The sequence below is a fragment of the Prionailurus bengalensis genome, chromosome A1, assembly GCF_016509475.1.
Source record: "Prionailurus bengalensis isolate Pbe53 chromosome A1, Fcat_Pben_1.1_paternal_pri, whole genome shotgun sequence".
NCBI classification, from domain to species: Eukaryota; Metazoa; Chordata; class Mammalia; order Carnivora; family Felidae; genus Prionailurus; species Prionailurus bengalensis.
In genome coordinates, this window is record NC_057343.1 from 238,287,670 (window position 1) to 238,357,755 (window position 70,086).

Sequence of the window (70,086 nt, forward strand, 5' to 3'; positions counted from 1 at the left end):
GGTGAGGCCGCACAGGCGCACGGCCCAAGGACCAGGAGAAAGACCGGCACTGTCGACGGGAAATGCCCCGAGGAAGAAGGTCATTACCTCCATACCTGTGCACGCCGCTCTCACTCAGCTCAGCTCTCGGCCGCGCTTGGCCCCCACGGGAGCCTCTCGCCTCTGCCGGCTGCATTTCCAGTAACTTGGAACTCGCTGCTTTAACATTCCATTTCCCCCCATTACCGCCTTCCCTACCACCAAAATTAAGTGGGAATTCAAGGAAAACAGCTGAAGCCGGGGCTGCTCTCGAACACTGGGGTGGGCGTTCGGTGCGGGGCACGGCTAGACGGGAGCAGAGGACGAAGGCGTTCTGGGCTACTTTCCCTCAAGATCCACGCCGTCCCCGACACGGACAGGCCACTTTGCAGAAAGGACCCCGCCCTGGAGAAGGCCTCCGTCTCAGGAGGAAAGCAGAGCAGCCCAAACCAGGACCCGAGACATCTCTCGAGGAAGGGAGTGCTTTGCACATATTTAGACGTGGAGCCCGGGACTGGTCCAGAAATAAAGCAACGGCTACCGGCCGAGCGCATTTCAGCAGGTCCTTGTAAAATCTGTCTCATCGAGAAGGTCACACAGTCTCAATATTTCAGGAGAGCGGAGCCGTTCACCCGCAAAGGACGCAAAGGTGGCATTGGCGGGCCCCACAGCATGGCAGTGGTGGGGGCCGGGTGGAGACAGCGGGCCATGGCCCGGCCAGGAGGCGCGGGGAGGCCGGACGCTGAGGATGACACAACAGCAGCCCCCCGGGGGGTCCAGTTCCGGCCCCTGCGGGGTCACGGGGATGGGGGCTGGTCCCAGGGGAGGAGACCGCAGTTCCGCCTGGGCAGGAGGCGAACCTGGCCTGAGGTTCCACCACCCCGCAGACCAGGAGGCCACGGCCACCTCTGGCGCCCTGCCCGGGTCTCTCCACGTCTGCCCCGCTCTCTGCCCCTCCGCGTCACCGCAAGTTTCCCGACGCCCCAAAGTCCCCTGGGAGCCGCTAACCTGGGGCTCACACAGCCCGGCGCACGGTCACCATGTGCTCACGCTGGCCACCCTGCTCCCCTGCTGGAACCTCCTTCCCCCTCTCCATCCACAGACACACTGGAGGGTCCTCCCAGAGTGCACGCCGCCCTGTGGGATTCCTTCCTCTGCCTGTCAATCGAGGCTTTGCGTGCCTTGCAGCGTCCGTGAGGCTGTGCATATGAGGCAAAGCCAGTTTGGAGAGGAAACGCCCTCCAGGGAAGCCCAGCTTCGCCCTGATAAACGGGGAAACCGAGGGTTGTGGGCTTAAGTTACCGAGTTGGCAGCTACAGCGACCGAATGAGCAAGGCCCACCCTTCTCTCCCGGCCCGCACCTTCCCCAGCCACCCCTCGACGTGCACTCACACACTGGCACACACACATTACACACACACCCCACTGACCGGGCTGTAAACACCTGACACCGAGGCACCATCCGGGAAGTCCACGAGGTCCCTCACATCGCAGACTGACAGGTGCGGTGCTGAGGGCAGAGGCCTGTCTAGCACCCTCCTTGCTGTGTGCAGAGGCACAGAAGTTTGCAAGAGAGGCAGAGGGGAAGTGGGGGGTCACGGCGGAGCGCGGGGCCGGGGCCCCGGGGAAGGCGGCTCCTGGACGGCCGGGAAGCGGGAACTGACCGCATGTGTGCAGGGCTACGGGTCCCCCGTTTTAGGTGGGACTCCGGGGGCCGTGTCCATGGGAAACAAGAGACTCCTTCCCATAGAGAAAATGTAGGAAATGACAGGCCAGCTCATCCTATTTGGGCATAAAAAGCCATCACCCAGATAAAAAAAAAATTGCATTGCCTCCTGATGACAGAAAAATCACAACCAGATTTTTAGAAGACACTGGCCTTGGGATGAAGCAGCTCTGTTCCCAGGGGTGGCGGAGGGCCTGACGGTGGCTGAGGCCCACCTCGGAATGGGGAGCTCTAGCAGACGGCAGCGCATGTCCTGGGACAGTTGCCAAAAGAAAAGAGCTCCCAAGGCCCTAAAGACAGTCCCGCTGTTAGGGTGCAGAGAAGGCACCCCACTCCTTCTCCGATTCCAGGGGAGGGTAGCATTCAGGCAGCACAGAGGGGGCGGTTAGAGCCCTAGGCTTCCAGGGGACTCTTTACCCCAGTCTCCCCACGCTTAAAACTAAGCAAATAAGAACCCCAACCTCACCACCTTGCTGGCGGATCAAGCCCATCACCGCACGTAAACTACACACAGCACCTGGCACCCAGCATTTGCTGGTTAAATGTCAGCAGTGATGATTATCATAATTCGGGTCCAAGGTAATCACATGTCTGTCCATGAGCTCTGATTTCCAATCCACCACATTCTCCCCTGTCTGCCCGCACGTGTGCGTATGGTTAACACGCACACTCGGGAAGGCATTTTGAAGTCACCTCCTCAAGGCTGCATAATGGTAAGATTCATTTTAACTGCCCATAATATGAATTGCTTTTACCCCAACACATGGCCCCGGCACCGATTTTTGGCTCAGGAAAATGAGAATTAAATCCTTGAAATTCCAGCCAGCAGTGGAATATCTGGAGAGCATTTTCGTCTAGCTGGATGGCTGACCGTCATGCCCTAACCAAGAGGTGAAGCGTCCCAGCCACCTGCCCTGATGTTTCCTTACCTCCCCTTCCAAGATTAACACGTTCCTCACAGGAAAAGGGCATTTTTTAAATGCGTATCTACTTTGAGAGTGAGAGTGAGCACAAGCCAGGGAGGGGCAGAGAGAGACGGGGACCGAGGATCTGAAGCGGGCTCTGAGCTGTCAGCACAGAGTCTGACATAGGGCTCGAACTCACAAACCGTGAGATCATAACCTGAGCCAAAGCCAGGCGCTTAACCGACTGAGCCACCCAGGTGCCCCTAAAAGGGCACTTTTAGAATTCTGATGCTCCTTGAAATTTAACAGTTAAAGACTTGAGGCGATTTTCAACCTCAGGGGCAGGGAGGCTGAGGGACTCTGAGGGGACGTACCTTCGGCCACAGAGGTAAGAGACCGCGGAACGGTTTATAAAGCCTCGGACAGATTCCCGTACATCACGAGCTACTGGAATGAACAGTTTACTCTGATGACTGTAAATATACCAGAAACACACGCATCCAATTCATCTTGTTAAAATCACACCCCACTGGGGGCGCCTGGGTGGCTCAGTCAGTTGAGCGTCCGACTTCAGCTCAGGTCACGATCTCGCAATCCGTGAGTTCGAGCCCCGCGTCGGGCTCTGGGCTGACGGCTCAGAGCCTGGAGCCTGTTTCCGATTCTGTGTCTCCCTCTCTCTCTGCCCCTCCCCCGTTCATGCTCTGTCTCTCTCTGTCTCAAAAATAAATAAACGTTAAAAATTTTTTTTTTAAAAAATCATACCCCACTGCACAGCATTTGAACACCCCATACTTTCCCAAAATATTTGGGGTTCGAGGCAAGCCGACTGAGGAACGTCAAAGCTACAGGTTTCGGATGCATTCAGGCTTAGGTTATCAAAATATTGTGTGTTTGTTTATAACAGTTATGTGATGTCCAGAAAGGACTGGGGTCTTCCTTGTAGTTACAAAACAGGAACAAACAAAATGCCTGCTTAGAAAGGGGAAGAAGTTATTTCCTCAGAGAAGACAACTCCAGTCCCTAAAGAGCAGGCCGGCTCAACCCGCTTTTTCCTACTTTTAGTTTTCGACGCAGGGGATGAGGGGAGGGAAAGGTGGAAGACAGCGGGTGCAAGGGATCTCATGGTCTGTCCATCTGTTTGCTCTTCCCTGGAAGGTGTCCTGGGCCTTGCTCCCCTTGACCTTCCGGCGAAGGCCAGCTGTGGTCAGCACCAGCTCTCCTGCTGCACGCAGGTGACACTTCTGATGGCAGAGTATCACTCCCACAACCGGAGGCCTCCTAGGACAGCTTTCCATAATCGAGCGTCCTCGGCTTGTCGTTCACCGAAGGAGACACTGACTCGTGCGCGTATTTAGTTCCGTCCTCGGCAACCGTCAGCTACCTCTTGCATTCTCAACTGCATGAAGAGTAAAAAAGGGAAAATGCTACGCACAAGTAAAGGTTAACCACAGGCACAGAGAATCAGCGAGCCTCGGATGAAGGGGAGAGCCTCACAACGGACGGACTCAAGATTCGCGAGCGCAGAAAGGCCGCTGCTGACAAACGCAGAAGCCGCCAGGCATGTGAGCCCCCCGTCAGTGGGGCGCGGGTCACGTTTTCATCATGTCCCTTCGCACTGCTCGGAGACGCAGGTGGCCCTGCTGGCCGGAGACACAGTCGGATGTCAGCCGGTGTCCCCACCCCCTTCCTCCCTCCCTCCCTCCCTCCCTCTCTCTCTCTCTCTCTCTCACAACCTGGGCAGCCCCTCTTGGTCCCACTGCCTCTGCTCCCTGAGTTCACCCCACGGTTTGGCCACAGGCACCTGGGGACGGCCACCGGTCTGGATCCAGGAAGGCGGGGTCGGCCAGGCCTCAGCCTCGGTTCTCCGTGAGCCGAAGCCACCGAGGGACCACGCCCACCTGTCAGTCAGGACCCAGACCTCGGCAGCCAGTAAAACCCTCCCATCGACAGGGCTCCGCAAATCCAACTTGACGGGTTGCAGTACCTAATAGTTCTCTCTGCTGCTGGGAACACACTTGATGCGTCTGGGGGCCCTGAAAAGTCCCACGCTAACTCCTTTGCACAGAAAAGGGCTGTCATTTCCAGCACACTTTGAAGTGCCTCGCTCTCATTGTCACGACATCACTCTCGCCGTTCGTTTTCCCCACAAATAAGGCGCTGCATGCCCAGTAATCTGAGGCCTACATTTACAGTCTCCATCCTAACACGGGGCCGAGCAAGGAACCCAGACTGCCGACCTCAAACAGCCTCACAAAGAAGGAGCAGGAGAGCGGAGCCCGGGAAAGTCCTCCAGGAAAAGCAAATAAAAACCAAGGGACGTGGAAGGAAACGTAAGCCACGGGGAGGGGGATCCCTACAGAATCGCCAGCCACGGGCTGCCCTGCGCCAAGAGCAGAAATTCTAAATCCGGGACTAACGCGTCTAAATATATCCGCAAAATGTGCCGAGTTGGAAGAGGCGTTCCCAACCTAATCAGAAGCTGGGGATCGAGTGGTCTGATGAAACAGCAGCTTCTGCATTTCTTTCTTTCTGAGCCCCGAAGGCAACACAGAGTACGTGACGCACACGCGTCCACCCGGCTCTGTGACACACATGACCCCCACACGGCGGGCCCACACCACGTACCCGCCCCGGGCCGCTGAGGGGCGCAGCCCAGCTAACAGCCGGGATCCACCCTTCCTTCCGTGGCCTCATGTGGCTGCGAGAGCATCAAAGCAGTCCTCAGCCAGGAGCCCCAGGGGCAGGCGCCGGGTAGGGCGCTCAGCCGCCTCCTGGGGTCTGCGCTGTTTTAAGCGGCACATCCTTCGGCCAGGCACCCACCGCAGCCCTAGCCACGCGTCTGCCCCGAGGGGGTCCCACGCAGGAGCGACAAATACAGACATGCGTTGATCAACAAATAAGGGAGAACTGGAGGCAAGAGGAAAGAATCTTGCCAGAAACTTGAACTTTCCTTGCACATCTCCCTCTGAAACTCCGTGCTGTCGACGATGCCATGGCGAACCTGCGTCGATCCTACTATGTTCGCGCTGCTGGCTTTCGGCTGATTTTTTCCACAACTCGCCGCGGGAGAGCGAAGTCAAAAATATACCGTACTGATCAACGGGACACATCTGCGGCGAATCCACACAGAAGCAATTAATTTCCTGGTGGTATTTTTACACTGGGGGCCTGATGCAAGTCTCCATTATACAAACAAAAACTCCCGACAGCTCCTGCTGCCTGATAAAAAATAAATCAGATGGCGGAGGGCTGTTTGGCCTAGGACTGCTACAGGCTATGACTTGTAATGAGGCTCCCAACACTAATTATGAAGCTTATTAAAGAGAATTGGACAAGTTGTCCTAAAGTACAGGCTGCAATCATGCTGAAGAAGGCCGGCCTCCGACTAAGCAGCCGGCAGGTCACCGGGTTCAGCGGAGGGACCGGGGCCGGCCCGGCCGGGGTGCGGACCGAGTCGCAGCACCGGGAGGACTGTGTTTGGCAGATCGGTCAGGGTAAATGTGACAGAGGGGCAGGGGAGAGTCGAGAGTCGCAAGTGCCTGCAGAGAGTGCTCACACCAGAGCCTTCCCTCCCCGCAAACATCGGCCGGGGAAGGAGCACAGGGGAGCGTCCGAGGCGATGCTCGCCAGCTCGGGGTTCTATTGTTCGCTACACTTACTCTCAACTCTGGGTCGTCTCTCGCTCTGAACGCAGGAGCGTGATTTCAGTGCGCTCTTTCGGGAGGGAGGGGAAAGAAAAGATTAATAAAGATGTTATGAGCCTGAACCGCTGTGAGATTTGTTTAATTATTCCCCACAGGACTGCCCCAGCAATCTGCTGACATTTAGCCCCGACCTTGCAAATCCTCGGTAAATATTAATATATCAACTCAAACAGGGACCGTTGTTTTATTGGTTCACGGAGCTCAGAGAGATTCGCCACAGCGGTAGGAAATAATGTGTAGAAGTGAGGAAGGCGGCCTGCTTTGATTCCACCTTCTGCTGCGCACATGAGCTGGGGACATCAACAAAATGGCAATGCTGTTCCTTTGCCACAGCTACAGAGTGATGCTTCAGATGCCTTCGCTTCCCTTTGTACAGCCTGCTGGAATAATCCCAAAACCGCGGTGGCAAGAGATTAGAAAGGAGGGAGAAGGGAGGCCGGCGGAGCAATCGCACGTTATTATCTGCAAGACTGGAGATTTTAATAATGGGGAAGGTCCGCCCTCCGATCTGACGGTCTTTGCCGACAGAGTGGGCCTCGGCTGAGGGCAACGAAGGGGCGAGCTTGCCCGCTCTGGCCCGGCGACCGGCCTGCCTCCACCTCTACATCACTGCCCTCCTGGAGCCATCCAGCCCACACCATCCCAGGGGCCGGTCTGAGAATGAAAACAACAACCCGTTCTGAGTTGGCTAAAGGGAAAAAAAAAAAAAAAAAAAAAAAAAAGATTGCTTTTTAATTCTTCCCTGTATGTGCTGTTGCTGGTGGTATTTTTGGAGGTTTTATTTCCTCATCTCAAAGTTATCTCTTATTGACTCATCTCCTAAGTATTTGTAAATTCCTCGTGGCTGAGTGCTTGCTGGGGGGCCAAGGAGGCCCCCAAAGTTCTCAGGGGTAAGAAAGGGGGCTGCCTGGGCCCCATTTGGCTTTCAGATGTACCGTGCTGCAGAGTTAATGCGTGATTAATTTTATTCATAAAAATGTTAATCACTTCATTGTGAGATCTTTTTAACATTCAGTGCAGCGAGCACCTTTTTAATTTCTCTTGCCCACCGTCTCGCAGATGTATTTAATATTTTCAGACATGGCTGCAGCTATCCGAGGGCCTGGCAATTAAGCATACGTTTAAAATTCAAACAACAGGCAAAGCTACCGCGGCAACCAACAAGCAAACGGGAGGCACAGAGGAGAGGCGCAGGGTCTGCAAGTGTGCAAGGGGCCTGCGGGCCCAAGGCTGGCGGTGCCGGGGCGGCCTCCGGCACTCGCAGCCTGCGGGGACCCTCCCCGCTGCACCTCTGCGCAGCCCTCGGAGGACCAGTTTCAAGTCCCAGGAATTAGGAGTAGAAGCTCTTCCGGCGGAAGGCTTCGACTGTCACCGCGTTATTCTGCTTCCTGGCTGGGACCGCAGTCTCTGGGGAACGTGGGGACAGTGGGATGACTGACGGGGTGGGCGTCCAGAGGTGAGCTGGGTTCACAGCTTCCCCACGCGGGCCCCCGGATGTTGCCGGGCCATTGTGTCCCCGCATTCGGGCCCTGCGCTCTGGCACCAGATAAATGGATTAGGGGATCAGAGACACCGGCTCCTCTTGTGCCCCGCCCCCTGGGTAGGGGACTTCCCCCATGGGTCAGGACAACAGCCCAGGCGCCCCTGAGAACCATGGGTCCCCGCTGCCCGCCCCCGTGTCAGAGAGGTCATCCTCGCACACGGCTGGCCTCTGTGCTCGCCTTCAGTGTTCAGGCCCACGTCACTCCTCTGACTTCTCATTCAAGATAATTCCAGAATTTTAGGCCACTCTGGGGCCTCCTCCCTGACTTTCGTGGGCGGCGGGCCTCTTCCAACATTGAAAACCAGGGCTAAAATATGAATGTTACAACTGCTGTTGGCATAAAGATGAATATACTGATAGGTATTAACACATTTTCTTTGGCCATAATGTTACTTTTTCCCTTTTCATTCGAAAAGAAATTAGCACATGTTGGCGGGTGTCTAAAAGCATTGTGGGCCCCAGGTCCTGTCACTGTCCTGACAGGTCAGCCCACCTCCTCTGTCCCCCTCTGCTCACCCTGAGCGCGCCCACTTTCAGAGGCCTTACTGAGTGGGGGAGGGGTACGTATCCAGCTTTCTGAGCTGGAACACAAAAGGACGCCAGTGGTCCCCAAGGGACGACCTTGGGAGGCCTTCCAGCTCTGGAGCTATAATTAGAGCCACAGGCTGGTGGGCCAGCGGCAGGAGACATGGAGAGCTCACCCCGCACCCGCCCTGGCAGAGGGAGGCACGGGATCTCTGCAGGGCTTGTGCAGGGCGGGTATGTTTCCAGAGGGCAGTGCTCCCTCCACAAGGGCTTTGGGGGACCCCTGCAGGGGGCTGGGGGCTGCCATCTTCCCCAGGGCACACTCCCTCTACCTGCTAGCTCTTTTCTTCCCGCCACCCACTCCGGATTCCAGACCCAGAGCCCTGTCCCGGCTTGCCCTCCCCACCTGGAGCCGCGTTCTGCAGAAGAGGCCACCAGGACGTGGCAGGACTCTCCCCCAAGATGTTTCCCGGAGCCTGGTAAGTCATGGGCCTGCAAGACATGTGCTCAGTGTCAGGTACCCAGGAGTTTCCCTCGGATGCCTGAGAGCCCAGCTGACTAGTCTCCGTCCAGCTGACCAGTGCTCCATCCTAGGATGTGGCCCATGCAGCCCAAGTCTCGTGGCCAGAGACAGTGGGAGGCTCCAAGTGCCTTCCAGGTCCCTATTGCCCGCATACTCCAAAGCCACTCAGAGCTGGCCCCTCACCTGCTCTAGCCCCCAACCCCAGCAAACCTGGGCTTGGCTTCCTCCCCACCTTTCCAACCTCCACCATTGGGGATGCAAGGTCAAAATCCCATTCCTCACAGGAAACTGGGCCCTGTTACTTCCCAGAGTGCATTCCTGGCTCGTCTCTCCAAATCAGTGGCCCTAAATCCTTAGCCTCCAGCCGGTGGCCCCAGTCCCACCCAGACCTTGGCTGGGAGCAGCCAGGCAGCCTCTGGCCTGTGTGTACCATTCAGAAGGGAAGGAAAGAGGGCAGCTGGGAGGACCAGAACCTGATTCCCTGACTCAGGAGGACAGTTCGGGCAGAAGGGCCAAGGCCAGCCCAAGCCTCCACATGGGGGGCCGAAGGCCAGCGTCGGTCCCAGGGCACCCGTGCACAGTGGCCACCCTGCCCTTTCTCTATCCTTCCTCCTCCCTCTTTCCCTCTCTGGCGTCTTGGCTTTCTGGCAGAGCCCCATCTACAAGGACAACTGAAACTTTATAGGGCATGATTCATCGGGCGGCGCGCCCCTCGGAGCCATGGCGCATATTACATTAATCAGTGTCAGACCACTAAAACCGAGATAGGAATATGAATTCTCCATATTGCAGGGGAGATAAATGTGCTTGTGAATATAATTGATCAAAGGAGGGAGGGAAGGATGGTGAGAACAGAGATTTCAGACTCTAGGTCAACGACTTGGGAGGGACCTGCGCCCACTCCCCAAATCTTCAAGCTGGGAACACGGGGTAGGAGCAGGGAATCTAGAAGGGGTGTGCTTCTAATGGTTTCCCTATCACGGGCTCGAACTAGAGCAGAAAAAGCAGGGTTTCTACACAGCACGTCCTACCCTTCCTTACCAGAAGATTCCACAGACAGAAGTCCTCTGCCCCAGACACGGGCTGTCCTATTTCCCCATCAGAGGAAGGGGCACAAATACTAATCTTGTAGACATCCCTCATTCCTATCCCTTTTTGGGGTTCAATCTCCTCCTTGCTGGTCTCACAATTACCACCGTCTGAAACTGTCCCTAGGCAGGCATCGAGTATGAGAGCACCTCAGCATGGGCAGAAAGTTCCAGAAGAATGTTTGCTTTGGCTGTGGAAGAAAAAGAAGTTTCTATGTCTACTCCCAGATATTTCACGAGCTGGAACACCACGCACAGGGGCCGCTGGGGTGCCGCACGCCCTAGGCGTGCACACTCAGGTGGCTGAGCTGGTCGGGAAGGATGGAAATAAATCATGCACAAAGAACAAAAATGATTTTTCAATGCTTGATTAAAAATTCATTTCTACCTTTCCACTCGAGAAAAATAATTCCAAGGCTAGAGATCTGATTTCTTTGCATGGGAAACTTTGGTCAGCAGGGCAGGAGGGAGGGGCACAGACCCTTCAAGACTTCTAGGCCACTGGGTTCTCAGGGCTGAGACTCAACTGGTGAGCAAATCTGGTCCAGCCCCCTGGACAGCAGCGTTTGGGGACCCCAAAGGCATTGGACGGGGGGAAAAAGAAAAGAATGGAAACAGGGGGCACGCAAACAGTGATGCCTGCACGGGGTCATGTATTTGGTTCTGGGAAGAGAGTCCTCCACCAGTGGCACAAACCCTACCGCCCACCTGACTCCCACCTGATGCTTGCAGCGGTCACCCAGGGGGGACCCACCAGCACATCCCGGCTGCCACAGCATGTCTGTGCGCCAAGAACACCATTCCTCATCCGAGGAGCGAGACCGCTGGTCAAAACTCTCCAGACAGCACTCTTGCCAAGGACGCGGGATCCATCTGTGCCCAGTGGTCAGGGGAGCCCCACGTCGAGGACAGACCAGGAGCTCCTCTCTAAATTCCCACCCAGACGATGGAAACGCCCTGCATCGAATTGGGAACCCACTCCTGCGCACCAATGCCAGCAGCCCGACCAGCAGGCCCGCCATCACACCCCCGAATTCAAACAACCGGTGACACCCAAGATCACAGAGACAGCCGGACCGCCACAAATGGAGGCTCCTGTGCGCGGCCCCTCCGAGGCCCGGCACCCGGGATCCTGCGCCCCGGCGCCCCGGGAGCCGGACCAACGCCACGGTCAGGACCCCATTCCGCTTCCAGCCCATAGAGGGCGCGCCGAGCACGTCCATCCGGACGCGAAGCGCCTCCACCGCGGCCGCGGCCCCAGCGTGCCCGCCTGCGGACGGCCCTCCCCGGCGCGGAGGCCCGGCTCCCCCTGCGCGCCCAACGCCCCGCTCCTCCACCCCCGGGCCGTCCGTGCGCGCTCTCCCGCGGCCTCCGCGCCGCCTCTGCCACGCTTCCTCCAGCCTCGGGAGCGAGGACACCCGTAACTCTCGTAGGAGGACGGGGTGGCGTGGGGGGTCCCAGAGAGGGGCAGTCCCCAAGTCCTCGGCGCGAGCCGCCCCTCTCCCGCCGCAGAGGAGCCAGCGGCAAAGCCCCAGGCCGCCCCAGACGCTCCCCTTGGGCAGACCGCCCCTCGCCGCCACCGGCGGGGCCCGACAGCTGCTGCTGCTGCAAGGGCTCCGGGGCGATTACCCGGCCTCGGTGGGGGGGGGGGGGGGGGGGGGGGAGGGGGGGGGAGGTCCCGTCCTGCACCGGGGACCCGGCTTCCTTCCCCCCGCGCGAGTTCCCCTGCAGCTCACGCCCTCACCCGCGGTCTTGTTCACGCTTGTGTTCCCAGTTTTCGTCAATTCTGCATCAAGTCGTCTGCGCCCCGTTTGAAGTGCAGGCCGCTACGGCGGGTCCGCCCCAAGTGCCAGGAGGCCCGAAGTCCTGATCCCCAGAATTCCCCCGGCTCCTGGGCCAGGTGCCTCGGAGGCCAGCTCCGTCCGGCTTCGTCCCACCATCGCTCCCAGCTACCGCTCAGACCCGGACATCAGTGGTTTATTTTCCCTGGGCTCTCTAGGCGCGCCCAGCCCAGGGCACAGGGGTCGAGGGGGCTTCCCTGGGAGACCAAAGCCACCTCCCCTCTTTCTCCGCAGCCCCCAGGCCCACACGCCCAGAGAACTCCCGCGCGGCATCTCTGCCCACACATCCGGACAGTTTAAAAGAGCCTTCCAATCTCTCCACGTTTGATTTAACCAAGTAACTAAAAAATACGCTCAAAGCCAAAATTTCATACTCCATTATGTCCTCGCTCTACCCACGAAACGACCCGACGCCAGGATGCACTGTGGAGACAACTAGTTATAAACTGATTTCAAATCTGAAGTTCTCCTTTGGGGACATAATTGGAAATTCTTTTCATTATTTTTTTCTCCCATTGTTGTCCACTTTAAGAAACCGTTTTATAAACTGCTGAAAATCGAACTCATTGATGTCCCGAGAAAGGCATGCCCCGGATAAACGTATAAAGGTCGGAAATCAAAACTGCCAACAAGAAACTGCCCGAGTGACAACATTCACAAATTCAACGACAAGCAAAACGGGCTGTGAGAAACACCGGCCTCCAGCGGAAACTCCCCAAGGAGCCTCTCTGCCCAAGCCAGGGGCACCTGGGCCCTGCCGGCATTCCAGGATTCCAGACACTCTTGCGGACGCCCAGCCACACACAGCAGCGGGAACAGCGGACAGCATTTCATTTAGTTTATTAGACAAAAATATATGATTTAGACAAGTTCGCTGACGCGCTATTTACAATCTGAAATCACTCTATATACAGAAAGAAGGAAAAACAAAACAAAACAAAACAAAAAAAAAAACAAAAAAGACACAAGCACGTGGGGCGTTTACCGAGCGGATAATCATCCGGAGCCTGGTGACAGGCACCAGGGCCCTGGGCAGAGGCCGGGCTGCCTGGACTGGAGCTCGGACGCGGACGAGCCCCTTTCTGCAGGAAGCGGTGGATGGGAGTCGGTGACGTCGTGGCCGTATTTGTCCTTTACACCGGTCTGAAATATTTGTCCTAATTCCTCCCTCGTCCCCTCCCTCCCGAACTCCTCCCCCCTCCCCCCGCAAAAGTAAAAGACGACCCTGGATCAGGCGGACGGGAGGGCTGCTAGGATCCGCGGTGTTCCCTCCTGCGGGGCCAGCGAGCTGCGGGCGAAGCACAACGAGACAAGAAAGCACAGCAGTGTCAGTGGCCGGACGCTGGGACCCGGCGTCACCGGTGCAGCCGGCCTAGCGCCGGGGGGCGTGGCCGCCTGCCCCGCTGCTCCCGCGTCGGGAGAAACCCGGTGGAGGGGGCGCCCCGCGCGCACGGCTGGCGGACAGCACCCCCTCTACGAGGCCCGAGCGACCCTACCGCCGCCCCGAGCCCTCCGCCGGCACCCCCGCCAGCCCCGGTCCCGCGGTCCCAGCAAACAGCACTCACTTGTCGCGCACGGGCTGGAAGGGGGATTTTAACTGCTGTGCCGGCGACTCCGGCCTGGGGACGAGGTCTCTCTCTGCGAGGGAGGGGCAGAAGCAAAGCGTTAGGAGACGGGGGTGGGGGGTGGGGGGAGTGCCGCCGAGGTGCGCAAGCCTCTTCCCCACCCACCCCGCTTCCTTCTGCCACTAGGATGGGGTCTCCAAGAAAAACGGTCACCCCTCCCCGGGGGAAGGACTGCAGACAGAACGCAGCTCTCCGGACAGAGCCCGAGGGCCTTGGCCTCGGTCCCCGAATCCGGGCAAAGATCACCGCTCAACCCGGGGTTTGGCCGCCACCGCCTCCCCCCTCCGGGCCGGCGCTTCCCCCACCCCCACGCCTTGCGGGGGGGGGGGGGGGGTCCGGATTCCGAGCCCGGAGCGGACACCCCTCCCCCCACCCCCCACGCCGGGGGCGCCTCACCTGGAAGCGCGGGGCTGCTTCGAGCGGAGGCCTTGTCACCGTGGAGCACCCCCGCGGCAACGGGGACGGGCGGCGGCGGCGGCGGCGGCGCGGGCAGGTGCGGGCCGTGGGGCGCGGCGTGGGGCGCGCCGACGCCCAGGAAGGAGCGCATGTTGAGCAGGGAGCCCTGCGTGAGGAACGCGCCGTTGGTCCAGTTGGAGAACTTGCCGATGTGGCAGGTGTACAGTCCGTGGCTGGGCAGGAAGGCGGGGTGCTGCAGCGGCGCGCCCGCGGGGGGCCCGTGCGCGCCGGGATGGCCTGCGGGCGGCGGCGGCGAGGCCTTGGGCGCGCCGTCGGGGCTGGTGGCCGTTTCGGCCAGGGACCAGATCTTGGGCTTGCTGTGAGGCGCGCCCTGCAGGCCACCCGACGCGGCGCCGGGAGTCAGCAGGCGAGTGCTGCCGGGCTCCGGGACCTCCTTGACCAGGCCCAGGGGCGAGTCCTGGGACTTGAGCGCGTCGGCGGCTGCCAGCGGCGAGCCCTGGTCCCGGGCGAGGGCGGTGGGTGCCGCCGGCGGGCGCGGCGCCTCGGCCTTGTCCTCTTCGTCCTCGTTGCTCTGGTCGCCATCGTGCTCGTCGATTTTGTCGATGTCAATGCTCTCTAGGTCGATCTCCTCGTCGTCCTCGGCCTTCTCCGGGTCGCCCTCGGTGTCGCTTCCGAAGAGGGCGCCGTCCTCCTGGTCCTTGCTGCGCGCGCCCCACGTCACCTTGTTCTCCTTCTTGAGGCGCCGGCGCGCGTTGGCGAACCAGGTGGACACCTGCGTGAGGGTCATCTTGGTGATGATGGCCAGCATGATCTTCTCGCCCTTGGTGGGGTACGGGTTCTTGCGATGCTCGTTCAGCCAGGCCTTGAGCGTGCTGGTGCTCTCGCGCGTGGCATTCTTGGGCCGCCCGGGGTCCCCGTACTGGAACTGGCCGTAGGGGTAGTACGCTGGCGCCGTGTGGGCTGTGAAGGTGGCAGGGTGCACCCCCGGGTTGTCTTTGAGTTCGTACTGTGAGCCCTGCAACCACATAGCCCACCGAGGGAGGAGAGGGGCAGTAGGGGTGTGGCGGGGGGGGGGGGGGGAGAGGGAGAGAGAGAGAGAGAGAGAGAGAGAGAGCGATGAGTCCCCCGAACTGGGAAAGTCGGGGGGCAGCCGCTCTTGTCCAGTCAAGAACAGGAAGCCCCCCACCCCCCAGCACACCACCCTGGGAGGGAGGGAGGGGTCAAATCGTGAGCCGCCTCTAGAAACTCAACTTCCAACCATCGTGAAGAGGTGTTTTTGTTTTGTTTTGGTTTTGTTTTGTTTTGTCACTCAAGAAAAGTTCCAGAGTCCGTGCATCTCCAGAAGGCCACAGCGGGAGCCTTGGTCCCATAGAATTTCCCCAGGCCACCCTCAGTTACCCCCCCACCCTCCCCCCACAACTCCAGCAGCCAATTTCCAAGTTTATCTCACACTAACTAGAAGGGGAAACCTTTTAACTACCCAGATAAAACAGATCTCCAAAAGTAAAGAACCTAAGCCCCCTCCCTTCGACCCTGAGGGGGTCAAGCAAAATAAACCATCCAGGGTTTTCTTTGGGTCCAAATCCTCCAGCAATTTAAAATGAAAGCACACTCCTTTTAGCTCCCAAATTAATCTGCATATAATGGCTCCCCACACTTAAAGGTTGCAGTGGTGACAGGTAATTTAAAATTTTAAACCCGGCCATCATCAACAACAATAACTAAAACACCATTTGTTTTTTTTTAAATACAAAAGGAGGGCTTAACCGGTAAAATATTAACGGGAGGGCCAGGAGCTGCCAGCTGTGAAGAGGGAACTGCCTTCGGAGGCCTCTCCTCACTTACTTTATCTGGTAAGTTTGACTTTGATGTGGCCAGAGCAAGCACAAAGTGTTTGCAGGCATTTAGAGGCCGTGATTTATTTGCAATCAATATTCTTTTTATCATCGGTAGTAAAACACAGCAAGTCAAATTATCCCATCAGGTTTTTTGGTAAATAACATTTTATCTTTCTAACAACCTCATTAGGCCTCATTATTACCATAAATTGTCCAGACAGACATTCACTCACAATTTTATCTTTTGACTTCCAAATCCCCAATCAAAACGGCTTGGAAACCTAGGCCTAGAATCAAGAGTTTGGATTTAGGTTTACTTTCTGAGAACCAGCAGGAGACCACTAACAAATACACCACACCTTTTTTTTGGGGGGGGGTGGATTTCTATACTGTTTCCCCTACTAAAAACAAAACAAAAAAATCGAGCATCTCCGTTTCCCACCACAGTACAGTAGGAATAAATCCATAACCACACAGATCCCTTTTTCTCGCACAAACACGAAGGGGGGTGGGGGGAGGTTCCCAAATGGCACACATCTGTATTCAAAATTTCTGTAAAAACATTACAATTCTCCACGTAAAAATTATCCATTTGCTACGTTAGCAGAGAGGGTTTCCGGGCTGAGAAAGTTGCAAAGAGCAGAATATTTCTTTGACTAGTTAGTTTGGTGGCCGATGCCACAGAGAAAAGGTTTCCGTGGCCAGATTTCGTTTTTACCTAATCTTTGCAAAATGTACTCTGCACTTTTCTGATCATTTAGGTTGTAACTGCGAGGGCGACATTCCGGCCTCTTCTCCGCTGGGAGTTCTTTTTGAAAGGATACCTTGTAAATCTCTCAGCGCTTCCCCGGCATCCCCAGCCGCCAGAACAAAATGGGAGCTGATCTTTTTGGAGAGCAAGCGATCTGAACGGCGGCTGGGGCCGCCTTCAGAGAAATAGCCTTTCTTTTCAAAACTACCAGAAAAAAGTTACAGAAAAACACACCCGCCGCTTTTCTCGCGTACAGTCGGCCGGTATTTATTTCCTGCCTCTTCTTCGGGGAGCGGGGAGACGCGAGGGGGGTGCCTGAAAATTGCGTTATTCCGCCCGCAGCAGCGCAAGAGGGGGCGGCCTCCCTGACCCCCCCCTCGCCCGCGCCCCGCCGGGCGCGCAATTCACCAGCAGCCCGAAGTTTAAGCGCGACCTTGCAGTCAGACCAAGGAAAATGGATCCTTTGCACCGACAGAATGGCGAATGCCCCGCGGAGAATTAAATTTGCAGCTCCCTCCCCCATCTGACACCCACTGGGACGCGAGACTAAGAGGACAGCATTTATTTTAAGCCCAGGGACTCCTGTTTTCTTTAATCCTCCATTATGTAACGCGGGAAGAAAAGTGCTTTTCATTCGGTGCAAAAGAAATGAAAACTTTGGCAACTCACGAAAGTCCAAGCAAACACCGTGGCACACGCCGAAATTATTTCCACCAATTCCACCCCCCCCCCATCTCAAATTTGCACACCCTCCGCTAACAGACCCCATCCGGCCCCTCGGATCTCCCCCATTGTTAGGGCGATTTTGACCCAGTCGACCAGGCTTCACCAGGTCCCCCCCCCCCCCCACCACCACCCCGGCCACCTCGGACACAACCAAGGAGGTCCACCAGCCAGGGAGAAACCCGAGGCTCCCCGGCCCGGCCCCAAAGCCCGAGAGGTCGCGCGATCGGGGTCCGCCCGCCGCTCCCGGGCGTCCTGCGGACCCGGGGCCGAGCTGCCGGAAGCCCGCCCGCCGGCCCCGCCGCCTCGGCCGAGCCTTGTGGGGGGTAGGGGCGGGGGGGGGGGGGGAAGAGCGCCGGCGACTTTGGCCCCCAGCCTCCGGTTCGAGCCGCGCGCCCCGGAGCCTCTGCTCCTCCGGTCTCCCGGCTCCCCGCCGAGCCCCCCGCTCGCGGCCCAGGCCTCCCGCCTCCCCGGGCCGGCCCCCCACCCCCACCCCTCCCCAGCCGCCTCGGCCCCGCCGGCCGGGCCTCCCCCGCTCCCCGCCGGCTCCGCCCGCGCTCCCGCCCGCGCTCCCGCCGCGCCGCCAGGCCACCCGCGCCCGGGGCGCCCGGGGCCGGCGGGGAGGGGTGGGGGTGGGGGGTGGGGGGAGGCGGCCGCGGCCAGGGCCGGGCGCACTCACCATCTGCGAGAAGAGGCTGAGGTCGGCGGCGTAGGGCAGGAAGGCGCTGTAGTTGGGCGCGCCCGCGTACGGGCCGGCCGCCGCGTACATGCCCAGTACCGAGGTGACGGCGGCCGCGCCCGCGCCCGCGCCCAGCTCCGCCGCCCCCGGCCGGCCCGACGAGGCGGCGGCGGCGGCGGCGGCGGCCGCGGCCAGCACCCCTGGGCGCTCGCCGCCGTAGGCGCCGGGCCCCGCGGCGCTCAGGTACTGCGGGTAGCCCAGCTGCGGGAAGGACATGTCCGCGGATCGGCGGCGGCGGCGGCGGGCGAGTATTAAAGGGGCGGGGGCGGGCGCGGGGGCGGGGGTCGGGGCGGGCGCCGGGGGGAGGGGGTGGGGGCTGGGGCGGGGTGGGGGGGGCGGGGTGGCTGGGGAGCCGGCGGCCGGCCGGCCGGGCGCGCTCGGGCCGGCCCGGAGGCGGGGGGCCGGTGGGCTGCTCTCGGCCCGGTGCTCGCTGGCGCCCGGCTCCCGGCTGCGCCCGGCTCCGCGATCCCGCGCCGACTGCGGCGGCCGCCCTCCGCTCGGCGGCGGGGCTTTCAGACACAATTTGAAGTTGATGCTTTGATTGGCATCCCCTCGAGCGCTGGCCCCGCCCCCGGCTCCCCTCCCGCCCCCTCCCTGCCTCCCGCCCGCCCCAGCCGGGCCGCTCCCGCCCCTCCCGGCGAGCACGTGGTGTGCTCCGCGCCGTCCGGGCCACCTCCGCCCGCTGTGGGCGCGCGAGCGGCCCGGCGGCGGGTGCGGGCCCGGCGGCCGCGGGCTGCCCGACAACCTGTCGACACCGGCTCGCAGCTGTCGGACCCTGGGCTCTGCTGTTTTCCAAGCCGAGCTGTGACTGCTCTTTCAGGAAGACGTCTCGGCGCCTGATTCTCCGCCGTTGGGGCGGCGGGGCCGGGGCTGGGCGGGTGACAGCCGGTGGGGGGAGGTGGGGGGGGTGGAGGGGGACGGCCCTCTCCTCCCCACCCCCGCCCCCAAGGCCGGCGCTGCCTTGGCCTCCCCCGGACCCCTGGGCAGAAGTGCACCCCGGTGCCCTGGCTGCGCCACCGAGCCTGGCGTGGCGTGACACCGTGACGCGGGCGTGGCGTCCGCGTGGCCCCCGCCCGGCAGTGACCAGCCTCGCTGCACCTGGAGAAGCGGGAAGCGGCCGAGCTCTGCGGGCTTCTCCGTTCGTGAAAACTTTGAGAAAGGGCAGCTGAGAAGCCAGTTCAAGGGGACAAACAGATGCCGTCCACAGTGACAGGTTCTTGGAGGTGGTGGCGGGCAGGGGGTGGGGAGACCTTTTCTTTGCAGGAGAATCACCGTTGCAGCGGGAGGGAAAAGTCTCGTCCCCATCCCCGCGAGGGGAGAAGCTAAGAGTGGCCGGGGGGTGGGGTGGGGGGGGGCTCGTTCGTCCACTAGGTGCTCACAGGCCGGAAGCAAACTTGCGGGAAGAGCGCCGGCCCGGGGACAGGCCGTCCCTCCTCCCCTGCCCGGCCTCTTCATCCTCGGCCCCGCGGGAAGAACAAGCAGCGAACCGCTGCGGGATGGCTCCAGGTCCGCGCGCGGCCCTCCTGGCCTCCCGGTGCACGGGACGGGTCCGCCAGCCCGCGTCTGCCACACGCTCGCCGGCTCCGTCCTGGCGTCCCGCGTAGGGAGTTGCCCAGGGTGCTCGCCCCCGTTCCCGGGACACTTTTCGTCCTGTCTCCTATGAAGCAGCCGGAGCCTGGCGCGCACTCCCCGCTGTGGCGCGCGGACACACTGGACCCCACAGCAATTTCACCCCAACACTTGGGGGTGAGCCTTGGTCCGGCCCAGTTCGGGAGCCCCGAGTGGAGTGCTGCAGCTGGTGACCTGGGCCGCCGGCACCCTGGACCCCGACCTGTCCCCCATCTCCTAGTCCCAGTTGCCAGCAGCATCATGGAGGCCCAGGGACTCCTGCAGAATCGGGAAGGCTCCCGCTGACCCAGTTTGGGACCTGAGGACAGACACGGGAGCCACCGCCTATAATTAACAACAATAACGCCCATAATAGTAATTACTAATTACCAGCTGCATAATCAGGCTTCAATTTCTCTGCTCAGTCAGGGTTTTCTTTCTGTCCGCGCTGTCCCTTTGCCCCCCACCCCGCCTTTACCCCCCACCCCACTCAGCTAACCAGCCCTTGCTGGCTACAGAAACTCCCTGCAACTGCCTGGGCACCTCTCCTGCTTTGGCCCAGAATCCCGGGCCCTGGAGGTGAGCGCTAACCACTCCCAATCCCGGAAGTCACTAACTGGCAGCTTCTTCCCTCCCCCAGCCCACCACTTCCGCCTGCCAGACCTCTCTCCCCTGCATCCCAAACAAACGGATGGGCCAGCCCCACTACTGTCTTGTTTGGCAAACTCCAGTGTCACATTTCAGGCCGACAGGTAAATACAGGTGAGATAAGCCCTCTTCTGTGACCTGGAGAGCAGGTGGAATTGTAAGCCCAGAGACACTTGTCAGTGTCAGGATTCAGCCACACGGACTGATAGCCTCCTTATCACTCCCCCCCCACCCCAAGCAGCCCACTTCAGTTGTACTGAAGCCATCAGAACCTGGAGGGGGGGGGGCGGCAGACTTTGTCCTGACCCCGGTCGCCTGCTGTGCCCTCCCTATATCACCTCCATTTGGGTTATGAAATGATAGTTGGTTCTAGAAGACATCAGGGAGGTGAGTGGGAAGGGGCCTCTAGAAAGGCCTGTTGACTTCCCCCAGGAAGCTCTAGAAAGGTGCCCTAGTGGTGACTGTGACCATTCCCCAGGCAGGGCCAGGGCTGGACCCCAGCGGAACCTGGGCCTGATCCGGGATCACCCCCTCCCTTCCTTCTCTGAGTTTACCCAAAAATTTGCAAGGGGACGACTAGGAAACAACCTGGACAAAAGGAGAAGGAGGGGGAGGGGAAAAAGAAAAAGAAAACTGCCTCCAAACCTTCCCAGTGGAGAGGAGGCTAGACAGGGAAGGATCCAGAACTTCCTGCCTCAGCATCCCCATGGGGAGTGTCATCTCGCCAGGTCTCTAATCCTTTTCAGCATCAAATAGTTAGTGGGGGGTGGTGGGGGGGGTGGGTAGCTGAGAACAGAAGACCCAGGGTGCCTGAGCCTGGACCTTGGGCCTGACTGGAATATCTGCTTAAAAAGATTCCAGAACTTTCCCCAAAGAAGACGATGTCCTGGCTCACTTGCTCAAGCTCAGCTCCAGCCTTCCTGGGATCCTGGTCATCCCGCTGATGGTGCAGAGGCACTGGCAAATAGGAGGGCCAGGCGGGGTCCTTTGCAAGCTGGTTGTGCCGGTTGGGGACAAGCTATGGGGCTCCATCAGCCCTACCATCAAAACCCAGCAATCATGGATCTGGAAGCCGGGGGGGGGGGGGGGGGGGGGGGACACACCTTCCCAGACCCTCAGCCACTGTGCCTGCCTTGCAAAGGGTGGCTCAGGCAGGCCCCACTGCTGGTGTGGAGGCCGAGCTTGGTCTGAGCCGCCCACTTCCTCGTGGCCAGCCCCAGGACACTGGACACTGAGCCAGAGGCAGGACCTCAGAGTGGTACAAAGCCAGATCTAGGGGTGGCTGCGTGGCCTAATGGGAGCCCCAACTGGTCAACTCCCATCTCTGGTCCACGAGGGAGCACTAGGAGACGCTTTCCCAGACCCTTGGCAGTTGGACCTGGTCATGGGCACGACCACACAGAGCTGGGCAGAGGCAGTTGGCCAGGGCCCTCTGGCTGGAAAGCCAAGACCTTCAGCGCCCCCCGCCCCCCCGCTGGGACCTGGGCCTCTGGATGCACCTGTGGGTGTGCAGGGCGTGGCTCTGGAGGAAGGGGACTCTGGGGACTCTGGGGATGGGAAGAGAGAAAGGCCCTGAGTCCCAGGTGTGCTGGGGGGAGGGAGGAAGGAGAGTTGGTGAAAATAGGATTTTGGATAACTTGGCTTTTAAACCGGCTTCAAGTCCTGATGGAAAGTTTACTTGCTGTGTCATGAGGTTGGGGAGGGGGGAGTTGTTTTCTAAATAGGAGGGGATTGTTATCACTGCTCCGAAAAAAGAAGATCTTTTGTTTTTCTCCCGCCCTGGCCCCTGGGCCCCTCGGTAATGCTTAGGTTCAGCTTGCTACCCTACCCAACCCCTTTATATTTGCATGAGAGTAAGATTGAACAAACCACATGGCACCCCCATTCACAACTGTATTTCTTCCGAAATAATTCTCCACTGATTTTCCGGCTCCACTGACCCAGGTCTCTGAAGAAGAGGAGAGAGCCGCTGAGGAACCGCCCCACTCCCAGGAGCCATCATGGGGACCTGCCTTTGGCGCCTGGGATGGGGGCGACCTTGGCCCAGTGTCAGGGATGCAGCGGGAGGGAGGGGGGCGCGGCGGCCCAGTGGTCTGCCCTTCGAAATGGCCATTCCTTCCGATGCAGATGGCGGGGCGGCCACGCAGGGCGGCAGCTCGGTGGCAGGGCTTGGCGGCCTGACCTGGCCCGCGCCCCGGACCGGCCCTGCCTTCCGCCCAGACGCGCGCCGCCTGATTTATGAGTCTTGTTAAATCCTCATTAGACTCTGCACCTTTCTCCGGCAGGACCCAGGAAGCCACCCCGCTCGGCGACGGCGAGGCGAGGGGCAAGCAGTCCCAGGCAGCGGCCGAGAAGCGCCCAGGACCGCAGGGCCGGCCGTAACAGGGTGCCCTCGGGCGCCAGGCGGGGACCGGAGCGGGGCGGCTGCGGCGATCCCCGTGCCCTGGGGGCCTGGCCTGCTCTCTGCTGCCGCGTCAGGGCCAAGCCCGCACCGGGTCAAGAGCGGCACCCGTGAGCGCCCCCGAAAGCGAGGGCCTGGGGACCTCACTGCGGATGCGCTGCGGTGGGACCAGAGCGGGGCCGGCGGGAGGCGACTCCAAGAGACTCCAGGAAAAGCCGGGAAAGAAAACACCCGGAAGGCGCCCCGGGATGGTCTGAAGCTCACAGCAGGGCCCGCAGAGCAGGTGCCGGGATGCAGCCGGGGCTCGGGTCCCGGACTGTGGCGGTGGGAGACCAGCGGCCCAGCGCGCGGAGCTCCGGGACCGGCGGCCGGAGGAGAAGAACGGCCCGCAGTCACCTGGCCTGGCGTGCGATGTCGCCATCCCCGAGCGTCGGAGGAAGTGAATTACATGCGTGTGCACACACGTAAATATTTTATAAGCCTCCCCTTAATTAACCAAATCATTTCCATTATGCCTCCAATGTGATCAACAGCAGCGGTGTGAGGGTTTTCAGGGCTTATAATTCGATGTCACCAGACGGTCGCTCGGGGGCAGAGGTACAATCGCGGAGCCAGCTGCACTTGTATTTATTTGTTTTTCTACCGTGTTCCTGTAGGGCTCCATTATGCAGTTTTTAATTAGTTTGTGTTTGTATTTCACCCGTCCCAAATCAATGCCATCCCGGAGCAAGGCGATGTAAATTCTCGCAGTACAGGTGTAGCTGCTGGCTTGGGAACACTCGGAAACACGCGTCTGACAAATGAGAGCGGGCGCCACTCAGCCCACTGTCGGCTCCTGGCAGCCAAGAGGCGCAGACCAAAGCCAGCGGGGACTTCTGCGCCCCTGTGAGCGCCAAGCCCGCGTGCTGAGTTCCTAATTCCAGTAGAGGGAGCCGCACAGAGCAAGGCGTGGGGGGCAAAGTGACTTTTCATTTTGCCCGAGTCCTGCGGTCCTTGGGCCTAGTGGGCGAGGCTGGAGCCCGCGTGCAATTATCCCAGCTCCCCCGGAAGATCACTGTGGCACCTGTCGGGTTCCGTGGAGCCTTTTAACAGGACCCAAGGCAGACAGCCCGAATTTCTGGAATCTCCAGGCATGAGGACCGCCTCCCCACACCCCCGCCCCCTTGTGCTGGCTGTCTCTTCCTTCTTGAAATGACCTCTGTGGAGTGCCTGTAAATCTATCCCTCCAGCCACAGGGGAATTCTTTTAAAGCTTTCTTTTTTGTCAGGAATAAGAGATTGTTCATCTTTAACTAGACCACATAGAAATTATGATTCAACAGCAGTGTGTATTTAATTAGAGTAATCTCACTTGAATTTAATTACCTAATGAATTATTTGTTTAAAAGGTAGAATGTCTTGTTTGCCAAGTGCGGTGCAGACCTCCGATAAGAACTTCTGTTATAAGGACATTACAGCTTAAAAGCAGTCATGTGTTAAGGTTTATATTTTAACTCCTTGAGTGTGTAACTGTTAACTGTTAATGTGCTATTCGCACAAAAACTCTGATACGGAAGGGTGTCGGGAGAGCACGCACAGATCCTGTTCTGTGCCCACATCCTTTTGGAAATTAGCATCCTCTACCTTGCCACCTGAGCCTATTTTTAAACTTCCTGCATTTTGCTTTCAGTGGCACTTTCCTTTTTTCTGCTGCACGATGACAGCTGTCTATTAGAGGGCTCATTTTATGATTAGTATTTGCAATGAAGGGCACATCCTTCAGCAAAACTCCCGCCCAGCTCCACTGTGTCCCAGAGGCACCCACAATAGCAGCAGGAAGCCTTTCTGGGCTCATCAAACCTCATGGGAATGGAAGGTACCAAGGCCCAAACTTTGACCTTAACCCTTCATTCCTAAACCATGGAAGAATCTCCTTGCCTCTTGGTTTCCAAAAGCAAGAGCCCAGAACTCCAGGCCACGCCACCCTTTCTGGGAGGCTCACGAGTTGACTTGTCTCTCGGTGATGCTAACGATTTTTGCAGCTAATGCCAAGTTCGAAATCCCAGCCAAGGGAGGAGGGTGACGTGCTGGAAGTCTAACATGATTTCTGTGTTTTTCTGTGGCTAAGTGGCTACAGGAGCAGACTGCTTCTCCTCCTCTATCCCGTGTGATGGACAGAATCGTCTGTCCCTGTGTGATGGAATTTCAGCAGAGGAATGAATGGATGGGGTGAGGGAGGCAGCAGGAAATGTTTCGCCCACTCACTGAAGAGAGACCAGGAAATAAGAACGCCTGAAATCTGCTGGATTGAATTCCACTGTCATTTTCATTAATATTTCATCAATCAAATAATTTACTTTAATTGCAGATTCGGGCACTATTATCACATAAATATTAAATAGTATTAATATAGTGTCCATCTAAGTAAGAATGAGCTTATAAGAAAGTACAACACGTTGATAAGAATTGCTAATTTCTTGTTTCTTTCCTGTATCCCTGATGTGTATCATAACTGTGCATCGTGCAGCTGGGTGTCCCAACAAGCAATAGTGGTTAAATTGTAATATAAATTTGGGACTCCTGCGTGGCTCAGTCGATGAAGCGTCCAACCCTGGCTCAGGTCATGATCTCAAGGTTCGTGAGTTCGGGCCCCGCGTCGGGCTCTGTGCTGACAGCTCAGAGCCTGGAGCCTGCTTCGGATTCTGTGTCCCCCTCTCTGTCTGCCCCTCCCTCACTTGCACTCTGTCCCTCTCTGTCTCTCAAAAATAAACAAACATTTAAAAAAATTACCAAAAAAAATCATATAAACTTAATCACATTCAATGATGGCTACAGGTAGTACCTTTCTTCCAAAAGAACCAGATGTACGTGAATACATCTTTTAAACTTATTTATGAATTTACTTTGCATATTCTTCCAAATAACAACTGACAGTAAGAACCAGAAAGGACATGAGATAATAGCTGAGGAATGATAATACGTTTCTCAGATCTAGGCAAATCCAAAGATGATTTGCTAGTAAAACCCTCAAAGGGAGTGATATGTGTGGGATGGAAAAAGGTGAAAACAGTAAATGGCATCTTTATGTTTGACTCTTCAAGAACTGTTTGAAATTTAGACCAGACCGTCTTCTACCTCCCATGACTTCCTATCAGCCCTCAATCACTTATATTATAAAAGATTAAACCTACGTACTAGAAATACCTTTTAGAAGTATCAGTTGACAAATATCCACCCACACAACATCCGAGGCGGAAAGTGTTGTGCATTCAGGGTTTGGAAAAACGTGTGCCCCAGAAGTCACTGGTGGAGAGGTTAAAATCTGTTCCCTTAAGGGACATCAGTGGAACAAAAATGCCCAACAGGGGACGCTCCGGGAGTTCGGGAGAAGGTTTCTCAGAGGTTCAGAAAATTCATGGGATCCACCAGCGTTTTCCAGGACTGTTCTGGTAGAAAAACAAAATCCGAGGTATGAAATCGGTCTAAGGGAGGAAAGAGAAAACATCCCTAGACGGAGGGTCCCCGACGTGCTCTCGCTCCGACGTCTCCTCCCACCTTACTGGCACCAAGGCTGTCTCCAGAGCGGCCCGAGGTTGTGGTTCTTGGCGGGGTCCGTCCCTGCTCTCCCGTGCAAGAGAAACGAGAAGGGTCATGAGGCTTCAGGTCTCTCTGGCCCCCAGTGTTGTACCACCTTCAAGTGTGTGTCAGTGTGGAAGGTGGTGATGGCTTGGTGGCTCTTCTCCGCGACACATTTCCAGAAGACACTTTGACCCAGAGGACGCGACACCCCCGCGACCAAGAAGGAGGCCGATGTGGGCAAAACCCCAGGGTCAGAAAGTGTCTTTTCTCTAACTTCTGAACCCCTGTAGGTGCCCTTCCTTCCCGTGCCCCCCAGCTCCTGAAGGCCTCGTGCTGATGAAAGCTGCCAAGACCCATCTTTCCTGCCACCCACCCTCCAGTGAAAACCCACATGGCTTGTGGCCCAGTCCTGGGAGTAAGCTGAGTGATTGGCAGGCTAATCATAGCTCCTAATTGGACCTAGAGTGCTTGTTAACTGACAGTGATAGGTGAACTCAGTCTTTTGCACAGAGAATATTTACATTTTAATATGGGACCTTCAGTGCACTGACCCGAAACCCCCAGGACAGAGGAGCCCCACGTGCTGAATGGGGGGGTGGGGGGGTGCGGCAGAGGTTTCACTTCTTTGAAGGAAGGAAGGTCTAACATCCTTTTGGCCAAAGATGGTTCTTTCTCGGATGCAGCCAATGGCAGAACCAAGCTTAGAAAAGGTCTTGAGAATATTGCTCGACTTTTCACGCTGCTCAGTTATCATAACAAAACACCACAGACTCGCCTTCAACCAGGAAGGTTTATCTTCTCACAGCGCTGGAGGCTGGGAGTCCATGATTGAGATGTCACAGGTTTGGTTTCTCCGGAGGCCTCTCTCTTTGCTGTGCAGACACCCCCTTCTGTCTGTGTCCTCACATGGCCTCTCCTCTGTGCCCACACCGCTGATGTCTCTGTGCGCCAACTTCCTCCTTGTAAGGGCACCAGTCAGATTAGATCCCAGGCCACCCTACTGGCCTCATTTTAACCGAATCACATCTTTAAAGGTATAATGTCCAAATACGGTCACATTTCGATGCATTGAGGGTAAGGTCCCCAACATGTGCATTTTAGGGGAGACACAACTCAGCCCGCAACACCATCCAGGGCCACGTTCCCCCGCTTCAGCCCAAACGGCATAAGGGTTCATTAGCTAAAGCTCCGTTCATTTCTGACGCGGGGACACAGTCTTCAGTCTGGGGACAAAGATCTCGTGAGAAGCCCTAAATATTCCCCCTCTTCCAAGTTAAAGAAAATGAGGTTGCCTTCATTAAAACCAAAACGCAAATAGGAAGGGGTGAGTGCGGTATCATGCTCCGTACTGTAATACTCTTTAGTGTTGGTTATTATCAAAGATTAGATTTGGCCGCCCTGAGACCGTTCAACTCTAAAAGGCCTTTCAAATTTGCACGGTTTGTAAACTGTCCAGTCAGGAAGAGACTTAGATATGCAGTAAACACTTTTGGGAAACTGACTTTTATCCTGAGCCCCCCGAGACTTCTCCCGCTTCTCTGCATTGTGTCCCAGGCAGGCAGCAAGTGCAGGGCTGAGGTGGGGAGGGGGGATAACCCCGTGCGAGGAGACGGGTGCCTCCCCGTTCCGTGACCAGATGCACCGTCACCCTCTCCATGCCATTTGGGGCGGGAAAGTTTCAGAGGGGTCAGTGAGGACCCCTTTCCCAGGTTTCAGAAAAGAGGAAATCTACAATGGCGAGGGCCATGATGCAGTCCGCCCGTGTCCCCCGGCTGCGGCCTGGTGTCGGCAGGTCAGGCTTCCGCCGAGAAAGAGTCACTGAGAAAACGGACACTCGGAGTGGGACCCTGTCCCATCAGCGGCCGAGCCTCACTGCCAGCAAATGCATTATCACCATGGCGGTGAGGCGGTGGGAGAACATCGGTGATCACTTTACAAGCTGAAGACCGCGCGACATTATCTCCAGGGTTGAGTTAAGTGGTTTGTCTGAGGTCACTCGGCGAGTGTGTAATAAATCCGGAATTAGAACCTCGTCACGCAGTTCAGCCGTCTGCATGCTGGGCCGCGGGCAGACAGACTTGTGGATCCCTTGATGGGCCCCTCCCTCCCACCGTCCCCTCCCAAATCCCGCAGGAGCCCCTGCTGCCCCCCTCCCTGGGCCACCTCATGGTGCAGGGGGTGGGGGGAGGGGGGCGAGCACCAGCATCGGCTGCCCGGGCCGCCGGACCCCCCTCCCGCCCCCCTGCGCTTCTTTTTGCCCTCTCTTCCCCCCCTGCATCCCCTTAGCAAACATTTGTGCTGGGCTACTCTAAACAACGAGCTGTGAGTGAAGCAAAGACAAAGCAGGCAGTTGTCTAAATAAAAATCCAAAATACGTGTCTGAGGTAAGTTAGACAGTCGGACGAACCACGTTCGAGCACCTACCGCAGACCGACGGCGGGAGTGCGAGTGAAGAGGGCTATGCCAGCTTCAGCCCCCCTTCCGCCTCCACTGTGTGAAGCCGGGCCCCTGCAGGCCTCACCTCCCTGTAGACTCCGCCAGCAGGGGGTGTGGGGCTGGGGGGAGCTGCAGGGCGCGGCCTGCCTTGCCACCCCTCCATCACGGGCTGTGACCTCAGCCCCGCCCAGAGTGCCACTTCACCTGGGAGCAGCAGGTGTGAACGGTCTAGGGGGCTGCGAGCACCCAGAGCCAGACCAGCGTGTTTCCCAGCAGCCTCTCTGCCTCGGGGAGGCCCGCGAAGTTTTCCTGCTTCGTTCCCTGGGGCCCGGGGCCGCTGCTCCCTGCGGCTCCCGCTGAGGAAGCTCCCTGTTGTCCCTGTGACCTTTCAGCCAGCCCATTGACGATGCGGTGTACTGGGAAAGGACAGAAACTTCTTGTCCCCCAGGTCTGGGGGTTAGAAGCCCAGGACGGAGGTGTCAGCAGGGGGCAGGGGGCGTTCCTGTGGAGACAGAGGGGGATTCTGCCACAGGCTTCCTCTCCCACCTTCCGGGGGTTTCTGGGAGACCCTTATTTATGTTCCTTGGCTTGTGAACACATCACCGCAATCTCTGCCTCCGCTTTCACACCACCTTCTCCTTGTGAGGGCGTCTGTGCCCCAATCCCCGCCCACCCCCCATCCCCCCATCCCCCCCGCCCCCCCACCCCCGCTTCTTTTACAAGGACCCTGTTAGATCCGGTCAAGGCCCAGGTAGGACCTCATCTTAATAATTACATCCGCAGCGACCCTGTTTCCATATCGGGTCACATTCTGAGACAACCAGTGTTAGGACTGTGGTGTGTGAATCTTGGGGAGGGCACAATCCAACCCGTAACAATGCCTCATGAAAAATTCTTGGGGCGCCTGGGTGGCTCAGTCGGTTAAGCGTCTGACTTCCGCTCAGGTCACGATCTCACGGTCCGTGAGGTCGAGCCCCGCGTCGGGCTCTGGGCTGACGGCTCGGAGCCTGGAGCCTGCTTCCAGTTCTGTGTCTCCCTCTCTCTCTGCCCCTCCCCCGCTCATGCTCTGTCTCTCTCTGTCTCAAATGTAAATTAAAACATCAACAAAATTAAAAAAAAAGTCTTCACATTCTATGGACAGCTGTCACGAGTTTCAGGGAGCCAACCACAACCTGTTGTTTGTGGCTCAAGGCATGCCACGGCCACGCGCTGTGCCGGCACAAGGCAGAAGGGGGGGTGAGAAGCAGATTTAGGCCCCGATTTTTGAAAACGTTGTGCGAGGGGCCCCGATTTTAGGGATCGAAGGAGGAAGCCGTTCAGTCGATCAACTGAGGAGAAGACATGATGGCCTGTCGCTTGAACCAGACTTTGAGAGCTGACTTGGACCGGGAGAGGTCAAGACTATGAGCAGAGGGTGTCCCTGCACTGGCATTGGCACGAGGGGGCCCCGGATGCACGTTGGGGAGCCCGCGGTGGGGCCGTCCTCAGGGATGCCGAGGGGAGCAGAACGGACGACAGCCTGGAGCAGAGAGTGTGGGCTTCGTCCCTGGGCCATGAGGAGATGTCACTGGTGTCTGAGCAGGTTGGGACAGAGCAGGTGTGTCCCTCCTTGGAATATCAAGAGAGGATTTGGGTCAGAGCTGCCGGACTAGATCGTGACGGCAGAGGTGACTGTGTGCACCTGCTGAAGTCCTGGTGGGAGGGAGCCAGGAGGGCCCTATCCAGCCCTCCGGGCACCGCTGTGCGCACCTGAGGACCGGGCCGGCCTCCCGCCACCTTGTTCCTGGGGAGTTTGCTCTGGAACACCCGGGACAATAAGAGGAGGCTGGCATGTGGGCCCTCAGGGCCCTGAGTCCTTGTCCGCTAGGCAGCAAGCTCTGCTTCCCTCCTCTGACGTTCTGCCTCCAGATAAGATTTTGCTGGAACACAGGGTTTTGTGTCTAACCATGAATCTGAAGAATCACAGAAGTACGTGACTGTCAGGGTTCTGATTCGATTACCTTCAAAGGATTTGATGGTGCAGCAACCTCCGGCTGTTTGTGAAACGTGGCCCATTAACCCAGCCTCGTGGGTCAGATTCAGCGGCTTTTCCACCCATGGCCAGAACACAGAGTCGCATCCCTTTTGACACAATGGTGGAGTGTTTGCTGGACGTCTTATGATGTATGAAATGTTACATTAAACAGAAATCTGGAATGACACCCACGTAAGGAGGGAATGCTTCAGACGGGGCGGTTGCCACGATGATTATCAATACAGTTGAAGGAAGGGACTCGTAAGCCTCCCCTTGGCATCAGCAATTTGGGCCATGACACGAAGGCCGAGGTGATAGTTTCATCACGAGGGAGAAGACAGCCACGGCGGCTCTGCCGAGGGCAGCCAATCCTGTGTTGTATCAGGAGACTCCTGCCTGATGGTGAAAAAGGAGTAGTTCACTATCACGGGGGGAAACGGCGCTTCTAGGCAGACGGCGGTCTTTCCAACTCCAGCACGTGTCCACGCAGCACGCCCTTGATCGTCACCTGCCGTGCAGCGGACTCTGTGTCAGCCGGCACGCTGTGTCAGCGGCCCTCGGCACCGTCACTCGGGAGTGAGCTCGGTCTGCCTCCACCGGCGAACCTGGCTCCATGCGTTCCGAGAAAGACAGGACAGTCCCTCGTCCACGTCCCGCAGCAGCCAGGGAGGACAACGGCCCGCGAGGTCGGTCGGAGGAGCCCTGTGTCTGCGCGCGCCTACCTGTCCCTGCGTGGAGAGCTCTGTCCCCGCACAGAGAAGGAAGCATCCGCTGGTCACCACCCCTCCCGCCTTGTGCCGGCACAGCGCGTGGCCATGGCGTGCCTTGAGCCACCAACAACAGGCGTTCAGTTGTGGTTGGGTCCCTGAAACTCGGGCCCTGCGTCCAAGTGACCGGCTTTCTTTCATCATCAAGCCAACCGGCCGAGGAGAAACCCCGTCCTCAAACCTCACTACCTCCCCCCTGAAACCCAAATCCGCCTTGCCGGAGGAAGCAGGGCACTTCCTGCCCTTCCCCCACCAGCCAGTGTGGCCACCTGTGCACGTGTCTCCTGCTGTGCCCCACTGCCATTCTCCTGGACTCTGACACGGCTGCCCACATACACCTTCAGTGACCTGTCACCTCCGTCTCAGGAAAGTCTCTCAGGTCCAGGCTCTGCCCTCTCCACTTCGGGCCCGGCCCTTGTCAGCCTGGATCGTCCCCAGGCCTCCGGCGTCATTCGTGTCCCCCATTCTTTTATTCCGGGGTGCACCCAGTCATTTCGCCACTGACACCCCTGCCAAGATATCCTCGGGCCCCTCTTGGCTGCAGGGTAAAGAGGTCCGTCCCCTCTGCACATCGTCCGTCAGCCTTCGGGCTTGAAACGTCCCCCCTCGAGCTGGAGGGGGCTGAGAAGATGTGGCCTATGCTCCCGTCGCCTGGAAAAGTCTGTACTAATGCAGTTTTTCCATTAGAAGAGAGAGTGTGCTCCCCGTGAAATATTGGATCTGGCCTTGCTCTCGGGTCATCGCGTGTTCACTCCCATCGCCTCTACCTTCCAACCCACGGTCCGAGCCCAGAACCGTCTCCCCGTCCGGCCCAACTTTCATTCTTCGTGCTCACAATCCAGTGGAAAGCCCATCCATTATCCTAGAATTCCAGAGATTCACAGTCCCTTGGAAAGCATCTTCAACTTCGTGGCCCTTGCCTAGAAATCTTTTGATTCATTAGGTGTGGGGCTGTGTCCAACTTATGACTTGTAAGCAAGCACGGAGGTGACTGGGGCTTAGTTGATTGGAAAAACACATTTCGTAAAAACACGTCCGAGATCTACACCCAGTTTGACCCTTCAGACCCAACACACTTCACTGTGTCCTCCCGTGGACCCCAAATCGCGCTTGAATGCCTCACCCTGGCACCTACCTTCCCTGGCAGCGCCCCTCTGCAAGCACCTTCTGTTTCTGTCTTCACTCTGCCCTTGTCTTCTTCGCCCACCTGCCAACCTCCCTCCTCCCGCCGGCTCTGTCCTGCCACTCACCCCCGTGTAGGCATCCTTCCTGGAAAAGTCCTGGACACCTGCGTTCTTGCCCGGGGGCCCCTGAATCTGCATCTCATCTCAATCTCAGCCATGAGTCACAGACCCAGGTCTTCATCTGCGTTTGACTCCTCTCCTGCGGACAACCCACAGATGCACTGCCACTCTCCACGTCCCCGAGATCCCCGTGAAGGGTGGGTCTCCATCAGGCACGGAGCAGCCGGGACCGCACGGCCGGCCTCTGCCTCCTTCGGTTGCTTTCCCTCACTTCTGTCTTGTTCAACAACCGTCTGTTGCATGAACATTTGTTGAGCACCCACGATGCTCCTGGCAGGAGGCAGCCCCGGGACACAATGGTAAACAGAGAACAGGAAAGGTGCGTGTGGCCCTGCCCTCACAGAGGCGTCAGAAATAGGAGACTTCGCAGATGCCTCTTCCTCCCATCCCACGAGGGAGGGGTCAAGGGTCAGGACCCTCTCAGTGCCTCTCTGGCCACCACGTTCCATTGCCTACAGACTGGAGAGCAGCTGATACGGTCACCCGTTAAGAACTCTCCGACTTTGGCATCGTCAGCATCTTCAACAGACTGGATCGTCGTCACGGTTTCCTAGGAGATCTCCCTGCCTCCGCTCTGGCTCCGTTTTGACGCGCCTCCCTTTCTGCTGCAGGTGACCTTTCTACGTCACCAACGGACCGCTCTGCTCTCCTCGGGTCATGGGCTCCTCGGGTGCACGGCCCGCTGCCTACCTGCCGTGCACGGCACAAAGGCTCCCGAGGGGTTAGTTTGGCTCCCGGTTCCCTTTCTGACCCAGCCTCAGCCTTGCCCGGAAGCCGTGACTTTCCAACTTCCTTGTCCTTGTACGGGAGCTCGTGACACATGCTCCCCGTCTCCTCGCCTTCCCCACTGCTACGGATGTTAGTGGGTTTTTACTTCTTCGTGACAGAGGCAATACGTACATATTCTTGTCATTAAACATTTCAAATAAAACGAAAACATCCCTCGACACACCCGTCTCCTACCTCACGCTGTCAAGTATCTATTCTACTCCCGAAAGCAGCTAACATGCCTTTCACGCTCAGTCTCCCTGTTCCTTTTCCCGCCCTAACACAGGTGGCTGTGCGCACTCACAGACAGATGTGTGCACACACATACATACGTGAGTGTGTGCAGCTGTGCGTGTGTTTGCACAAGTGACCCCCACCCCCACCCCCTTGACAGACTGTCTGCAACTCAGTTTCCTTTAATGCTGCTCTGCCACTCGGCGCATGGAGATCCTGTTTTAAAAACTGTTGCTTGGGATCCCAGGGCATGCGTGTGCCATATTTTATTTAATTATCTCTCAATTAAAGGGCATTTCAACGGTTTCTAATTAGTCACGAGGCCGCATGGTGCTGCGGGAGGAGGCTCGGCCATTCATCTTGGCGTCCCCGGGGGGGGGGGTGCTTCTCCAGGCTGCAGGCACTTGCACATCTGGCTGTTAGGGCTGCCGCTGAGGACGGAGTCCGTGTCTCGTTCCCAACTGTGACAGGGAGCCCATCTGACACCCGGTGGGTGAGTCTCCCGGGGCTGGCGGAGGGGGCCTTCTGGTGTGGCAGCTGCGGGCCCGGGGGAGACGGGGACGTCTGCCCTAGCCCCTGCTGGGCTTCTTTGCTCCTGCCAGTGACTGTGTCACCTTTGGGTGGGACAGGCAGAAGCACGAAGGGTGCTGCAGACAGGGGCACCCCTGGGTGGCAACCCGCCCCGCAAGGAGAAGCGGGGACAGGCGAGGTGCCCTTGTAGGCAGAGGTGGGTCCGAGAAACACAGGACGCCTAGTGGCGTGGGTCTCTGGGCCAGCCCCCGCCCGCCCCCCGGGGCCATGGGTGAACACCGAGGTCCACTGGACCCAGCCCACGAGGTGGGCGAACTCGGAGCTGGAGGAACTGGGACGCACTGAATGCCCTGAACCCCTGGAGGCTGTGAGTCCAGCACGGGGCCAGCGGCCTGGCCACCAGGGCCCGCCTCGGGGTGCTCTGCGGGGGGGGGGGGGGCCACGGCAGGGACAGCACCAGGACCGGGAGGGCAGAGGGTGGCCAGCAGACCCACCGGCCCGGCGCACCCATCCCTGCAGCCTACACTGTGTGTGCTGTGCTGTGGGTGCTCCGCGAGCCCCTGGGGGCGGAAGGACCACAAAGGTCACCAGGTCACCAGTTACCAGCACGCTGTTTTCCAGAAGCCACTTCTTCTGGTTATTCACTTCAAAAGCAGGTTCTGGATCTAATTCCAGCGTTGCCATTCTTCCCAGACCTTCGCCGGAGGCTGCGCCTAAAACACAAACGCCGGATTTGGCATCGGACCTCTGCCCTCTGTTTTGCTTCAATTTCGCAGAGCTGTTATGATTCCTCCTGCCCTTGTGTTTATGGCCAAGCGGGCGGGTGTGCTTTTGTCTCATAAACTGACAGGGAGTCTGTTGCTGAGGGGGGTATTTTGACGGCGAATTCACCCAAGTCATTCAGTGAGAATTCTACCTGTGTCTTCAGGACAGGCGTCCTCTGTTGAATGTGTGTCTCCACCTGCTGAGTGACCAGCAGGTCGGGGGGGGGGGGGGTATGAGAAAGAATTAACGGCCTTCGGAGCCCAGGGCCACACCTTTGAAAGGTCAGTTCGGGGGCAAAATGATGTCGTAGCCACAGAGTCAACTTCAGAAAATGTAGTTACAGAGCACAGCGCTGTTCATGGGCTTACTTGATGACATGATGCCTCCAAGTGACCGTGTCCCCTACCTTAGGGAGACCAGGGAGGGCTCGCAACGGAGCAGACGGGCTGGTGACTTAGGGGGAGACCTGACGGCCTGCAGGAGCTCTGCACCGAGCCAGCTGGCGGGCACAGCTGGGCCCAGACACTCCCCATCGTCCTGCCTGGTCTCTCCCTCTGACAGGGCTGACCCCATGGAGGTCCCGGGGTCCTTTGAGCCCCCCACGGCCTCGGAAGTTAAACCACTGGATAATTCAGGTGCATCACGGGACATAAACCTTCACGCCGAACCCTGGAGAGGGCGAGATATTTATGACTTTAATCCCAGCTTCTTTGCGCTCGGCACATTGTTCTCCTGAACTTTTATTTGCGGATTCATGGAACGTTCTGGAATTTTTCCCTCACATTCAGTAGTTACCTAAGATTTTCACTGTCTTTGTTTTTTGCTCGTTATTAATAAACAGCGAAGCCAGAGGATGACGCGGCTTCTGCTTGGACTTCTCCCATTGGCTGCGAACCAGCGTTCGGGAGAAGAGGACAGCACGGCCCTCGTCAGGGGGCAGCGACCCTCAACCGCGAATTCTGGAAATTAGATGGCGTGTCCTCACCATGCTGGAAACCCGAGTGGAAACCTTGTGCTCAGCTGGGCAGTAGACAAAATAACCAGGGACTTCACAGGACATGGAAAATAATGCGAAGAAAGATTTTTTTACGTTACCTTCATGTGTGTTGAAAACTTAAGACCTCGATGGCTTACCGCCGGGTTTCTGGCCCCAGTTTTACACGCAAGACATCAAGGCACGCAGCTTTTTCCTTAAGCAGGGTTACACAACAGCCTGAAAGACTAAAAGGCTACTGCTGCGCAAACATCCCTTGAGTGGCAACCACGAGCCAGACGTGGGGCTGGGCCAGGAGTTCAGGGTTCAGGAGCCTCACAGGCTGGAACGTGAGACTGGAACAGCCCGTGTGCTGCCGCGGAGGCCGTCTGAGTGCCCTGAGATAGGACCCGGCCTGTCTGGTGCCTCTCATTCAACGCTTACCCAGGGTCACCCAGGAGAGGGGCCCAGAGACACGCCGAGTTCTGCGAGTGTCAGCAAGGCCCCTGGCCTTCCCGGGTGTCCCGGGCAGCCCCGTGGGGACAGCCAGGGCCTGGGCGCCACTCTGCCTCCGCCAGAAGCCCGGGAGGGTGAGGAGTCCGGAGCTGGAGGAACCGGCTCCTTCGCGCTCGGTCCTCAGCGGCAGGGGCCGTGACACCTCGGAAGGGGCTCCCGGGGGAGGCTAGGGCTTGCCGTCACAGAACACCCCTCCCAGGGCAGCTTCAGAGCTGCTGTCCCACGGCTCTGGAGGTGGACATCAAGGGTTGGCAGGGACACGCTCCCTCCAGAGGCTCTGGGGGAAGCCCTCCGTGCCTCTCCCAGCTCGTGGCGGCCCCCGGGTATCCTGGACTTCCGAACCACGGCCCCCACCGTCGCCCGGCCTTCTCCTCTGTGTCTGTGGCTCCCTTCCTGTGTTTTTTGTGGATAAGTGCACTTGTCGCTGGGTTCAGAGGCCATCCCGATAACCCAGAATGATCTCTTCACATCAAGACCCTTAAATCAGTTACACCCGCCAACACCTTCCTTCCAAAGGAGGCCACATTCCCAGCTTCTGGATGAAACGGTGGACAGACTTTTGGTGGCCGCCATTTAGCCCATGACAGGGCCTCACCCCTGGTTCCTCTAGGTCTCGGCGGAGGAAGTCCGGTGCAAACTCACGGTGAGTGGGTCCACAAGGACGGGAGGCTCAGCCCCGTGGGGACCTGTGGAGACCGCCGCCTGGGGTCACCTTGGGGAGGGGCAGATGGAGCTGCATGGAGTGCCTGGGCTTCTTCATGATGACGCGAACACAGTCTAAGACAGGCCTTAGAAATGCGGCCACGGGGGGCACCCGAGTGGCTCAGTCGGTTGAGCGTCCGACTTCCGCTCGGGTCACCATCTCACGGTTTACGAGTTCGAGCCCCGTGTCGGGCTCTGTGCTGACGGCTCGGAGGCTGGAGCCTGCTTCGGATTCTGTGCCTCCCTCTCTCCGTGCCCCTCTCCCTACTCTCTCTCTCTCTCTCTCTCTCTCTCAAAAATAAATAAACATTACAAAACAATGAAAGAAAGGCAGCGATGGCCCCAGCTCCAGGCAAGAACCACGGGACAGGCTCCGGGTCACCCTGAGCACCACAAGCCTGGGCACCTGTTCCCTCCGTCCCGTCCTGTCATGTCACTGCCCGCCCCACACAGCAGCACTTCCTCCTGGTTTTCCAAATATTCCAGCCTCACTGAGGTCCTGCAGGGAATGTTTTGTTTTCACTCCTCACATACCTGCCATGGTTTTATGGAGCTGAGCCGCATTCCCCCCTTTCCAAACTCAGCAGCAACTTGTTTTTATCTCTGTGTGTCATCCTAGACATCAACGCTCCGACCACCGAAGCAAGAGGCTACAATCTGAGAACCGGTGCCGTGCCCACCTGAGTCACAGGCCACCAAAGTACAGAAGGTGAACCCCTCGGGCTTTGACGTCCTCTCATCAGGGACACAGGAAAGGGGTGGGGCTTTCCAGCCACTTCAGGTGGATGAATGGATAAAGAAGCTGTGGTCTGTATACACAATGCAATACTACTCAGCGACGAAAAAGAACGAAATCTGGCCATTTGCAGTGACGTGGATGGAACTGGAAGGTATTGTGCTGAGTGAAATCAGTCAGGCAGAGAAAGACGGATATCATGTTTTCACTCATATGTGGATCTTGAGAAACTTAACAGAAGACCATGGGGGAGGGGAAGGGGAAAAATAGTTACAAACAGAGACGGACGGAGGCAAACCATAAGAGACTCTTAAATACGGAGAACAGAGGGTTGATGGGGGAGAGGGGAGAGGGGAAAGTGGGGGATGGGCATAGAGGAGGGCACCTGTTGGGACGAGCACTGGGTGTTGTATGGAAGCGATGAATCATGGGAATCTACCCCCAAAACCAAGAGCACACTGGATACGCTGTATGTTAGCCAACTTGGCAATAAATTGTATAAAATAAAATAAAATAAAATAAAATAGTCACTTCAGTTGCTGTGGCCGGGTATGGACCTCGTCTCTCTGTTTTTTTAAGTTTATTCATTTATTTTGAGAGAGAGTGAGAGCGGGGGAGGGGCCGAAGGAGGGGGGTAGAGAGAGAGAATCCCAAGCAGGCCCCGCACTCTCAGCACAGAGCCCGACACGAGGCTCGATCCCAGGCACCGTGAGATCCTGGTCCGAGCCAAAGCCAAGAGTGGGGCGCCCACCCTGAGCCCCCAGACGCCCGGGTGTGGACCCCTTCTGAACTTTTCCGCAGTTAATTACGCTGTGAGCATCTCAGGCAGCTTGCACAGGGCGCTCGGGAGCACGATGCGGTCACTCCCAGCCTCCCCGCCCCGTCAGGTGCCTCAGGCTGTGCTACACGAAAGTGAGAGGCAGCGCGCAGGGCGACAGCGGTCTACGCTGAGATGCACGTGCGGGTTGAGCTCGGAGCACGTGACCAGGACCAGACGGGCCGTGTCCTGTGACCTCCCACAAGCCACGCACACAGCGGGACCCGGAGGCGGGCTGGCAACCTCCTCCCACCTCCCCGCTCCTGTGGTCCTGTCTTCGGGAAGGCTCTGTCCACGCGGGGCCCGAAGACCCCTCTCTGCGTTTTCACCCGGCCGCTTCCCCAGCGGGAGACGGGAGAACATTCTCCCACAGGGGGGCAGCCAAACCCCCCTCAGTCAGCTGCCTGTGCACCAGCCAGGACCTGGGAGACGGGGGCTGAGTCACGTTATTACGAAGTGAAAGGTGTGATGACAGGTGCCGTCCCCTGCTCCCGGATGCTCCTCACACCAGACCCCTGCCTGTTTGCCAGTGACTTCACTGTCCAGTCGCCTCCGACTCCTGTGGACTCAGGTCTCCCTCATGACCCCCTCCCTGAATACTGGATCTCCGTCGCGATGTCGATGGGAGTCTACTTTCTACCTGGTTACTTGCAGAAGTGTGAGTGCATCAGTTCGGGTACATTCAGTTACAAACAACAAAGTACTGTTGTCCCACAGAGGAAGCCCAGAGGCGCGCAGTTCAGAGTTTGGGGTGATGGCTCCTGGCGTCATCAATGCCGGGCTCTGTTACTGCCCTCCTCCATCACCCACTGGTGTTGTCTCATGGCCTCAATGTGGCTGCCACAGCTCCAAGCATCACATCCTTACTCAAACACGTTCAAATAGAGACAAACACAGGCAAAAGAAAAGGGATTTACTTAGATCTAAAAGAATGGTCATTCTCAGGAAGCCCCTAGCAGAGTTTCATATGCTCCATGGCAGGTCTGGTCAATGGCCAGACCAGATACGTAGGAAGTTGGATCATCAAGCCATTTGGCAGAAGGAGCGAGTTGTCCTCAGCAGGTTGGTCTTCCCGCCTTGGCTGTGGGGCTGGGTGTATTCCTGCCCATGGTGGCCCTTCACCTCTGCTCACACATTTCCAGCCTCTACTGCTGGGAACAGGGTGGGTGGCTCTACCTCACCCCTGTGAGGCTGGGCGTGGCCGTGTGGCCTCTGGCTCAGTGAAGTATGAACGGAGGAACACGTGTCACTCCCCAGAACATCCCCAAGGGCGGGTGTCTGATGTGGGTGCCGAGCTGAAGCCTCCACCAGCCCGCACCCCTTGGTTAGGAGGGTGAACAGAGGCGTCCGTGAGGGACACGTGATGGACACGAGAAAGAAACCTCCCCTGCGCGAGCTCACTGCGCGCCTGGAACTGTGGGCACCCCTCGCTCAGTACCATCCCTGACTCGTGACATCGGCGCACCTCCCACAAGGGGCTGCGGCGGGCATCTCGGGGTGGCCTGCCAGCGTCCCCCCTCCCCCCACCCCCGGCGCTCGGGCTTGCCCCCCTCTGTCAGGCCTTATCCTCGTGTAACCCCTGGGGCACAATCGCTGCTCCTGGCGTGGCTTTTGCATTTAGGTAAGATCCTCTTTTCCGTGCCTATCACTCACTCGTAAGGGGATAGACGGGAGTGTGCGAATGGAGCGCAGAAGAGCTGGAAGGGGAGGTAGGAGGGTCTGACGGAGCATCTCCCCGGGTGAGGTCTGCGAGGAAGATGTGTGCGCGTGTGCCCGTGTGTGCGTGTGCCCGTGTGAGCGCGTGTGTAGTGCAAATGGATTAATTTCAAATGGATTTGGAGGTTCAGTCTTCAAATGAATACAATCGTGAGCATGTTCAAAAAATAAATAATTACCTACAAGTTGCCCTGAACACATCAGTCCATTTGCTGAAAGGAGGAAGTGCCCACGGTTGAAAATCCGCGGCCCCCACGGCCCCCAAATACCGACATTCACCGTGTGGGCCGTCAGCCGAGGTCTCTTTGCCCACACACACTGCATACGTCACCGCAAGAAAGTCCGCTCACGGCCACTGGTTTTGTGGTCCCCTTGTTTCCTTTTGAAATTATTCTCTTGAAGTCACGACCTGCATTTCTGATGTTAGAGTGAAAAACAAAAAAAGAAATCCCCGAGGAACCATGCTTCAGGCCAGCGTGCCTCTCCCTTTCACATACGTGGTCTTTTATATATATTTTTTTTCCAGCAGAGGCTACAGGAGGTGCAATGAAACCCAGTCACCTGTCTTGCAGAATCCCAAATTTGGGGCCACAACAGACTTTTTGGATGTTCGGCTCTTCCAGCCGAACTTTGCAATAATGCAGTTTTATGAATGCTGACGTGAAATCTGTTTCCAGAGATGGACGAGCAGAGCGGGGCTGGCTGAACAGGTGTGAGATGTGACAGCAGACACCCTCCCGGGGAGGGGGGAGACACGGGTTCTCTTCTGATCGACAAGGGGCTCGTCCACCGGTGGGATGTGCTGGACGATTCTCCGTTCACTTATTTATCTTGAAAATTGGCACTTTCCTCCAAAAGTGGTTGAATAGGGGAAAAGTATAATCTGTAATGTAAATCTTACTTTGCTAGCGATTTAGATGTTGGCGGCTTTCTAAAAATAACAGGTAGTGGCTGTGTCAGAATGAGAATCTCTACGTGAGATTCGAGGGTCACTATCTCTTTTAAAAGTTTGGTTTCTTCGATGATGGATCTGGGGGGTGTGTTTACTCTCTGCGGGAAGGGGAGGCTGACGGGGCCGAGAAGCAGGGCGCAGGCTGACAGCGCGAGAGCTGGAGGTTTGACAGGGTAGAGGGCACCACTTCCGCATGAAGCCACATTCCTTCCTGACACCTGTCTTGGGAGGCGAGGCTGTGGCAAGACAGGCTGATGCCTCGGGCGGGATGTCAATTGGGCACCCTCTCCCCTTCAATTACCCGGCAGTCGATAAAAAATAAAATAAAGTTTAAAATTTGACATGAGTCACTAAGTTAGTCATCACAAGTTTGCACAGGATTCAATTTTGCAGCCGTTGCCCAGCCCCCACCCCCCACCCCCGCTGGGGTCGGGGTCGGGGTTGGGGTCGGGGTCGGGGGTCGGGGGGTGGGGGGGAAGGAATTAGACTGTGCACTTTGGGAAGTCAGCAGGCTCTTTTCCAGCTGCGGGAGCCATCAGACCAGACTGGCTGGAGGGACGGGACCCACCAGGAGGGAGGCTCCACTGCCCAGAGTTTCGCCTTCAGTGGACGAGTCTCACTGGTCCACTCCGTGCTGCTTCTCTCTCCGCACCAAAGACTTTCCACTGGACGCAGTGAGGGGCTGCGCGCACAGAATGCCCGGGAGGGATCCATGCATTAAGCCAGTAGCCAATTAATTTATTCCGCTCAGAAGGCACCTAAGCGGTACCCTGATGGCTTGAACGACTAAGTGCCGAGCACTGTCTGCCTGCCTCCCTGGGCACCGTTTACTGTACCAAACGTCCCTTTGCGGAAGGACACGTGGGTGGACCAAACGACTTACTGCCATTGATGTTTGCTTTCCTTTCAGCGAAAAGAACTTAGGCATATTTAAGAAAACGTAGGAAATGAGGAAGAGAGGAACAGTCTATGGTCACAGAGGCTCTGGTGGACGATGTGTTCTGGGATGACCCTCGGGAGGCGGGCGGGGAGGACTGTCCAGAAGACGCGGGCACCGGCCCGGGGTCTCCTGGGACGCCAGATAGCAGTGGGTCGTGCGCTCCTCGGCCTGGCTTGCCCACGACCCGACGGGTGCACGTGGGGAGCCCCCTTCCTCGAGGGGTTATGTCCGAAGGGTCACTCTTTGAGGATAAGAAGGGCTCGGCACCTACGGTCTCAGGAAGCAGACGTCACGCAGTGGGCATGGCTTCCGTCTGAGGTTTCTCTTGCAGCGTGATAACATCGAGAAATATCCAGAGCTCTGGTGGACATCACAACACAGGTTGTGTTACCCTGACCGCCATTTAACAGAACCTACCGTTTGCTTTGGTGAAAACGCTTTTCGTGGTCGGTTCCTCCGGGCATTGAGACGAGGCAAAAACGGGAAAAGTGACTGTGTGTCCTAATGGTTCTGTCACTAGCAATGCTTGACGTTTGTGGAGACGTTCTGCCTCGTGTAATCAGTCCTGACCCCACGGGAGGGACCCGGGACGATGTCAGCCTCGCAGGCGGGGAAGGTGGCGTCCTTCCTGAGCTGAGAAGTGGCTCCACAGACGGACGGCGGGCAAGCGGGCAAGTGGAGGTTCCAGGCCAGGTTGTTCTGCTTTGTATTTTTCCTTCTGATTCCCATGGAACTTGACGAACCCTACGGTAGAGGATCTCTCAAAAATAAACCGTCACATTTGACTTCCAGTGAGACGATGCTTCTTTTGAGCTTTTGGAGACGTGATGATTTCGTATTCCGATCAGCCACTATGTTTTTATGAAAATGTCACGTCGGTAAGCATCGCTTCACCTGCAGGTCTGTGGCACACGATCTCAGCCCTTCGTAAGGGCTCACGCTCGTCCTGAAGCCAGTCCAGTGAGGTGGGAAGGGGCAGTGAATCTCCCCACGTTGTTTCTTGGAGAAGCGAGAAGGCAGGTGCCCCTCAGAGACGGATGGCCGTAAGGTTCGGAGAAAAAGGCCTAAAGAACAATAGTTGTCATCCTGGGCCAGAGTGACAGTAGGGACTGGAGTGAGGTGGGCAGTGCCCTCATGCATCCTGACCTCTCGTCACTACATGGGGGAACCACCTGGAAGCAGGGCACATCCACCTGGGTCTCTCTTCTTGTCACATCAGAAGCCCCAGACACCTTGGGCAACAATATTTATGGAAGCCGATTTCTCCTTAGAAACGTGGGCCCAGCCAACGGATGGGTTTCCCTCCCACAGCCAGTTGGAGAATCGTCTAATGCCTGTGTGGCGAAATTTGATCTTAAAGTTGGAGACAAAGTAGCTAATAAGCAAGATCCTATTAACGTATGGGTGAGGTGCTGTGTGTCACAGGCACGGGGACACGAGGCCTTTCTTAGCACGCGGCCTCGTTTGTGGCAGGGTGGGCGAGCGCAGGTGGTCCGGACAGGACTTGGGGCTAACTGCCCTCGGGTACAGGAGTTCCAGTTTGAGTGACCAGGAGGGTCCCTTGTCATACGAGGTCAGGGACAACTGAGCCACGACATACGTGAGAGTAGCCCGTTTGCCCCGGATTTTCTGGGTTTTCACACTGGAAGTCTTGAGTCCGGAGAGCTCCCTCTATCCTGGGAAAATCCGGATGGTTCTGTCATCCTGGAATCCTGGCAAGTGCGGACAAAGTTCTTAAAATTTTCCCGAAGAAGTTTTTTTTTTTTGTTTTGTTTTTTTGTTTTTTTTTGGTTTGATTGGTTGTTTGCAAACTAATGTTTATGGGATAATTAGCCCCTTACTTCCCATAAACTAACGCCACTTACACAGAGCTCTGGTTCGGGGCCTGGGGGCGGGTGCTCTGCCCCAAGTCAAGGAGGTGTTGGGTCTCAGTGTAAGCACCTGTCAGGGGGAGGTGTGGTGGGTGGGGGGAGGGGAGAGGGATTTTTGCGGGACCAGCCCCTGCAAAGGGCGTAGGTCTCCTTCCTGGCTGTTCGCCTGGCATGCGGGCAGGGGGGGGGGGGGGGGGGACATGTGCGACGTTGACTCTCTAATGGCAAGCCTAAACTCAGATTCAGCAGCAGCCCACGGGAGGATGGTGAGCAGGTAGGGAGCATGCAGTGTGGCCCGCAGTGAAACTCGTTAATCTCAGCCCCAGGTATCTGAGTCATGCAGCCGGGAGTAGAGCAGGCCGCAGAGAAGCCTCCTCGGTGTATTTACAAAGAGCCTGAGAACACTCTGGCTTCAGGGAAATGCTGTTCAGATTCTTCCCAGTTCATTAAAGAGTGGGAGAGCATTAAATGGTTTCATCTGAAATCTGAAGTGCCCGATGAGTAGGATAAAGGTTTGGCTTTATTTTTTCGCTGTTGAGAGATGTCTTTGATTTCTAGTGCTTGGTAATCTTTTTGTTTTCCTGAGCACAGGTATTCTATTATAAATTAACAAGGGAAGGTAAACCAAAGGTGGGATTTTAATTGCGTATAATTACTTGGTATGCCAAAGTATTCTACGATTGAGATAATTTGCCCTAAAGTGTTGGTATTTAGTGAATAGAATTTATGGTAATTCCCTGATTTTCCCCCACTGCCTAGTAATCTTTATAACAAGGAAGTAAAAGCACAATAACAATCCCGAACTGAAACAAAGCTGTACATGAAAGCGCTTAAAATGTATCTGTTTGTCTTTGTTTCAGTAGGAATCCAAAACAAAGTTAATCTGATCAACAAGGATCAATAGAAAAGTGAGGGAAGATTCGCGTTTCTTTGAAGCTGGAAGAGGCAAGGAAATAATCCTCGCAAACAATGGAGGCCTTTAATTCACAGGCTGCAGCACTGAGAGCCATTGTGCGGTGGGATTTGCTGGGTTTCAGGTTTTAATTTGAACTGTACAAGCAGGTGCAGAGCTGGGCAGAGCCCCGGCTGTTACACTGTTACCGCTACCCGCGAGGAAAGTTCGCTATTAATCCAGCTCTCCGCGTTTGATAGGAGAGATTCCTTTTTTTCTGTTTTGTTTTAAACAGCTGCTGCGAACACGGTTCCTATCTGCGCCGCCCTCCTTTTTGCTAGGTTCCCTCCTCAGGTGCCTGTCTCACCTTAGAGGCCCTGGGGCAGAAAAATGCCGCTTTCTTTCTCCCCAGCCACCGCCCAAGCCATGTGACCCTTAGGCGTGGGCCCCCTGCCTGTCACATCCCGTCCGCATTTTCCCTCCCAGACTCAGACACACGGTACCTTCTATTTTTGACCTTGGACGGACGGATAACCCGTAGAGACCTGAGAGCCTGTGGCTTGATCAGGGTATCACGGTGAGGCGTGGGTACTCTGCGGCCAGCGGTAGAAGTTGAAGTTAACGTGCACAGAAGCCCACGGGCAGCGGCACCGCGGGGTTCCGGGCACGGAGGAGCAGGCGGGAGACTGCTCTGGGTCCAGAGTGCAGGACACAGCAAGGACCACGCAAGGTGCAGGGGGGAGGTTGCCGCTGCTGTGTGCAGCCCCCTCCCCCCCCCCCCCCACGCCCGGCTCCGTGGCTTCCTCATTCGGGGTCTCAGGAGCTGGCCTCGCGGGCTGGCCTCGCGGGGCTGTGCGCGCTCAGACATGCCGTGACCGTGAAGGGCCTTCTGGTGGGAAGCCACGTGCGGAGGCCCAGACACCTGGGAAGTGGGGGCAGTGTGAGGATGGGCCGGAAGATTTGGTGCCCAGAGTGGTGACCCCAGTGTTCCGGATGGGGCAGGATACAGGAGCAAGGCTGAGAGTTTACCCCAGTCCCGGGGGCTGTAAGGAGCTCTGAGGGCCGACTCAGCCCGGGAGGAAAGTGATGAACTGGGATCTGGAGAGAGAGAGACAGAGACAGAGAGAGGGAGGGAGAGAGAGAGAGTGAGCTGAGCGGGAGAGGGCTGGGGGAAGCCAGGAGAGAGAGAGACAGAGACAGAGAGAGAGCGAGCTGAGCAGGAGAGGGCTGGGAGAAGCCAGGAGAGAGAGAGAGAGACAGAGAGAGACAGAGAGAGAGACAGAGAGAGCGAGCTGAGCGGGAGAGGGCTGGGGGAAGCCAGGAGAGAGAGAGAGAGAGACAGAGAGACACAGAGACAGAGAGACACAGAGAGAGACAGAGACAGAGAGAGCGAGCTGAGCAGGAGAGAGCTGGGAGAAGCCAGGAGAGAGAGAGAGACAGAGAGAGAGAGAGAGAGAGGGAGGGAGAGAGAGAGAGCGCTGAGCAGGCGAGGGCTCGGAGAAGCCAGGGAGCACCAGGCTCGGATTCTTCTTTGCCATCACACAGCTTTGTGAACTTGGGCACGTTGCGTCCACCTCTTTCGAATCATGACGCTATTTTAGAGACAGACATTGAAACCCACCCTGCTTCCCAGTTCCGGCCGCGAGGCAGACACGGCGTGTAAACGGGGTGAACAGATGCGCCTCAGGCCGTTCACTTAGCTGGCGGGGTACTTCCTTCTCTTCCTGTGTGTGCTCCTGGGGGGGCACCCTCAGCTCTGGGAGAGGTCAGGAGAAATACAGAGGGAGGGAAGTCTGTGCTGACGGGGGTGGGTAAGTGGGACGCTACCCACCTCCAAAGCCTCCTTCTGTTTAATTTCCTTGGGGTCACCTAGGAGGGGGCTTTATTTTCCGAGTGTGACTCTGCCGCCTGGGGCCCTACTTGCTGGGGCCTGGCCCTGCGGGGACAGGCGCAGCTCCGTCCGCCTGTTCACCCGTCCAGGGAGGCGGAGCTTGAAGCAACCTGTCCCCACGGCAGGGCCCCCTTCATCGTCTCTGCGCGGGGGGGTCAGCGTCCTGCAGCCGAGGGGCCCGACTGTGCTGGCACAGGGGCTGTCTGGGCGCTTGGAGGCAGTTAAGAGAGCGCATCTTGAGCGTAGCTGTGAAGGAGCTCTTCAAACGGCACGAAAACCGTGTCTTCCGGAACTCCTACTTTCTCCAGAAGCGTCGGAAAGCACTTCTCACAGTTTGAGCCTTTGCTTCTCACGGCACCTCGTTGTTACCCTCGGTTTAAAGCGCGGGGGGCTCATGGCTGAGAAGCTGAGGAGCCAGGGTCTAGACCCAGATGGAGTGACTCTGGAGTCCTTGAACACACGTCATGTCGTCATGTCGATGGGGGGACCGCTGACGTCGCGTGGGGAGCGGCCGCAAGTGGTCAGGAGTCTAGAGACGGCCGGACGCCCGTGTTTCTTTCTTTCTCTCTTTTTTTTTTTTAGTTTGTTGTCAGTTTTTTTTAAATATATGAAATTTATTGTCAGATTGGTTTCCATACAACACCCAGTGCTCGTCCCAATAGGTGCCCTCCTCCGTGCCCCTCACCCACCCTTCCCTCCCTCCCACCCCCATCCACCCTCAGTTTGTTCTCAGGTTTTTTTTTTTAATTTTTTTTTCAACGTTTATTTATTTTTGGGACAGAGAGAGACAGAGCATGAACGGGGGAGGGGCAGAGAGAGAGGGAGACACAGAATCAGAAACAGGCTCCAGGCTCTGAGCCATCAGCCCAGAGCCTGACGCGGGGCCATCAGCCCAGAGCCCGACGCGGGGCTCGAACTCACGGACGGCGAGATCGTGACCTGGCTGAAGTCGGACGCCCAACCGACTGCGCCACCCAGGCGCCCCAGTTTGTTCTCAGTTTTTAGGAGTCTCTTATGTTTTGGCTCTCTCCCACTCTAACCTCTTTTTTTTTTCCTTCCCCTCCCCCATGGGTTTCTGTTCAGTTTCTCAGGATCCACATAAGAGTGAAAACATAGGGACGCCCGTGTTTCAACACGGAAAAGCAGGTCTCCTCACAGAGGTTTCGATGAGCCACTATTTTACCTCGAAGCTAATGGTTATTGCCAGAACTTTCCCTGAGTCTGCTGTCCGCTCTGGGGCCCCGGCTCTGGGGTGGTTCCAAACGTCCTCCTCAGACGGGTGAGGCCGAGCGCGTGGCCAGGCAGGCAGGTCCCCGTGTGCTTCGTCTCGGCCGTGCTGGAGGCCCCGGGGGCCAAGTGTCGCGGCCCATGGCTGAGCGCGGCTCCGGGACGGAAGCCCAGTGTGTAATCCTGCGGGAGGTTTGTTTCGCCCGCCTGGTGTTCAAGTGTGGCATCTGCAGCTCGCACTTTCCGAGTGACAAACCCAGCGCGAGCTGCACTGTGGCATTTGTCAGGTCTCTCCTTGGCTGCACCCAGGTCGCAGTGGGGTTTGCCCGCCCATCGGGCCCGGTGGGAGTCTCCTTGGGACTCTCGAACCTCCCGTCAGGGACGTCAGCAGCCGGACATTTCCAGCCTCCCACGTAGAGACTCAAAGCCGGTGACGCGTTGCTCCTTTCTGAGCCATCAGAACTCATACTTGTCCCAGCTCCCCCGGCCGCCCTTGCTGGTGGAGTGACCCTGGAGTCCTCTTTTTTCCAGGCTATGATCCTTGCGAGGATCCCGCCAGACCCTTTCCTCCCAGGCGCCTCCGGGGCGAACGGTCATTGGCTGCACGGAGTCCTCGAGGGCTGTCGCCAGGGCCCTTCACCGCGGCGCCTCCTCCGGTGTTTGAAGGGCGAGCGGATCCTAAACCACACTTCCCGTTCCGATCTTTCATCAAAGGGACTCATCTGCCTTTCTTGACAATGGTCTCTGCCGCTTTCCATTCTCATCTGAGGCTAATGAGACACTGTTTGTACTGTGGCCTCTGAATAGGACCTGCTTTGTGGGACCGGCCGCTCGGCTCACACAGGCCGGCTTTCTTCCCGGCCCTCTGCGGCCTGCCCTCCTCGGGGCGCCCCAAGCCACCCCCCGGGGTTCCCAGGAAGCCTTCAATTTCTTAAGTTGTTTTTTTTTTAACCCCCCTCCCCCTCCCCACTCAGCTGTTAAACTTATTCCTCCTAGTTTTAAATCTGTCCTTTTGAAACTCATTGTTTCTGGATTAGCCCCAGGGGAATCCCCAAGTGCTTAAAATATCAAACCCGATTGTGCTCTGGCTGGGGATCCTGGTGGGACCCCATCGGACTTCCCGAGTCACTTCCTGGATCGGAGGGTCTGAACACCCTTTGAATAGTAAGTTATGCATTAGAGTCTCCTACACGTCAGATTAATGGGTTGTTTTCTTAGTGCTCTTGCGAACACAGGGGTGGATTCTTTCCAGATTGGCTGATGATCAACCAGAAAAGTGCATGAAAAAGGCCACAGTGTCCCCCCCGCCCCCCCCCCCCCCTTGCTTTCTCTCCAGATGCCGCATTCCCCAGCTCAATGGGCTGCAGGCCTTACGGAGAGCCCTGGGACCAGCTACCGTCATCCGAGCACAAGCATGCGAGGAGCCAGTGGCTGGGGTGTTTGTCCCTACAGGCAGGTCTGCCTTTCTGTGACGGAGCGGTCGCCCCCCCACAAGGGCTGCATTAGGGCCGGGAGCGCTGAGGTCCCGTCGACGTCCCAGGCCTGGCTTCCGAGCCTCCCGTCGGCGGCGGAGAGCACGTGGGGCTGTGCAGCCCGTGTCTCACTCCTTCTTCTCGGGTGGCGCATCTCAGTCTGTCTGTCCGGTGCGAATGAAGGACTTTTACCTTTTCCCCCAAACCGCTCACCTCTTGTGGACGAGGCCTGAATCCTTTGGAGAATGTAGGACTGAAGACAGTTGAGACGACAAGTAAGTCTTAATCCCCGCCTCTCCTCACCGCGCTGTTTGCACCCTGCCCCTTGCTTCCTCTTACTTTGCGAACATCGTGGAAGGCAGCCTGGTGCCCTTATCTTTAGTCCCCAAATACGCGGAGTGCCCGTCTCCTTCTGCGTTGCGCCTCTCTTCTCCATGGCGATGTTTCCTGTGGAGAAACCCGGGGACTTCACTTTAGCCAACATGGGCCTCACGGTGTGGTCCCAGCAGAAGGTCCCACACGCTTCAGGGGCTCCGAACATTCTGTCTTAACAACGTGCTTAGAATCGTATCATGGTTTTGTAGGCTCGCTGATTTTTTGCATTTACCAGAAATATGCCTTTTTGACCTTTTTTTAAAAAGACCTTTTAGAAAACATTTTTTAAAAGTTTATTCATTTTTGAGGGAGAGAGAGAGAGAGAGAAAGAGAGAAAGCATAAGCAGGGGAGGGGCAGAGACAGAAGGGAGAAACAGAATCCGAGGCAGGTTCCAGGCTCAGAGCCGTCAGCACGGAGCCCGACGCGGGGCTCGAGCCCACGAACCGCGAGATCATGACCTGAGCCAAAGTCGGTCGCTCAACCCACTGAACCCCCCAGCCGTCCCTTAAAGACTCTTTTCTTTACTACGACTTCACCATATCACTCTTCAAGAAGTGGCAGCTTTAGCAAAGGCAGAGGGGGTCACGAGGACACGTGTTGGCCCCAGTCCGCAGGCCCACGTGTTACGCACAGTCAGCCATTGGTGTCTGTAAAGAGAACAACCACGTGCTACGCCCACCAAACACGGCCCTCCTGGCTTCATGGCTCATGTGTGGATCATGTCACATGGGAGCTTTCCTAGAGGAATGTTCTGGGGTTACATACATAACCACCCAAAGTCTCCGCCCCCCCAATAGTGGCATCGGCTTTTCTGGTCAAATTACAACCACAAGCATCCTGTAGAGACCGCATCTGAGGTGGACAGGGACGGCTGCATCATTTGTAAGACTCCGTGGAAACAGAATTCCAGGGACTCTTGCACAAAAATGATTAAGAGTTTCAAGATGGTAAAAGATAAGTGTAAAGTGTGCATAAAGCCCTCTTAGGGTAGGGTCGTGTGCAAATTCAGGGGTGAATGTCCACAGTGCTGGTCACCATCCAGGAGAAAGCCCAGGGATCCCTCCCAACTAGCGTCTCGGGCCCCTTCCGCAGTCACGATGCCAGTGAGGGCCACTTTCCTGTACTACAGGCGACATCTTGACACGGCGGCCGGCCTGCCTTTCCTCTATCCCCCAGCCCAATTCTGAAGCCTGGTCTTCCTGCCCTCACTCCCATAACCACAAGTAGACTAAATGCCAAATTAAGACATATGTTTCCGAGATCTTCAACACCCTGAGGAACACCCTGGGTGCATTCTGACGACTTCTTCCATTTTAATCTCCGTGCCCAAGGAGACGGGCTGGCCGAACGTGTAGACAGAGAGGAACATGGTACAACTCCATGCCAGGGGCCGCTGGACGAACCGATGATGCCCACAAGCACTTTGCTGGCTATATAGACCCTTCTCTTTCTCGTCCGTTGAGGCTTATGGACCCTTGTGGCAGACACTGGCGTTTTGATGAGTTTCCACTCAAGAAGGGGAGCGAATCCTGGTTAAATGTGCACAAGGCGGCCGTAAGTGTGCTGGCCGCTTTCCCAGGGGTGTCCGGACCCTCCTGGCACCCAAGGGGCCGGCCTGGCCGAGCGGGGAGTGTGTGGCCCCTGGAGCCTGTACCTGGCTCTGCTCCGTGGTACCTGTGACTGTGGAAAGGTCCTTATCCCTGCCCTGCTTCAGCTGCGTCACCTGTGACCCGGGCTTCACCCTGAGTCCTGCCTTGTTGGGTAGGTATGAGAAAGACGTATGTCGATGAGGCTGGCCCCACGGCGGGGCTGGAAGACATTGCTGCTGTGTTATTCTACCCAGTGGGTGCCCAGGGGGCCAGGGGCCGGCTGGGGTTGGGGGGGGGGGGCTGCGGATCTGTAAACGCTGGCTGGCGTAAATGGAAAGGGAAGATGTTCGTTAGGAGGGACTAAACTTGGACCCATTCAGATCAGACGTGTCAGCAGCAGATTGCTTTGGAAATATGAATGGCAGGAGGAAATGCGAATTAAACAGGGCAGTTAAGATGGAAATGCCAGAAGAATGTTGGGCCGCAGGGTATGAGCCGCTGGCTGCATTTTTAGCGGGCGTCACCCCCTGCCTGGGTCTTAGGGAGGCTAAGCTTGGGACTTGTCACCCTGTTTGCAGGTTTCGCCCCAAACCTCACAGGTCCCCACCCCTCACCCACCATGGAGTGGGAGGATAAATACGATAGAGTCCCTCATAGGGCGTTTTTCTAACACCTTCTCGCGTGCTGGGTCCTTTGCTCGGTTTTGCCACATGTAATTTCACTCTGGTAACCAGATAAATACAAACACATGAACGTCAGAGGCGGATTTTGTATAATTCACCGTGCTTGATTTTGCCGACGCACGGTTAATACGTCGCCCTCGGTAGTGCTCTGCAGAACTTCTGTGAACGCCTCCAAGCTGTTCCTTTGTTTCCATACGCTTCACGTGCCCTTTCAGCTGGTTTCACCAACCCCCGGTCTTTGGGCTTGCTGTCTGATATTTAAGTAAACGAGAAGGCGATGTAGGAATCCAGGGTTCCAACTCACTCCACCGAGGAGAGGAGAGTCGGGGGTTGCTCTGGGGCTGGGGTTTTTGGGGCTCCTCTGGTCGGGAGGTCGTGTGGATTGTCAGGGATCGCAGAGGACGGCTGACTCCACACTTGCTGAATTCCTCAAGACAGACTCGGGGGATGTGTGTCTCCCCCGGCAGGGCCCGGATCCCTGGCTGGGTTTGCAGGGACACAGTATCAAGCAGCCAGGCAGGAGACAAGAGATAATAATGACAAGGCAAAATAAAAAATGGTATTTATCATGGCTCCAGTGTCACCAACCTGTTATTTTTATTGTTTTCAGAATAATGGGATTTATTAGGGCCATTTATCCTCAAGTCACACGGAAAATGCTGTGTTTGAATGATGAGGCGCAGGCTTGAATATCCAAAAAGCACAAAAGCCTGAAAATAAGTTGCAGAACTCCTTTTCAAGTAAACCTGTCTTTCAAAACTTGAAAATGCGGCCCTTTTAAGAGAGCCCAGACTATGCCTGTGATGTAGCAGCACAGCAGAAGTAGAGAATGAAACAGCTCAATTTGGGAAAATGTGAAAATTACATGACATCGGTGAAATCCAGACACAAAATAAAACGAAAACAGCTGTGGACACAGAACCTCGCGTAGACAGTGGAAGGCCATTTATCTTGGAAAGTCAGGGGAGGAATTACCTGCCATGCCGACCGCGTGCCTTTGAGAAGGGGACAGACCCACGCACCAGTCACCGGGCGCTGAATCGTTGGTCCCTTGCAGTGACCTGGATCACGGGCGCGTGAGGCGGTGCTGGTCCTGGAGGCGGAAATCGAACGTGAGCCTCTGGGGAGCTTTACGGAAAATCTTCGCCCGAGTGCGAGGCACGGGGGTCCCCGTGGCGCGTGATTCAAGTGTCTCGTCTGGACCGGTGGCTGTAGTAGCTGTGTGACATGATGAAGTCCGACCGCTGGCAGCTCGAGGGACTCACCGTCTCCGAAATGTTCATCGGCACAAGCCCGTCTGCCTCCAAACCACGCCGGGAGGGGGGCAGAAACGCCAGAGCCTTCACCTGCGCGGTGTCTTCGGGAGCCAAGGGTTCCTCTTCTGGGCAGGCCCTTTCCCATCCCGCCCCGTCTGGGGCGCTCTAGAGGACACGTTCACGAAGATTCCTGGGGGTGAAGGAAGCCAGGATCACGGCGAGGTGGTCCCGGGGGATCTCTGCAAAACCGTGCACACGTAGATGCCGCTGTCTTGAGTTACGGCTATTTGGAAACGTCAGAGTCCTCCTGCAGATAAACCTCAAGCTGAAAATTATCTCCATGGCTGGGATGGAAATGATTTAGTGGAGCCTCTTTGGATGAACCCGCGGGCGGGCCTGTGTCTCCTCCCGGGAGAGCCAGCCGCCTGTCAGGTTGCCCGGAGCGGCCACTCTCTGTAGCCCAAGGCGCCTTGGCTGGGGGATACCCTCCAGTCCCAATTAGAAGAAAAACACTGCCTGAGAGCAAACGCAAGATAAATATGACTGGTCTTACTTTAATTAAGTTTGATCGGAAGTCGTTCTGCAGCCAGGGAAGCCGGAGCCAATCTCGCAGGGCGGCTTGCAAACCAAAGGCAAGTGTTGTAAGTGCTGCTGGAGGCCACAGGCCCCGGAACCTGGCCTGGGGTGAACCAGATTAGCCCTCCGGGCACTTCCCACAGAAAGCAGCTCCTCTGTGGTTCCCGAGTGCCCAGACTCCACACTCGGCTTCTTTTCGGGTTCCTGGTGGCTCAGCCTCTCTGCCTTACTTGGAACCTGGTCCTTCCTGGAAAGGATTCCAGTTCTCCAGGGGAGCCATCCCGGGTGCGGAGCGGAGATGTGGGGGCTCCTGTGTCACCCGGGCCTCCCACCCGTCTGTCACCGATCAGCCTAGATGCCGGTTCCAGAGGGTGCCGGCATGTGGTCTGCGGGCCAGGGGAGGGGTGACGGTGGTGGCTTTGAAGGTGGCACGTTGACAGAGTCTAGTCTTATGGAGGCCGACGGCTCCAGAGCAATGATCTGTTTCTCTAAACTAGTAAATAACAAAAGGTGTGTGTATGTGTGTGTGTGTATATATAGACATATATTTTTTAATTAACTAATTAACTTTTTCCCTGCTGGAGATTAGAGGGGGCGGTCATAGGTTTGTTTTTCTTTTCATGTCCCCATGACAGTCAAAGGTTTTCCATAGAAACTTATGGGGTTAGGCACAAACCATTTTGCATTCACTCCCGGGAGGCGCCACGATGTCCTTGCCTGGTGGAGGCGAAGATGCCCGGGCCATGAGACAGAGGGACTGTCTGGTGTGGCCGGGGCCAGGTGGGGTCTGCTCTGAGGCAGTCCTCTCAGCAGCAGGCGCCTGCTGTCCGGCCCAGTCCTTGGGATGCAGGTCCTCTCAGCACCACAGACAAAGAGACGTGAGCTGGGGCAGGGCTTGCGGGGGGTGGGGGGACACAGGGATGTCACAGGCATGCCCTGGGAACCTAGACACTGCCCGAAGGACAGCATCCTGTGGGGTGGCCCCGGGCCCCGTGAGCATCCTCCTCTGTTTCTGCCCTCTACTTCTGCGCACAGAGCCGGCCCTCCAGGCTGCCTTCCAGAACCGCCCCTGAGTCAGGGGATCCGGTCCAGTTACAGGCCCGAGGCTCAGAGGCACGCGGGCTTTTCGATGTGGCGGCCCGACCTCACAACGCTGGGATCGTGACCTGAGCAGAAATCAAGAGTCGGACGTCCGACCAACTGAGCCACCCAGGCGCCTTTCCTTGATTTTTCCGGACAAGCTCTCCTCAAGTCAGAAACAAATGTTTCGAGAGTGTTTCTTTCCAATATTACAAATGTATTTTATTCCGCGTCTCAGGTAGGGTGACCACGTGAGTACGTAGGCAGGACACTTTTGGGAATAGAAGGGTGGAGCTGTGCACGGAAACGACAAGTGTAAACAGCTGGGTCCCCGGGGTGGGGGTGGCGCGGCGGTCCCCGGGGTGGGGGTGGCGCGGCGGCCCCCGGGGTCCCGCCCGCGTGCGCAGCGGGCATGATGGGCTCTGTGGTCTCTGACTGTGTTTCTGCATCAAGCCATACGTTTTCCGTAGTTATTTGATTTATAGTAACACAGATGCACAAATGACGAGGCACGTTGATCACACACATGCACACACACACGTACACACTCAGGTACACACACAGAGACACACGTGTAGTAGGTGTTTAGAGGTAAAAAGTAAAGAATGTGTTTCCTAACTCACTAAGGCTTTGAAAAAAAATTTAATGTTTATTTATTTAAGACAGAGAAAGAAGGGGAGGGCAGAGAGAGAGAGGGAGACACAGAATCCGAAGCAGGCTCCAGGCTCTGAGCTGTCAGCACAGAACCCAGTGTGGGGCTCGAACTCACCAACTGTGAGATCACAACCTGAGCTGAAGTCGGACACTTAACCGACTGAAGTACCCAAGTGCCCCAAGGTGTGTGTGTGTGTGTGTGTGTGTGTGTGTGTGTGTTTTAAGATTTTTAAATTCAAAAATAGATGTACAATTTTATCATTGTTTCCAAGTGGTTTTCTCCTTCACTCAGAGATCATGTGCTTTTTGAGATGGACAATAAACTCTACCTGGTCACAATGTATCATTCTTAAAACACTTCTGGGGTCGGTTGCTAATATTCTACTTAGAGTGTATGTATCACATTCATAGGAGAGAGTGATCTGAGGGGTGTGTGTGTGTGTGTGTGTGTGTGTGAACGTGAGAGAGACCGAGAGACAGAGAGACAGAGGGAGACAGAGACATGAGCCTCTTAGCTCTAATTGTGTGCATCCTTCTGTCCACCTAAATCTGTTTTTGCTCTCTATGTGATGCAGCAGTATGATGCATCAGGGAGAAAACACAGCTGGGGCGAGGTGACCCAGGCTGTGACTCCTCCCACCTGAGGCTTTGACCTTTAGCCACCAGACATCCTTAGGAATAAATTGACCTATCTCCATACAGGACTTTTCTGGAACGCTGTTCCAAACAGGACCTGCTTCCGTGATTTCTGAAGGAGCCACGCACAGAGACGTAAGTCAAGGTCACAGACATTTTCTGCCAACAATGTGACTCGCTCCACAATCCCTTCCTTCAGATCCCCCCAGAGTATACTATGACGAGGTTCACGTTTGCTTTAGCAGAGGCACAGGAAATGTCTGCAAAGCGGGGAAGACCTCCTCTCTCTCGGGGGACCCCTTCCTACATCTGTGGGTGCGGGGGCCTCCAGGTGGGCGTGGAAATGAAGGCTTTCCTGCCAGCTGCCCCGACAGCCTGGCACTCTCGGATCTCACCTGCCCCTGTACGTGCCTTTGGTAGGTTGCCTGAGTGCGTCGTCTTCTTGTAACTCGCCCCACCCCCTGCCCTGACGGCTAGGGAGTGACCCCTCTCATCCCAGCCTCCTCTCGGCCCCCACCGGCCCTCGGAGCGGGCCTGCCCTATGCTGGAGGCTGAACTTGGCCCATCACACACCCCATTGCCTTTCCCTGGGAGGGAGGATGACTCCACGGGGCTCTGTCCCCTCTGAGTACAGGTACCTCGTTAAGGATTTGCTATTCCTAGCCCAGCACAGCGCCCAGCACTTGGGGTGGTTCGGCGCCATAGCCAGGTTTCTACCACAGCAGTCCTGGTGACTCAGGCAGAGGCACACGGAGGACGGGGCTGTCGCCTGCCTGCTCTCCGTCGGGCCGTCCTCCCCGCAGACCTCATGCGCTGGGCTCCCAGCGGCACGGGCACGACCAAATTATGACCTGGCACTTCCGTATCCAAACCCTCCACGTTTATGTGCTTGTAAGCACCCCTGATTCCCAGTACTGCTCTGCGTATTATTTTCATTAACTACGAAATGGTTATATAAACTCATTCACACCGACAATTTATAGACTCCAAAGATGCAGCAATGCTTCAGGGATGTCAGAAAAAGGTTATTTACAAGTCACACCCCGCTATAATTTGTAGAGATTTACCCCCTGGGCTACTGGAGGAGCGTTTCTAGATTCATCGTTTGCATATTTATTGGCATTTATCAGCAGACGCGAGGCTCCCACATCTTCCCTGCCCCCGGCCCCGCCCGCCCTCCCCGGGCTCTCCCTGAGCCCCCACTGTGCGCCAGGCACCCGACGAGGCCCCAGTGCAGGGCTGAGGGACCCCGAGCCTGACTTCCAGGCCCCTGCGTCTTGGAGGAAGAGGCGGACAGGGAAAAGAACGCTGGGGCTACCTGTGTAAGTGCTGGGGCACGTGTCCCTGGTTTCCTTCACCCGTGTGAGTGCATCTTCCGCCTCAACCCTCACACTCCACCCCGAGAAGACCAAAGACGGTAACGGAGCCTCCTTTGAGGGTGGACGCAGCCGTGGACACAGCAGGATCCTGACTAGGCCGGACTTCCCGTGCGCCCAAAGCGTCTGCTGGCGGATGGCTCCCTGGGGGCCCACCGCCCACGCCAGGCAGCAGAAGCCCCAGCAGTGGCTGTCTTTACCCCACCTGTCTGTGCCCCCAGTCCCGGGCTGGGTCTCCCTCCTAAGAAGTGCAGGTTTCTCTGGGAGACTGACGGCGCTTGGGGTCGTCTCCTGTGGTCAGTGGGTCCACAGGGCTCGAGTAGGACACACTTGCTCAAGGCCACAAGCCCCTCAGTCCCATTTCTGAGCAGAGTGCGGAGGCTTCCTGGCATGGGAGGGGCCGTCATCCATCACAGGTGAGGACACGTCTGTCACACTGCTGGACCCTGTGCCCTCCTGCAGATCGGGCTCCGTGGCTGGTGCTGAGCCCCCGTGGCCTCTCCGCCCTGGTGTCAGGGAGAGGTGCCGGGTAGGGCCCCTCTGAGGCTCTTCAGGACTCTGTCCTCGGAGCCTGTGTCACATGGCCACGTCAGCCACTTAGCGGAGGAATTCTACCCAGGGGAGAGAGCAGCCGCGTCCAAAGTCTCATGGCCTGGGTAAAAGTCGGGAGGAAGGACGCGGCCGGGAGAGCTGATGCCTGCTGGTGCAGCGTGGGGCCGGGGCCGGGGCCGTGGGGTCACCGCAGGGTGTGGGGGCGGGGCGCGCCCACCGGGGGGGGGGGCCCGTCCTGTTGCATCAGGCGGTTAGGACTTCGCGTGGGACATGAGGAGTGTATGTGCACGTGCTGGAGTCCATGCAGTGGGCTGGGCGAGGCGTCCCTCCCCTACGGCCTCACAAGCCCGTAACAGGCCTGGGCGATGACACAGGGGTGGTGTCATCGGCCAGATGCCTGTGCCACGGTCCCTCCGTTTCCTCAAATGCCCCACTGAGTGGTGCTCGGGCTTCTCCAGGATCTGATTTCCTGAGCCACGATTCACGTGACCCATCACTCAGTGCCGCCCCACCAGGAATCGCCAAAGGTTTTGACGTCTCAGAGAGACAGATGGACGTTCTCTGCTCTCCTGAAGGACAGGGGTCACGTCGTACGGGGGGAGAAAGCCCACGGGGACACACATCAGCAAACAAGCGCTAACTGAGACCTAGGCTCAGCCTCCACTTTCATCCGAGAGGCTGGTCAAGTCACTGGAACTGTCTGAGCCCGTTCTCCTCACTGGGGTGGGAGGAGGCTTGGGTTCAACTACCGTGAAGGCGCCTCCCAGACCCTGTGGAACAGGGACGTTAGCAATGCCCCGAGCGGTGCACCCTTGGCGGCTGGCTGGGCACCCGGCACGTTCACTGCCACGAGGTCCTCGGGAAGCTTGAGGGGAGGGGCTCATGTGACAAGCGGGGGGGCTGCTGCTGGTGCAGCAGGCATTCCAGGCTGCGATCCTGACATGGAAACTTCTGGAAGCAAAGGAGGAAGACCAGGAGAGCTCGGGACATGGGGGGATTTCTTTGCACATCACATCACAATACTAAACACACTCAAGTACAATATGAGATTTAAAAAAATTTAACGTTTATTTATCTAAGAGAAAGACAGAGTGATAGCAGGGGAGGGGCAGAGAGAGAGGGAGACACAGAATCCCAAGCAGGCTCCAAGCTCTGAGCTGTTGCAACAGAGCCTGATGCGGGGCTCTAACTCACGAACCACGAGATCATGCCCTGAGCCGAAGTCGGATGCTCAACCGACTGAGCCACCCAGGTGCCCATATGTATACATAAGTGTATATATACATATGTGTATATACATATGTATGTATATGTGTGTAATATATATGTAATATATGTATGTAATATACATGTAATATATATGTGTAAGAAAATATATGGGTACCTATATATATATAAAATATATAATATATATGTAATACATATAATATATAATATATGTAATACATATAATATATAATATATATGTAATATATATTATATATGTAATATATATAACATATGTTATATATTTTATATATATATATATATATATATATGGGCACCTGGGTGGCTCAGTCAGTTAGGCATCCGGCTTCGGCTCAGGTCATGATCTCACAGTTCGCGGGTTGGAGCCCCACATCAGGCTCTGTGCTGACAGCTCGGAGCCTGGAACCTGCTTCCGATTCTGTGTCTCCCTCTCTCTCTACCCCTTCCCCATTTGCACTCTGTCTCTCTCTCAAAAATAAACATTAAAAATAATTTACAGAATATATTTTTAAGAGCTTTCTTCTTTTTAAAAACCGTTTATTCTTTTGAGAGAGAGAGGGCACACTCATGTGCATGTGTGTGAGCTGGGGAGGGGCAGAAAGAGCAGAAGAGACCCCCAAGTAGGCTCTGTGCTGTCAGCACGGAGGCCTATGGGAGGCTCAAACTCACAAACCGCGAGATCATGACCTGAGCTGAAACCAAGAGTTGGACGCTTAACAGACAGAGCCATCCAGACGCCCCTAATGTTAAAATATGTTAATTGTGTATCTGACTGGGGTCTCCGTTTTTGTAGAAAGAGCAGGTGTTTGGGTTTTGTGAAGGAAGGATGAGCCCATGTTGGGGGAAAGCATGTTCTGATTTGAGAACCTCCTTGTCCTAGATAACATTTTGTTTGGAGAGTGTTATTAAATCACTAATGATCAAATCATGAATTTTAATTTTTTCACGTTTTTCCTGCCACATTAAAAATGAATGTCTCGTCAAGTGGCCAACCCCAGGCGCAAGCAATGGTATAAATATCCGTGTACGTGGAAGATGCTTCCATGGATCTTCAAACCAGAACCAACGGCTGAGTGAATTTTGCTCCTGCTTTCCGGGAAAATCTACCCCTTGGCCAACATGGGCTTTTTGACCTCTCAAGGCTAGTTCTAAAGGCATGAGCATCTGAAGCCCAAATCCTTCACCAACAGCATGTGAGTTCCCAGAGCCACGCACACAGGCCGCCCTTGGCACAAAGACTCCTGCCGTTCTGATCCCGAGACACGCACGACCTTGAGGCTCTAGGGCTCCCTACTTGCCAAGCGCCGGGGACCGCAGGCGAGGAGCCCGGGTCTGTGTTCGTCCTTGCTTCAAATCTGCTTCACGTGCTGGAGACGGGCCGGTCTCGGGCGTCGGCTCAGAGACGGGCAGCACCAGCCTCCCTTTCTGAACCCCGCGAGACTGGCTGAGCGTGTGAGCAGAGGCCTTCATCCACCAGGCAGCCCACAGGGCCCTTGCTTCTTACAGCACTTGGAAATATTTCTCTCTTGGGTCTAGATGAGAAGCAGATAAGCAGATATTTAGAAGCCTAAATAGTGAGAGGCCGGGTCAGGCAAGGGTTGCCTCCAGTTTGGAGGTCTCATGGACATTAGGCCTCTCGTGGGGTCCACACCTCTTTCTGCAACCCTGATCTGCTTGAGGGTCACATGTAGATGCTTTTGTGAATTGTGGGTGGCGGGGGAGGATGTTGCACCATAAACTGAGACTTTGTGAAATCTCTGTGTATGGATTAGAAGAGGTAGATGCATGCATATGTTTCTTGCATGTTTTTAAAAAATCTCACTATGTTCTCTACCTTATCTTTATGGATACAGTATGTTGCCAGATGCATTCTCTATGCGAGTAGGTTTTGTGGAAAGATCCGATTCACAGAGGTCACAGCAACGTTCCCTGTTCTGTGACTTCTAGTGCAGAACTGGCTGGCCTGGGCCTCCTTGCAGAGGGCAATACTGGGTGCTCGGGTCTGGGAGTGTCTGTTTTCTCAGTGTCCCGTTAATATAGGATAGTGGCAGTGCCTTCAGATGTCCCCATCCAGATTCCTTCTCAGCCCAAGACGATCTCGAGCACATCTGAGAAGCCACCAGAGACTGCAGCGGTCAGGTCACTCAGAAGTTCCTGATGCTCATGGAGGCATGGTCACGTGTCTCCCCGAGTAGATCTGTTCCCCGGACGGGCACGCTGGGCTATAGGTGCCAAGTCCCCAACCAGGAACGGAGCTCTGTCATCACACCGTCTCGCAGAACATAAAGCCTCAGGAATGAGGGCTCAATTTCATTTAATCGCTACAGTGTTGGGAAACCTGTGTTTTGAAAAACTTTGCCACTGTTTTCTTTTTGATGGAACTTCCTTTAGTTAATTTTTGTCACATGCAGAATTCGACTCAGATGGGCTACACCCAAGCCAGTTCAGTTTTCTTTGGAACTGAGCTCAGGCACACTGTGTTATACACTTGGATCTGGCTGGAGATAAGGCAGAACTGCTGGGGGGAGGCGGGGGGGCAGGCAGGCTGTTACTGATTTCAGGCTCTGGAATACCCAGCTTCAAACAATGGTGACAAGCACGGCGAGCAAAGACACGAAACGATTTTCACGGAAAGTTGTCAAGTCTACTTCGATGTTTAGAAGGGGGTTATCCAATCCCTGCTTCCCACCAGGGTTATGAAGTGTTTTTTAGCGTCATTCAGGGGAAACTGATCAGAGTTTTGTCTTACAGGTGATGGAAGTAAACGGAAGTCTCTCTAAGTCATCCATATTGGGACAAACAGTTTCCAGTGCGATGTAAGTTTGCCATGGGACAGATAGACTTCTAGTCCTGATTCAAAAGGGATATTATATCTGTTCCCATAAAAACCTGCAACAGAAGCCTGAGAGAGAAGGACTTGGATGTACACGTTCTCCTTGGGTGCTGCGGACCCCATATTTGTGATCGGGAAACAGAGCTCCTCTCTCTGGCCCTCGGTCTCTTCATCTGTGAAACGAGGACTCTGGAGCAGGTGATCTCAGATCCATCCAGCTCCTGAAGGCCTGAGACAGAAATCGGTTCCAGAGTGAATTGTTGACCACTGTCCTCAAGCAGATTCTTTCCTGGAGTTGGGGGACCAGCAGGCCCATCACAAGAGTGGCCACACGGATGAGGCTGGGTGCCCACTCGCTCTGCGGAAGGATGTGGGGGCCCCCGTTTGACCCACCGTGCTTGGAGGACATGTAGCACTTTCCATGCAGGAAGGTACCTGAGAGGGACCCCAAGCCAGAGCACAACGGAACCCCGGGCGGTCCCAGGCGGGAAGGGACAAGCAGAGGCTGAGTGATGGGTCATGCGGGTAGGGGTCTCATGGGCACCGCAGCCCTGGAGGTCCTTCCTTTCAAGATCAAGAGTGCTTGGATTTCATTTATTTAAAAAAAAATTTTTTTAATGTTTATTTTATTTTTGAGACAGGGAGACAGAGCATGACTGGGGGAGGGGCAGAAAGAGAGGGAGACGTGGAATCGGAGGCAGGCTCCGGGCTCTGAGCTGTCAGCACAGAGCCCGACGCGGGGCTCAAACTTGTGACCCATGAGATCATGACCTGAGCCGAAGCCGGACGCTCAACCGACTGAGCCACCCAGGCGCCCCAAGAGTGCTTGGGTTTTAGAGTCTCCCTCCAGCACTGTCAGCATGTTGGGTTTTAATCCTTTGTGTGAAGGTGGTCCCGTGCACCTCAGCACCCCTGTGGTGTCCCTGGATCCCACCCACCGGGTGACAGTAGCCCCTCAGTTGTGACAATTGCGATGTCCCCAGACATTTGTCCGGGACGCTCAAATCTCCTCGGTCAAGAACTGCTGTGCAGACCCCATGACTTAAAAAAACCCAAAATCCAAAACAAAAAACTGAGCCCACCCGTGTAGAGGTATTTAAAAACGATCCACGCAAATTTCTGCCAACATGATAAGACAAGAAAGTTTAATTGCTCTGTGCTCTCATTTCTAACTTTTATCCTCCATAGATCATCTTGCTCACATCCTCCACGTTGGAGATGATGCGACAAACTGTTGGGGGTTTTTCCACAGAAACATCAGAATGGGAAAAAAAAAAAAAAACAACCAAGGGGAGAAAATGCTGAGGAAGAGGCACCTCGGATGAAAGGTTGATACTGTTTGCAGAACGAAGTTAAAACGTATAAAAGGACACCCGGACGTGGCCTGTGTATGCACTTCCTCCCCTGGAAGGGCCGGGAAGCACGTCCAGAGCCACGGCGGGCAGAGGGGCCCGGTGGCAGGTGGCTGGCCGCGGAGGGGCGCACATGCCGAGGGCGTGGCCTCTAGTCTGGGCGCTCTGACCACCAGGGTCCGGAGAGGACCCGCCCTGAGGTTAAGTTTCAGGGCGACGCGATTATAAAGCTACAGCAAAGGAACAAGTGCACAGCAAACCCTGCTCCGCAGGCCCTCGCCTTCCCTGCTGCTCCATCGGTACTCCCGACCCCCAGCCTTTTCCAGCATCGTTTTTCAGACTAATGTTTTCGTGATCTGCTCTTTCTTCCACTCTTGGGGACTTACTTTGTTCAAGGCCTGTCGCCGACTTTCCCTCTCGGGAGTTCGGGATGATTTCTTGCCATCAAATCTCGTTAGATCTCAACTCCCTCCTGACGGCGAGGGGGCCCCACCTGTGGCCTGAAGGGCAGAGCAGGTGATCCTGGAGGAGGGGGCAGGGCTGTGCCTCCTGTGACTCAGCCTCCTGGGTCTGTGCCTCCTGTGTCTCAGCCGGGGGTCCTCCTGGGAGTCCTACCAAGTGCCCATCAGGCAGGGAACACAGGGTCCCGCATGCAGGTTGAGGGTTTGGCCTCACTTCCCTCAAATCGTTCCCTCCCCAAATGAAAGCATCAGCACTAACTGTACCCTCCATGGTCCACACAGCAGGACATCGTCTACATGCGCACAGCTAACTACCAGGTGTTAGGAGCAGCTATGTGGAGATGACCCAGCGCACCCCTCGCGTTACCCTGGCGATTCCTTCTTTCAACAAACACGTGTTTGTCACTTCCTGGGCGCCAGGCTCAGGATTGGGAACTCCAGGAAGGAAGCTGTGGGACACAGGGGTCGTGCTGCTCTGCCCCAAGGGACTAACCCACATCGCCCAACTCCTCCGACCCCCAGCCCACCTTCCTCGTGCCTCACCCTTGTCCCCACGGGTGTCGGTGACAGGAGAGTTCCCACGTACAAAGTGTGCACCCTACCTTCCCAGCGGCATCCCTGTGAACAGACGTGTGGATTCCCAGACACAGCAGCCGGACAGGTGGGCAGACAGAGGCAGGGGCAAAAAGCAGGGGCAGACAGAGGTTCACCGTGGAGCTGGTCTCCTTCAGTGTGGCTGTGGGGCTCTGGGTGGACCCCTCCCATATTTGCTCTCCCTAGGACCCCTTGCCATTTAGATTTGTTCCCAGGAAACCAAAAGTGTTTGGGAAAAGACATCAAATAAATGGAGTCTTAATTAAATGCCCTGCTTAGTTGGTAGCTTCTATCTCAGCCGCCACGCTGAGAAGAACAAGCCAAGGAAACCCCAGACCCTTAGAATTTACCTTCTGGTGTCGGTGGCTGCAGGCTTCTTGAATAATCCAGGGCTGTGTAATCAAGCCAGGCACCTGGGCGTCAGCCAGAGAGGCAGAGGTGGTCGGGACAGAGCGTGTCGGGTGGCTAGAGCCGCTGGTGGGGACAAGAGGCACTGACCACACTCTCGGGCGAGCCACGAAAGAACAGCTTCTGTATCGTGGCAATGCGGTAAAACCGTTGAGTCTTTGCCAACCCAACGAAACAAGAGTTTGCCCCTTTGTCGGTGGGCAGGGCTTGAGACTTCCAGAAGAAAAGGAAGGAGGAGAAGGGGAAGAAGGAGGACCTTGGAATTTCAGTTGGTGGCATTCCTGGAATGCCACCAGGCGGGCCGGTGCCTGTCCGTGCTCAGGGAGGGTTCCCGCGGCCGCCTCCACTGGGGGCTCCTGCCCTGTGCCTCGACGCTTCTGGAAGCCGGTTTCCCTCAGCCTTCTGAAGTACAAAGCCAGCTTTCCCTTGTCCACTGGCTGCCTCGATACATTCTGTCTTTGTAAACTAGTTTTGCCCATTAGAGTATTTTTTTGTGAGCGAATGGCAGCCCCAGACAACTGTCTTTCTATAAAACCCAGCGAGGTTATTCAGTACAAATGGAATGAACCTGATTTTTTTTATTCTGATCAAAGCAAAACTCTTTTGAAGTTTAGCTATTTGATAGAACGTGGCTTTTATAACAAGCTGATATATGAGTTAATAGGACATAAAGATATTTTATTAAACTGCAAAGCATTATTAATATTGCAGTTCTAACTTGAAAGAAATAATGTGGACTGACACCAGAAATTAATTAGATTATTTCATCCTTCTTTTCCATTACAAACTTTGATACGCTTGCATAGATATATAGGTACATTGATAAAAAGACACAAAGACAAACAGAATTTTAATGAGTGGGAGGCTTTTATCTACTAACACTTTGTGACTTAATTTTTTCTGTTTATTCTGCCTATTGATTCCAGCTGAAACCTGCTGTTTTAATGTTGTTATTGATATTCTCTCTGGGTTTTCTTCTAATTCTGGCATTGATATTACCTTGATCGGATTTAGTTTATTTGAATTGCCTGTAGGTTTCGGTCTCCAGAGTTTTTCACTGCTTATAGACATATGCAAAGATAAAACCTCTCTTTTTATCTAAAAATCCTTGAGAGACTCTGAAAGATACAGCCGTTTTCTGAGAACATTAAAAAGGAAGAGACAACAATCAAAAGGAATGTACTTCTCACCCAGTTTACGCGAGACTTATTTTTATACTCCCTGCATTTTCTGACACCCACTGACTTCTAATCTCCCTGGTCCTGTGGGCTTTGGCAAACTGTGGATGGAGAAATGGCTTTATCACAAAGTCCTAAGTGGTTTGAGCTCTGGGTCATTGACGTCTGCTTGGAAGAGGCTAATTTTTTACAAGAGAAAAGTTTGCGTGTTTGACATGGCTGTGCATTTCTTTCCTGACGAAGGCATCGGAATACATATTCGTTCGAACCATGGGAAACTGACGCGTTTTCATGTCTCAAATAGGGCCAAACAAAGGCTGGGTGTTTTGGTGGTTCGACCCACTGTTAGCAACCACCTTCCGAAATGAGATATGAGTAATTGTTCAATCACTTAGAAATGGCGGATGGCATCTATTAATTGATTGCACCTAGAGAAAATTTGGAGGGTGGGGTGGAGTGCAGGTAGGACAACGGAACCAAACATTTCCCGGAGTTAATTATTTTTGTGCAAAATACATCATAAAACCCCGAGGAAAAAGAGTGAGGTTAGCAAAGTGACTGTCCCCGTGCAGCTGGGGGGAACAGCTCCTTGGCTTTGGCAACGGTTGTCTACCTTTCTCACTGGCTTCCACAGGGGGCCTTCCAACTCCCTCTACTTCCGCGTCTGGTTTACGGTTTCAGAACGTTCTGGATTCTTTTGTTTCCTCCCACCTCTACCTTCGTTTCATTTTTCTAGTCTTTGCCTTAAATAATACTGAAGACAGAAACACTAATTAAAACTCTCACAGCTGAACTCGGGCTGCCAGAGTGGGGGCCCCTAATGATCCTCTTACATTTCCGATACCGTCGATCAATGAGTCCCTCTCTTCCGCAACTGTCGAGGGCTTTGAAATCTAGCACTTTGCCTGCTTAGAATGTGCTGAGGAGAGGGAAGGAGAAGGGGGCCTGCTCTGTGAGCGTGGGAAGGAGTCTGGGTCTGGGGGTAAGGGACAAGAGGAGGGGAACGGCAGCAGACTGTCCGCGTCCTCATCCGGCCTGCGCAGGGCTGTTCTCTGTGTGACCGCTGGGGGCTCAGCCAGGCTACCGTGAGTGGCTCCACTTGGTAAGCCATCCTGTGACCCAGTAGCCCTCATTCCAGAAACGGTCTCGCCTGGCCGTGCTTTAGTTATGCTCATACCTGCTTCACGTAGTCGGGGAAGGAGTGGCTCGGCGTGGATTGCATTTTCTAGACAGATCCTCCCTTTCCCTAAGTGTCAAAGCACGAACAAAAACGAGCCCATTGGATGAATTCAGCCCACGCTCGTCAGACACACTGATACCTCCTGAAAAATAGCAAACGTAACATAATCCAGAATTTCTTTGGTGAGTCGCATGGTCGTGTGTCACCATTGCTCTATCCTGCTATGGCCAGATCATGCTCTCAGGACCACCGAGGCATGTAATCTCCCTAAGCCCTAGTAACGGTGGCCTGCACGGCAGTGTGTTGGAGGTTGGTCTGTGCGGTCTTCCTGTTCTCTGTCTTGCCCTGTGATCTCCAGCAACAGAACACATGTGGCCCACACTGTTGCCACATGTCCTAGCATGGGTAACCCATACGAGATATGCCAAGATATGAAGCTCTCACATTGGACCCCATGAAATATCCAGACAAGTTAATGATCACTAAATAATTAGATAGTTACATATTCATGCAGTTATGACCCAAATTGTGTTTTCTGTATGGTAGCCCTCATTTGCGTGATGCCTTTACTTATTTCTTCCCGTATCTCCTGAATTCAGCACCCTCATAAAATTTGTTTTGAATATGAGAGAATGTATACGGACTATTTGGGTCCCTGTTCAGGAGGCTCTAACTTGGTACCTTGGACGTGGAGTCATTATATGGTTTTCCAGAGGCACAACACGATGCTGACTCTTTCTACAGGAGACTCTTGGTATAACCACAGAACGTGGTTACTTATCTGGGGAAATTCAGAAATTTTGACGCCTGAATATGAAGTCAAACGCAGACAGTCATATGGAGGACCGGTTGGTGACCGCACAGCAGGTGGACTGAAAATGGAGGCCAGGCAGTGACAGCTCACCCATGTGTGTCACTTCTGTGAGCTCCACGAGGCGGCGGGCCCGTCCGCCAGGTGCCTGGCCGCGCTTTGGCTGCTGGTGAGACCTTGACTGGGTTGGGTTCGCGGAGAGAGAACACAGTGCACAATGTGGGTGACTTGGGATGTTTTGAGGAACATGGTGCTGCTCTAGTCTGTAAACAGTCGACGTGGAAGGATCTGGACTCAGATGAGTCAAAGGTCCTTCCTTTTGGGTAGGCTGCCTCCTTTATGGGACCACAGCTAAACCTTGCTCTGAATACTGGTAATGCATATAACAGACACATTATCTTTCTGAGTCATCAGAGATCTATTCTGGAACCAAGCAGACTATCCATAGAGGCATGTGGGTTAGGTACATGACAATTAAAATGAGATCTCTTTTACCCAGCTTCAGAGTTGGCTTCAGGGTCTTAAGGAGCCAGGCTCAGTGAGAGGAGAGCTCCTTGTCTGAAGTGTGGAGTGCTTACACGTTTCTTGACTTTTCATGCAGGTCGTGGGACAACTTTGTAGGGGATGTTTCCATTTCTGGGGAAACTGATCTCTTATTCCCTCCAGTTAAGTAGAAAATATCCCACCACCACATAAAGTATACCTTAAAAAGATATGAGCTTCTTATAACATAATTTTTTATTATATACTAGATCTTGAAATCAATACCATGTGTCCAAACTGCAACCATATCAACTATACTTATTGGTTTGTGTTCTTCGTTACAAATTACTGCTTTACTATTTAATATAAGGACTCTGACAGTGGTATTCAAAATCAGCTTTATATAAATGTGCATTATATATGCAATAAAAGCATGCAGCCAATGCAACAACGGCCGTAATGGATGCAGCCGGCCTCACAGATTCAATGACTGTATGGAACTCTCAGGGACCAGACACTAGCCCTCACTGTTTACATAGTTTAACATTCCTGTGTCACCTGTCCTTTGTGCAACCTGAAGGTGCCATCCTGAGTGGTGAATGCACTGCCCAGTCTATCTGTCTGCTCAGAGGTGCCACCTGGCATGTAACTGACAGGTGTTGACACCCATCGTCTTCGTGTTGCACCCTGGAGAAGCCGTACCAACACTGCCCCGCGTCCCAGAGTGACAGGTGTGTACCAGAGCGTGAGTGGCAGGTCTGTTTGGGACATAGATACCTGTAGGGGCAGGGGCTTGGCCTTGGGAACCCATGTAGAATATTCTAGACACTCAGGTTGTGATAACCAGCCAGGTGTCAGCTTGGGGCCCGTGTGGAGGTGAGACCTAGAGCCTGGTGGGGTGGGGTGGTGGGGGGCAGGAGGCAGACCTGGAGGGTCGGCGTGTGGTAGCCTGCCATGTGGCCAGTTTGCAGGTCACTGTGAGCGTGAGGCCAGAAAGCAGCACCCTCTGTTTTGTGTCTAGGGGGATAATCTGGCTGAATTTTGAAAGGTGGATTA

General features: G+C 55.9%; 1 protein-coding gene and 1 long non-coding RNA gene across 4 annotated transcripts; one reads left to right on the plus strand and one right to left on the minus strand.

Annotated features, from left to right (window-relative positions):
- Positions 1-12,696: 12,696 nt before the first annotated feature.
- IRX1 (iroquois homeobox 1) lies at positions 12,697-18,247 on the minus strand. The gene is made up of 4 exons (XM_043601469.1): positions 17,907-18,247; positions 13,895-14,930; positions 13,439-13,511; positions 12,697-13,161 (listed from the first exon to the last, which is right to left on the minus strand). Exons 1-4 carry the CDS (start codon positions 18,180-18,182, stop codon positions 13,104-13,106), a joined length of 1,443 nt encoding a protein of 480 aa, XP_043457404.1. The 5' UTR covers positions 18,183-18,247; the 3' UTR covers positions 12,697-13,103.
- A 63-nt stretch (positions 18,248-18,310) lies between these two features.
- Positions 18,311-25,184, plus strand: LOC122495667. 3 transcript variants are annotated; one of them, XR_006300529.1, is made up of 2 exons: positions 18,311-20,336; positions 22,508-25,184. It is a non-coding gene; the product is annotated as an uncharacterized LOC122495667 (long non-coding RNA). The 3 variants fall into 3 exon arrangements; XR_006300530.1 differs by having other exon boundaries at positions 18,311-20,326; XR_006300528.1 differs by having other exon boundaries at positions 18,311-19,179.
- Positions 25,185-70,086: the final 44,902 nt, after the last annotated feature.

What these genes read in the sequence shown, in the direction of transcription:
- IRX1 (XM_043601469.1), bottom strand. Translation starts at nt 18,182, where the DNA reads ATGTCCTTCCCGCAGCTGGGCTACCCGCAGTACCTGAGCGCCGCGGGG. An exon ending in TCAGCCTCTTCTCGCAGATG is followed by an intron (nt 14,931 to 17,906) that starts GTGAGTGCGCCC and finishes ATGTGGTTGCAG; the next exon opens with GGCTCACAGTACGAACTCAA. An exon ending in AAGCAGCCCCGCGCTTCCAG is followed by an intron (nt 13,512 to 13,894) that starts GTGAGGCGCCCC and finishes CCTCCCTCGCAG; the next exon opens with AGAGAGACCTCGTCCCCAGG.